The 52,169-nt window shown below is 39.2% G+C and overlaps 1 protein-coding gene across 2 annotated transcripts; it reads right to left on the bottom strand.

The window, feature by feature from the left end:
* Positions 1 to 2,096: 2,096 nt before the first annotated feature.
* On the bottom strand, positions 2,097 to 48,498 carry SPATA7 (spermatogenesis associated 7). 2 transcript variants are annotated; one of them, XM_063290195.1, is made up of 12 exons: positions 48,252 to 48,498; positions 39,473 to 39,547; positions 37,350 to 37,445; positions 29,414 to 29,461; positions 25,264 to 25,397; positions 16,215 to 16,690; positions 14,152 to 14,218; positions 11,114 to 11,187; positions 9,434 to 9,487; positions 7,664 to 7,741; positions 5,079 to 5,136; positions 2,097 to 2,881 (listed from the first exon to the last, which is right to left on the bottom strand). In XM_063290195.1, the coding sequence occupies exons 1-12, from the start codon at positions 48,304 to 48,306 to the stop codon at positions 2,420 to 2,422; spliced, it is 1,677 nt and encodes a 558-aa protein (XP_063146265.1). In that variant the 5' UTR covers positions 48,307 to 48,498; the 3' UTR covers positions 2,097 to 2,419. The 2 variants fall into 2 exon arrangements, with proteins under 2 accessions (XP_063146265.1, XP_063146266.1); XM_063290196.1 differs by lacking the exons at positions 14,152 to 14,218; positions 16,215 to 16,690.
* Positions 48,499 to 52,169: the final 3,671 nt, after the last annotated feature.

The raw sequence follows: 52,169 nt of genomic DNA, 5'->3' as shown, positions 1-52,169 counted from the left end.
ATAGTTTGGAGCACATTTGCTACTTTGAAACAGCACCTACTGCTGCAACATTGTCCCTGTTTTTAAGAAGCTATTATTCTAAAATTGTGGCTATCACCCTCCACCCCCAAAAATAAGATGGAGGAAGGGGTTTTCAAAATATCCTTGACTGGGCAGGATAATGATCCGCAGGCACATGTTTTGTTTATCCCCTTTTATTTTTCATTAAAGCTGTAGCCCGCCCTCCCTCCAAAGAGGCTCAGATGATGCCCCTCACCCAATTGAAGTATGAAAAATCATAAACATGTAAGCCTGTAGGATGGTGCTGAGGGGCATGGCCATAAAACATTTTTGTATTATGGGGGGGAAGGGGTTCCTCCTGAGCAAACCATTTTGGTAACTCAAGACACCCCAACACTTCCCTTTTTGAATAAGGTGCAGCTCCAAAATTACTTGTCCCTGTGAGCGGCAAACATCAAATTTAAACCAAACATCTGTCATCCTTGACATAGCAGCCTAGTAGTATTTACAGTGCTACATATGTTCAAGGTATCTGCATTTAACAAACAAAGCAAATGGGAAAGTTAACAGCTTGTTAATGGTAATTATTTTTGGATTCCTTCAGTTGAGATAATTAGTAGTAGCTCTAAAGTGGGCACCATGTTCCTTCAATAAATTTAGAACTTCAAAGTTCATTTGAGAACACAGCTTTCAGTCGAACAGAAAACAGATTTCTGAATATAAAACAAAGATTTCAAGAGTTAAAATTTTCAGCTCAGCACATTCATAAATCTTATCTGAGCCAGATACAAATACCAGTTGGATTCAGTGTGGTCACATTATTAGCTTACCCTTGATTAACTCAATCATGGTTTGTTTCTCCTGAATCTTTCACCAAAAGCTGGCTAGCTATGGCCATTCCATCCAGCTGCAGATTTAAGACACAGGCCATTTAAATTCCTTTGCTGTCAGTGTGTCTTTTTTCTAAAGTTTCCATTTAAGCTACTTTGGATAAGAAAACTATAAACTTTAGGAAATTGTATTACCATTTTCTCTTTCCTCCCATCATTTTCATTTGCTTTTGGATCATGTCCCTTAGCTTGTTAAGTCTGTGGACAACTACATTTAAAAATTGTTCTTTCATAGAGCTTTTGTCTGAAAAGCAGGTAAACATACCTATTTTCCAGTGTTATCAGTAGGTGGACACTATTTTCATAATTCATTCAGCAAAGACTATTGGAGCAATGCTGTGTTATTCCTGAATGCTTTCTGGGAAAAAAATAGTTGCTGTAACAGTTCTTTGCCCTAAGACCAAGAGAAGCAGCAAAGAAGCAGGAACAAAATGGAACTCTTCGTTTTCCACCTTCAAATAGACCCATTACCACCCATGATGTCATACAGCAGCATCCACAGGGAGGTAACAGATCCGTGAGTCTGTTGAAAGCATCAGACTATTGCGACACCAGCCCCATTCCTTTTGTGCATATATCATATGGTTGAATGCATGTGCATATGTATGCTTGTGTGGTTCTGCTTTTGTCTTTTGCACAACCTTTCTTCCTGATACCTAGAGTGAATGTAAATTAAAATCTAACAACTGGAGTCCCTCAAGGTCTTCACACCCTGTTTTATGTGGTGGGAACTTTATTATGGAGCCTATTTGGGGAGGGTCACCAATTTATGCAATAAAACACACTGCTTGCATTTGGACTGTTGTCTAAAGGCTTGACTGATCAGCGTATTAACCATCCCTGATAAAGAACTACTATCATCATGCAAACAGCAGTAGGTTAACCTTCTCCTTCCAGCTGCAAATAAAAGGAGACATCAGACAAATGGTTAACACTATGACTGTGTGATCATCCATCGTTTGTAAGACAGAGGCTGGAATCAGGCCCTCACATCAACTAACCCACGCTTTAAAAGCTGAAAGGATTAGTCCATCTGAATATTGCATTTGACAGGAGGGTTCTTTTCCATTAAAAATAGGCAAAACAAAACAGCATGTATCAATAGATATTTGTACAGATATAACAAATTATTGGATTAGGGTGTGTATTGCAAAGGAATTCAGAAGGGCAGGCATATTAATTTAGAGGCGGTTTTTACTACTGCAGATATTATATTCATTTATTATAAATGAATTTTGATAAATATACTGCCCTTTAAAATAAACATTATATCCCAAAACTATACGCCCAGGTTTTTCAGCAGTTAATAACTTTACATTATATTACATGTGACAAATTTGTCTGCTGTCTCTTACAATAGTTTAGTGCCCAGTTCAGAAGAGTCTGGCTTAATATTTCAAGCCCTTTTGCAATAGCACCCAAAGAGAAAATTTTGATTTGCTAGCATTTTATTTAATTTTCGAAGTTCAGATCTCTGCACTGCTGACTAGATGAACTGCCCTGCTTGGTGCTCTGCTGCTGGTTGTTTACTACGGGGCACTGTCCAAAGAGATGGGAAGGTGTTCCGCCATGCTTCCTTCCAGGTCATCAACTTCTGTCAAAGATTCACTTGTTTCAAAGTCAGCATCATATGTGGTTGAACTGCATGTTGGTGGCAATGGACATGTGGTATCTGGAGGTTCATCAGTCTTCAAGGAGGGGAGATTCAGCTCCATGTTCAGTAATTCTTTGGTATCTTGGGAAATTTCATCCTGGTCTTCCACTTTCTGGAATTTATTTTTCTGTACAGTGGGGTCACTTGTTATTAAATCCATTGCATTTAAAAGCTCCTCACTTTTTGACACTTTGCTCTGGGCTGTACTGGGAAGTTGAAGGTGCTCTGCTGGTTCATTCCGTGGAGGCACGTATGCGTCGGACACTCCTACAGACTTTTCCTCCTTGCTGCAGCCCAGGTCTACTTTTAGAATCTCCAGCAGGTGGCGCATTTTGCTCTAAGAGAGGAAGAGCAAAAAGGTTAGATAATGGTAATTAAAAAAATCATGCCCTGTAAGAAAGAATTTAAAAATTTTTTAAATCCATCCAGAAGTTAATCAAAGGGTTATTTTTGTGAATCAATGTCACGAGTACTGATGGCGAGCAGGAGGGGGCCTCTATCCAGGGGGAAAACGCATGTGTAGTACTGAGGAATTAAGCAGCCATTCAAAGAGACACAGATCAGACCCGCCTTGACTTTCGGGGTTTATCTGTCTTTTAGAAATAATGTGATTTTGGTTTAAAATAGAGTAAGGATTGAAAATTGCTGTATATCCTTGATGTTTAAAATTGGAAGTCACTTCTTTTTGTAATCTATTTTTTAAAAATTTCTCTTGTGTTTTCACTTTTTTAGTTCTTTTTTTGTAGTTTTTTGTTTTTCCCACGCTTCTTCAGTTTGTTAGGATTGATGTCCTAACAGTCAGAAATCATGCTGAGACAAGGAGTAGGTCTCTAGTGTTTATTACTGCTACATAAACAGAATCCTAACAAACTGAAGAAGCGTGGGAAAAACCCAGACAGATAAACCCCAAAAGTTAAGGTGGGTCTGATCTGTGTCTCTTTGAATGGCTGCTTAATTCCTCAGTACTACGCATGCGTTTTCCCCCCTGGATAGAGGCCCCCTCCTGCTCGCCATCAGTACTCGTGACAATCAACTTGGGTAGTCATGCAGTAGGAGCTGATATCAAAGAAATGCTTATTACCTTGCAGGGTATAGCTAAAAACAGTAAACTTCTTAAACATTCTTAAGAGGGATATGGTTTGTTTGTTTATATGAAATCAAATACAGAGAGATTGGGAGAGGTTGTATAAAAGACAAGCAATAATTTAATTTAATTAATTTAATTTGTATTTATTAATCAAAGTTATTAATCAAATTTATATGGCCACCCATCTCACGAGAGTGACTCTGGGTGGCGTATAACAACGCAATAGAACAATAAATATATATAGCTAAAATCATTATATAATAATAATTTAAAACATTAATTTATTAATCAAATTAATACATTATGCCATCCAACTCCCAACAACTCTGGGAGGCTCACAACTATGAATATTACAGTAAATCAAAGGAAGAAAGATAGAAAGGACAACAGACCAGATAGGAATGAAGCGAGGAGTCTCCCTCTCCCTTGCCAAAGGCCTGGGTGAAGAGCCAGGTCTTCATGGCTCTTCTAAACAACAGCAGAGTGGGGGCCATCCAGATCTTGGGGAGGACCTCATTCTAGAGGGCAGGTGCTGCTACAGAGAAGGGGCACTTCTGGGGTCCCGATAGGTGGCACCGTTTAATTGAAGGAACCTGGAGCTCATCAACCCTCTAAAATGGAATCAGCTGGGCAGATACTATGGGAGACAGGCAGTCCCTCAAGTAAGTAGGCACAGTGCCATGTAGGGCTTTAAAGGTAACGACCAGCAACTTGAATTGCATTCTTCAAGCAGCAGCTGCAAGTCAAGGAAGCTTCATACATACATGATATTAATCCAGTAAATTTCATTAGTAAATGAGCAACATGTTCATACATTTATCACTTTGTGTGAGTGATAAATGAAAGCAGAGTATACTTACTAAAATATATAATCCTGGAATGATGGCTTATTCCACCTAACCATTCAGGATTACAGTTATCAATGTGGCTTGTTTGGGCAAGATAAAGTCTCCTTTGAATGAAATTTGACTCTGGGTGACTAAATGGAGTTATCCATGTTGTTATCATAGCAACAACATGGACATATTTGTCTTCTCCTGGGATGTTTTTTTGACTTCCCAGTTTAGTCTACAGCCCTGAGGTGCTCTGGTGTTTGCCTATATAATTACTAACCCAATCTAATCCTGCTTCTATGTCAGATGTACCTGCTTGCATACTGTACATGGTTTGGATGCCACAAGAAACTATCCCTGTCTGCTTCATTTACTTCATTATGTGGAAGAAGGAGCAAAGCAGAAACTGACAGCAATGCATGCATTAGCAAGCTGCTTTTTCAGAGGGTACTTTCCTAAGTGAGGAATCCTGACTAATGGTTGTAAGTAATGAAGCGAAATAATTATTTAGAAAATCAGAAACAAATATTCTTCAGCAAACATTTTGAGATTTTTGGGAATTAATTTTCTTACTTTTAGCACTTTTAAAATGGTCTTTCATATATGCAGTATACCTTATCTAGATGGTTCTTGTTTTGTTCTATGTGACGTTCAAACAACCTTTCCAAAGCCCTTTAAAAAGCAAAAATATTTGAAAATTACTAAGTGTTTTTTTCAAAAGAAAACTATTAAAAATATCAACTCCAAAATATTAATATATTTTCAAAAATAGAAACAAAATAGTTCTCCCACTCAAGAGTTAAATTCTTTTATCCTTAGCCTTCTGATCTTTTTTTCCCATAGAAGTCTTATTTTCCAATCAAAGAGAATAGGTGCACTGAAGATGTTGCCTAGTCTGGCAGTGAAACGTCTGCCAGAAAACAACCAAGCTCAGAGAGCACCAAGGACTCCACAGTCATATTTTCTTTTCCTGCAGTGATCCTGCTTTCACTGTGAAGTTTCTTTCTCATCTTTCCTATTCTTTCATGTTCATTTTTCCCAAGCTCTACTCTTTTTTTAAAAAAGAACTTTATTAAATTTCAGAAAAAGATAAAAGCTACAGAAAAACAAAAAACTACAAAAAAAGAACTAAAAAAGTGAAAACACAAGAGAAATTTTTAAAAAATAGATTACAAAAAGAAGTGACTTCCAATTTTAAACATCAAGGATATACAGCAATTTTCAATCCTTACTCTATTTTAAACCAAAATCACATTATTTCTAAAAGTCAACCCCTTAGCACATTATAAAAATCGCTAAATACCATTGCTCCCTCCCCTTATATTAAAAGAAAAGAAAAGAAAAAGTATAAATCACCTAATCAACTTCCCCCATCAAAAATAACAGTTACTTCATTATTCCCTTCCTACTACTATTCCTGCCTACTGTAATAAAGATCAAAAATAAAAAAGCATGTAAATTGTCTGCCATTATAATTAATAATACAAGAAACATGAATTAATATTAATTTTTTTAAAAAACCTTAATCCCAATCATTAACGATAAGTAAAATCATCCAAAGCCAAAAGACCATCCAGACAAATATTTTTAGCCCTTTAACCCACTTAAAAATAGACCAAAGCATTTACATATCCCCATAACAGAGCTATTTTCTTAAAAGAAATCAAACAGCCCAACTGCTCCCCTCACAAACACTGACTTCTCTTCAAAAAACCCCCCATACATAATAACCCCTTCGTTTTCATAACATTCCATCAGAAAGTCAAATTCACTCATGTCTTGCAGCTCAATTTCTCCTCTAAACTTCTTCAATTCAGCACTGTCAATTTCATCGGGCATTTCAACAGGAGCCCCAATCTCACTCTTAAGAGGCATTTCCATCGCTGTTAGATTCTTCAGATTCATCCCCAACATCCCCAACCGGATGGCACATTTCAGACCACATATTGTCCACAATGCTCTGAATGTCTTGCATAATAACTTGGCAGGAATCAGAAAACATCTGCTTAATATCTCAATGGAAGTCAGAGAGAGCCTGGTTAAGAACATCCATGTCTCACGCAGTAAATTATGGCACCCCCCTGGATACTTAACTGACAAAAGTTAGAGGTAATGGAAAATTTCCGAACTGAGCTAAGATAAGATACCAGACAGTTCCTCAGAGAAACTAGCGGCAGGAAAGTAAAAGTTCAGAACGGCAGATTCAATGTGTAGGAAAAATGCTAAAATCTTCAAAATTAGCACAAAAATAATTAACAGGGAGACGATAATATACTCTCAACCTTCATAGTATTGGATGGAGAGCAAAATTCAAAGCTTAAAAAGATTTAAAAAAAAAATTAATCACAAAAATAATAAGCACAAATAGAGACTGTTTCTCCTTAATGTAGAAAGCCTCTCTTAGGGTACAAATACTTTTAAAAAATAATAAATTGGGTGCTTTAGAAATGGGGTGGCTGGATTTAATGTTCCTTGAAGGCAGCAGCACGGCTTGGAAATGGTGACGTCTCAGCATCCTGACAAACTCTTACCCATTGATCGTGAACGCTGTTTACGATCTTCTGGCTGCAATTCACCGTCCGGAGGACAAATGGGTCAATTCCAAGTGTTTTCCTTGATCCAGAAAAACGTCCCTGGGCTTCAGGAGAAACCAGCCTGAGCCCAAAAAAACTGCCATGATGCCAGTTCTGCCTGCAGAGCTTGCGGGCACAGCTGTTCAGTCTGCCATGTCCCCACCAGAAGTCCCAAGCTCTACTCTTGAAACTACCAAATAATGGCCTGTCCCACATTCAGAATGTCTTATCACCTTGTATCTTTCACTGATTCTCCCAGTTATTCTTCATAAACCATCAAATCAGCCATGCCTGTAGACTTACATTCATTCCTTTGCCAGGCATGTGCATGAATAGACTGGTGCTTAAACCACACATTCTAAACCAACAGACCTTTTTCAAGCAGTTACCCTTCTCATTCATTCGTGGGTCTCTGAATAGCCTAGTCACTTTTTGTTCTCTCTCTCATCTTATTCCCACCTACCCATTCATGTCACCTAGTAAAATAATTTTTCCTCTGGATTGCATTTATTCAGAATGTTGCACATTTCTTCCCCCAAACACATCTTTGGTTCTTCCATTATTTACCATTTACCAATGCATCACTGCAAAATATTTAAAACTAAGGAACTTTAAATATATCCAACCTGTTGGAAAATAATCCAAGTTTCAGAATTTCATCTGTTATGTCCTGAATGAAATTTAAATACAGCAGTTCTTCTTCTCTAAACAGAGAACATAAAAGCTAATTTTAGTCTTCAAATGAAAACACTGATCAAGCTTTTTAGATACTGTCAACCAATCCCCATTTATGATCTTGGATTATAAATACTAAATCGATAAATGAAGGCAGGTAGACTCTAATTTACCTCAAAGTTTTCTTAGGAGTAAATTTACTCTATTCCCTGCCATATTTTTCTCCTCTATAAATCAGCAGCAGCTGCTAGTACAAATTTGTACCTCTATATACAGGGGATCATCCCTGCAGCATCTGCAGCAGCCTCAGCTGAGTGTGGACACAAGCACACAGAAATGGCATCCATAGTATATTCTCATTGGCCTGAAGATAGTACATTCATAGCAGATGGCTAACGTGCAATTCACACTTGCAATTAACAGTTGCATGAACAATATCCACTTCTGCAGGATTCATAGGAATATGCAATTTCCTCCCAAATGTAAATGGACTACCTGTACCTGGACTGCAGGACTTAAGTCTTGAATTAGTTTTCTTATTACATTTTGTTGTCAAGCTAAGCAGCATTTATACATTTTTTTAAAAAAAGCATGTTAAATAACAGAAAACATTGCAAGGGAAATGATTTTAACTGCTCAGTTATCTAAACACAAGCAAGCAGATGCAAACTAATGCAATACCTACACAAACATTTAATAGAAATAAGCCATCAGCAAACCTGCTAACATGTTGCTAAATTCCCTCTTATATAAACAACAGTGTCTTTAAAGGAGTTGCTTGAGTGAAGAGTGTCAAGCAACAAACAGCTCTGGCATTTCTGGCTTTCCAGCTCTAACTATTGCATCAGCTAGAGCTGGAAAGCTTCCACTACTGGCATTCTGTTCAGTTACTGTATTGCTAAATTGTCTGGCTGTAGTGTTTTAAGAAAAGAATCCTACAATGCTTTCTCACTTTGAACTTCAGGTGAGGTAGAAACAGAACAGGTTTGGGAAAACAAACAATGACTTCCCATGAATCAGTGGGAAAACTGATCTTGTGGGGAAACTGATCTTTTAGCTGGAGTACAAAACATTTGGGAAAAAAGTGCATGAGACGATCTATCTCATGGGTCATAAATGATCCCACGGTGGCCTATGAGATGCAATGAAGTGGGTTATGTCGCATCCTTTTTGTCCCAGTGTAATACCGTTCTGCTTGTAGATTTTTCCTACTTATTTAGCTCATAAATAAGCAAACCTAATCCAACATATCTCTTTCTTTTCTCTTATAACATTTTCATATAAATAGGAAAGTGAACTGCCTCACATAGCATTTCATGGACTTTCTATAATGTAGCTTTGGGCCCAAAAGCAAGAAAGAAAATAAGAGAAATGCAGAAGAAATGGAAGTAAAATGACGCAATGGTGAATATAATTTAAATCAATCAACCAAGCAGGGTTGCAGTCTCTTGTGTCCTTAAACATGTGAATGCTGTGGTTATATTAGATAGTCTCATGTTGTTATGTGTGTCGAAAGGGCATCAAGGAGTGGGGTGGTGGGAGGGGGAAGGAAAGAAACAGCACTGGTGATAAGAGAGATAATCTGGCAGAGAAAAGCATGCATCATGCAAAAACTGATACAAATGGATCCACTGAGATTATAATTTGGTAGCACCCACTTAAAATTTCAGCTTCATTAATGCTTTGCATTTCTGTAACATAAAAATTAAAGAGTTACTTACTCCGCCTGGATTTTTCTCATGGTTGGGGACTGAATAGAACATGGAGAAATTGCTCTAAGCCACAAGGAGGAAGAAACAGTGCAAATCAGACCCAGAAGGCAGAATACTATGAAAATTTACATTGTTTCATATAAGGCTATGCTCAAACTGGCCTCCATGCCTAAAGGAGGAAAGTGCACAGTATGATCATTCTTTGATAATTACTGAATTTTACTCAACCTGCCCTCCACAATGAATGTATGGAGGAGAGGGAGTATAAGGAAGTATACAAAATAAGTAATCACTTTTAGAATTATTAAATGGCTATTACTCAGTAACTCTCTGTGTTGAAGGGGGAGAAAACATCCTAAGATGTTAAAATACAAAAGGGTTAATCAATCAAACTTAAACCTGTCAATCTACTTAGTGGGCAAAGACTAGTAAAACTCAGGAAACTCAAACCCTGAGCAACAATCAGGAGCAGGAAGGTGTTTTTCTCTCTCTGAGTTTTTAAAAAGGAGAGGGGAGCAGCTCCATTTTGCCCTTGCTATTTTGTCTTTATGTTCTATCCCAATAGGATAGATTCTGGGCAGTGAACAAGTAAACGACAATAAAACCACAGAACATAATAACCAAAATAGTCAACAATAAACAAGCCTGCAAATAATAGAACACTCCAGTATAGTTTTAACACATTCAAAGAGATGGGGGGCTCAATGTACCTCTGGGGGAAGTGTTCCAAACTGTGGGGGCTGTTAGTAAGGCCTGCTGTTTGGTCCATGCCCTCTGTACTTCTCAGCATTCCCCTCTAGACGTTTGTTGTATATGGGCCAATTTGATTCTGGCAAGTTGGTGCTTAATGAATCTCAGTGCTCTACTGTACCATATAGGGTTTTAGAGGTGATAACAAGCTCTTTGATTTGGGCCCAATGTCTTCCTAGCAACCAGTGCTGCAACCTGGTATGTTTGGCTCAGCCTGGAGTGGCACTATATAGTTGAGTGTCAGCATACTAGTGACAACTCACCCTGAACAGTAGAACAAAATGGGGGAAAGCACCGAGCCTGTGGGACCCCACACTGTCCCTCCCATGAACTCAAGCTCTTCCCCCCACGATTACCAACTGGAACTGCCCACTCAGGTTGGAACAGAACCACCATAAAACGGTTCTCTAACACCCAACTCAGGTAGGCTGTCTAGCAGAATACCATGGTTGAGTCTATGGAAAGCTGGTGACAACAAATCTGAAATTCATTTATTTCCATACTTTCTCAACAAAGGAAAGCCAGTATTACCCCTTTGTTAAAAATGGAGACTTTTAATAACTTTGGCCTTACACAAATTATTTCTACCCACCTTTCACCTCAAGTAAACATCTGCTCATTGATCATCCAGTTATTTTATCACATTCTCATTATTTACTAATTCATTATTTATTAATCAAAACAAATGTTGTGGTTCGAACAAAATTATTTCATACTTCACACGGGCTTTTTACTTGATTTGCTCTGCTACTGAAATTTTGTTTGAAGAAAAAGATGCATATTTGTACTTAGATAACAAGTTACAGCTCTAAACCTCATGAAATACATCCTTAACAGGCAATCATGGTGATGTGCTATCAGCAGTGAGGAGGGAGAATCAGAGAGTGTGTCAAAAAAGAAAGAAAAGGAACTAGATGTGTCCTTCTGAATATTGTTTACCTTGGAGAGGATAACTGAGAAATAGTTTTCATTTCATCAGACTTCTGTGCATTAGAAGACATGGTGTCTTCTACCTATACATAAAGAATACATCTCTGTTACTGGTGCATATACAAAGAGATGGGTCATTAAAGTGAAAGAAAAGGATGAAGTTGGGGGTGGTGGCTGATAAAAGCTTTTAAAAAAATATAGAACAGGGAACCAATGCCCAATTAATTTCTGGCTTCCTTGTACATGCTTTATATATTAATGTATTTTTTTCAAATATGTAATTGCCTCCCCCTACACCTTGTTTTAATTCCACATGCATTTTCTAAAAATGTTTTGTATGATTTATTTCCACACAGGCAAAATCTAAAATCTACTGAACAAAACAGAAACCTTGACTTAATGCAGAGGTCAGGACCCCATGGTGGTTCCCAAGCAACTTGGAGAGGTTCAAAACTTTTTTTTTTTAACCTGGTCTGCTGGGCAAGACTACATCCATCCATCTCCCGCCTGTAATATTTTTATAAATAACTCAAGATGGTGAACATACCTGACACTCCTTCCTCTTTCTCTTTTCCCCAGAACAACCACCCTGTGTGGTGAGTTGGGCTGAGAGAGAGGGACTGGCCCAAGGTCACACCACTAGACCAAACTGTAGGTGATTAGTACTGAGAATCCCATTGGGGGAGATGGGCAGTGATATAAATTTAATAAATAAATAAATAAATGAATCCCCCCCCCCGCCAGAAGACAGAGATTCAAGTTTAATTATTAAAAGTGGTATCTTTATTTTTTGCTCCACCTTGGCCCTAATGAACTCATTAGCTGTATTCATGGGGGAGTCACACAATTTCATTTATTGTCTTAGGGGGTCATAGTACCACACTGTTTTAGAAGCCCTGCCTTAATGCAAACCAAGTTGCAGAAATCCGGTAAGCAATTTTCATTGATCCTCCGCATTTACTTACACCCCCTAATTATTTTAAAAACTGGTTTGGAACAACATAGGCTACCCTTGAAAAGTATCCAGAAGCTACAGCTGGTCCAGAATGTAGCCGCACGGGTAATTTTAGGTGCTCCAAGTGCAGCACCTGTAACACCTTTACTGTGTGAGCTGCACTGGGTGCCAGTTTGCTTCCAGGTCAAATTGAAGGTGTTGGTTATGACCTTTAAAGCTCTACATGGCATGGGGCCAGGCTACCTGAGGGACCGTATTGTCCCCATTACATCGACCCGTCCCACCCAGGCATGCAGGGAGGGCATGCTACGGATCCCATCTGTTAAAGAGTTTCATCTGGCAGGATTGCGGAAGCATGCGTTCTCTGCAATAGCGCCTGCCCTTTGGAACATTTTTCCCCCCGGAGTTGAGGCAGGTCTCCTTGCTCCTGGACTTCTGAAAAAAATTAAAAACCTGGCTTTGTCAAGATGCCTGGGTTGGGAAAGAGAATAGTTCCTCTTGGGGATGGTTAGCTCCATAGAATTGCCCTGTTTTGCTTGCGGACAGAGAGACTATCTTAGCCATCTGAATTTTATTATATTTTAACATATTTATACTTTTATGTTACTGATATTATTGTATATTATTTATATTATAGTGTGTTTTTACTGTGAACTGCCCAGAGTCCCTCCTTGTGGGGGAGATGGACGGTGATAAATTTGATAGATAGATAGATAGATAGATAGATAGATAGATAGATAGATAGATAGATAGATAGATAGAGCTTCAGTTGGGAGGGAAGGATTGGAAAAAGTTTTATCTTCCAATTTCCTGAAGGGAAAGTCCTGTCTACTTTGCACACATGGACAATCCATAACTTGCTTGCAATCCAGAGTGGTCTGAAGTGAGGCTAACCAAGGTTTTCCATGCCACCATTAATTTTTGCCTTCAGGAGCTCCTCTTTGAGCAGTTCCACAGGTGGCAGAACTGGAGTATGTCCCAAATACAGGGATATGACTATTTCTGTCTGGTGGAAACTCACTCTCTCTCTCTCTCTTACACACAGAGAGAAAGCTTAGCAAGATGGAGGGGATGTGTTTGTAATGAAGGACCATGGATGGGAGGAGCTGACCCTACTCCCATCTTCCCCATAAGAATCACAGAATGTGAGAGAGAGTTTGAGTGTGTGTCATGTGAATGGAGAAGCCTCTGGGTTTGTGGGAGGGTGGAAGCTAGTCCTGGCTATTCCTTCTGCTGTTCCAGCCATCCAAACCATCTAACGATTCTGATTTACACCATGAAGCCTATTACTCTTTGTCCACTCCTTCACTAAGGTTAAGCCACTAATGAATGGAATTCAATATAACACATCTATTTGTTTTTAAATGCTTTTAAGATGTTACCAGCTTGTCATGTAAACCTCTTTTGGACAAAAATGCAGGAAATAAAAAAGCAAGAACATAAAAATAGTAATGTAAATATAAACTACACCGCTAAACTAAAAGTGCAGTAAAATGTTTTCGTTAAAATAAAATTGGATAAATGCAATCTTGCTGGAACACCACTGAGAAGACCTATTTATACAGTCAGCAAATTTTATAAATTCTAGCAGAAAGCCAGCAAGTAGCACCCCTAATGATAAACAACATATAGGCAGATTATTAAATTTTTAAAGGGTTAGGAACAACACTCTGAACTGGGCCTGGAACCCAAGGGCAACAAGTTAAACTACCATGGTATAATATTATTTATCCCTCTATCCCACAATAATGATTCAACTGGCCTCATTTTTCACCAAGGGAAGCGTCCTAGTTATGGTCAAATATAATTCCATTGTAATAATCCAGCAAATGAAACAGGCATGAGATTAATTTTCTTTAGTAAGGTTGGAACTAACATACCAAAACAAAGTGGAATAAAAGGCACTCCTGGTTACAGCCACCACTGTGTTTCTATAGAAAGCATCAAATCCAAAAAAAAAGAAAGAAAAAAGAAAAAAACCATCCAAGCCATAATTTCAATATGGAATATAACCAACTACCCAGAGCAACAGATTTCCCCTTATAAATGGCCTGGTGACTGGAACATAAAACAAATAGATCACTTGAATTACCTCCTTCGTGATCTTCTGAAAACCAGGCAAATTCTTTTTTTCAGCTCCTTCAGACTCTGCTTGAAAACTACAAAATATAATTATCTTATGCCACTTTTGCAGAAACAATAGTCCCATATACTATTTTGAGTATCTATGCATCAGAGTGCATTACCATCTGGGTTCAGAAAAAAATTATTGGAATTCTAATGCCTGTAAATGCTATATCCAGGTGTTTGTGAATGAAAAACAACTGGGCCATTGGAAGAAGAAATATACAAACAACTGATAATCCATCTGCTTGTATAAATCTTTTTTTAAAATAAAGTAAGGAACTGTAATATAGATATGAAAGGCAAGGAGTATTAACAGTTGCTATAGAACAACTATAGAACCTCTGGAGTTAAAGAGTATTCTTATAAGGCCTAAATCTTCTAATCATGCCACTATCATTTCCTTGCATGGCATTAAATACAATGGAGTTGCAGGGACTCTTAATTGGCTATAGAATTCCAGTCCTAGAGAAGACAGTGAACTGATAGCACTCAATAAACCTTTAGATTAGCATGAGGAAAGTCAGCAATATTATATGTGAAGGAGATGTAGTGAAGGCAGAAGTCATCTACTCTGTATTATTTATCTCTCTCAATAAGAGGCTTAATCCCTTGCAGTGGTGCTGCCTCTTAGTATCCTCTATTAATATAGATGGGGATAAATGAATTAAAATATATGGGAGATCTGGGTTTGGCAACTAAATCATGTGTATTTATTTATATAGTTCTGTTGATATATATGTCACTATACAGTGGAAGAAACTCAAACTGGTTATGGTCAAATATACTAACACAAACTAGAGATGCCCTCCTGCAAGAGGTTCTTGTATTCATAGTTATCAAATCCAGAACTTCATTGAACTGTGGCTGTACATATGTCTCTGTAAATCCAAACTGAAATATACTACTTGCAGTTAAATAATTGTAAATTTGTTTTTCAAGATAAGAATCAGGGTGGTCCTAACACAACAGTATTGGCCTTGAACCTTCAGGGACCTGGCTTCAAATTTCTTTTAAAGATAAATTCAGATGTGACTTTTATCAGGTCACATTGTCTGTGCCTCAGTTCACTATCCTATTTCTTTTATTATGAACATTCCAACCTTTCTTCCAGAGCAAAGTAATTTCTGCTTACTACTCTGGAACAGAGCTTACTATCTGTACTTCTGTGCCAGAAAAGAGATAAACCCAGTAGAACATTATTAACCAATATAAGAAAAGAATTATAATATGCTTGGATGCAGACTTGCTGGAGGGCATGGGACAAATGTTTTCTCCTAATTACTAATTCCTCCTTTCCTATGCCATTTCCCATGCTGTTCCAGAGTTTTGGGGAGTTCTTTGGAAAAGCACTGGGGGTGATGCCAGGAGGGAAAACATCATCCTCTTTCTTCAACAAAAAGATTTCCAGTGGATATCTTGATTCCACGTGCAAATGGAGGGAAGCTTTTCTATTTGTAGTTAGGCAATTCTGGATCTAGCCCAATCGCCCCCACCATATTCTATTAAGAATAAAGTTAAGCAGGTTTTAAAGTATTTATAGAAGTAAGAATCCATAGTATGACAATGGGATCTTACTGCATATGTAAGCACAGGCTTACAGGTATAGCAACTAAAATATACTGTATGAAACAGCAGGCAATCCGCTTTTCAGTGGGCATCCATTCCATGGATAATGCACTTACATCATTTGAAAGTGGCGTCTTTCAAAGAGAACAGTGAAATGAAGTGAATACCAGGTCTTTGTAATTGTCTGTTGCCTCACATTTTAAAGGGTCTTGTTTACACTGTGATAATAGCCACTGGATGAACTGTTATATTCATATACTATTATAGTATACTATTATTGGTCATTTTTCATCCATCTACTTCTAGCAAAGTTGTATCCTTTTAAACAGAGCATATTAGTTGCTACCCAGCCACCAAGCCCAGCTTTCCACTATTAAATCCGAACGTGAGGCAGCATTTCAATGCACCATAGAACAGGTTCATCCAATGTCTAAATATGACTTCCTTAAGAACATTCTTCACCTGCTTATGTCAGTTTGTGTTTCTGCTTCCATCTGTTGCTTCAAAATATCCTTCACTTTCCGTCTTGCTGGGGTATAGTATCTGTATTGTGAAAGAAAGGATTTAGCATCCGACTTCAAAGTCCGTGGAGTGAACGGTTGCTGGCCGTTGGTAAAATGCTGGGAATGCTTGTCGAGGAGATCCCCACTACATACTTTGGATTCAGGATTCTGAGCTTTTGGAGAATGTTTGCTTGTAGTAATGTCAGAAGAACTACAGGAAATTTTGGAGTGCAATTTTTGTAGGCTGGAAGTGCTGGAGCCTGAGCTTTCAATTGATATGTTGGAAATTTTTGGACCAGCCTTTTTGTTAGTTTTTTCTGTACTTTGAAGGATTGTGCTTTGACTCTCTGGAGTTGATAGGGAGCCCAACACACACTGCTGTTCACATGGTGTGCTTAAGGGTAGTCGATCATTGTCTTCTGGTTCCAATGAATTCTGGGGTGGGGTGGGAAAAGACATAAAAACCACAGGCTATTTGGTTGGATTGTTCTTTTCATGAAAAGCAAAGGAAGAATAAACACCAAATGAATATGATTATCAGCCGTTTGCCTCATAATGAAGTGCTTATAAAAGAAACACGCTCAAAATATAGAGATACTGATTGGACTCAGGCACTGTCTGTTGAGGCAGAGACATCCCCTCCGTCCCCACAAAGTGATAAAGACTTTTTGCCCCAAAGGCTTTGGACCTGCCAGATTGTTTTCTTGCTCTGGGATATGGCTCCAGTGGTAGCAGTTATTTTACTTCATTTTTGCTGAAATGGAACAGCAGTGAAAGAAAAAAAATCACCCAAGCATCCCACATATAGTAATATAAACCAATGGAAATATTACTATTAAACTGACAAGCTGATTTCTGTCCTACCCCCATAATTGTTTCAATTACTTAAATAACTACTTTTGCAAACAGTGTTTGAACAAGTATCAAAGAGATAGTTCTGTTTGTTTCATTTCATAGTTTCTATAAAGTATCTCATTGGTTATGCCCTTATTTGTATACCAGTTTGGGGTCTAAACCCCTCATGTCTCACAGACACATGCCTAAACAATCTGCAGTGCTTAACTGTTGTGGAATTTCCTTCCAGACCCACTAAAGGCACAGCCAGAGAGAATCTCACTGAAGTACTCTTTTACTTGGTAGCCAAGGGTCAATAACTTCTTCTAGACAAAAACTAGACAAAAAAGACAAAAACTCAGAAAATGGCTTCTCAATTGATATGATTTGGTGTAATTATCCTACTTATATCATTAGACATATGTGTGTGTGTGTGTGCGCGTGCGCATCTGCGCGCACGTTCAATCATGTATACACTTTAAACATGCATAGTTTGCTTAGCTACTTTCTCAAAACCAGTTCAAAACTCCTCTGTTCAATTCCAAGAAGGTGTATATCAAACCCACAGGCAGAACTTGGTTTTCAATTCTGGGTCCCAGATTAGATTTACATGAAAAGACTACCTGCTTCTTTGAATTCCACTTCATACCATTTTTGCTGCCTTTTCTCCATCATTGCTCCAATAAGCGTGGGGTGCTTGTAAATGCACGAATTCTCTCTCCTCTAAAACCTCTGACCATGGTGCTGATTATGATCATCTTCCTGCTTGCAGGACCACTGCCAACTACAATTGCCAAGGCTGTCTCAGAAGCTTCAGAGGAAAAAGGGCTAGCCCAAACACTAGCAGTATGCAATCATCAGAGCAAGCTGCAAGTAAACTATGGGCAGCACTAGTGTTTAGCAGCATGATCAAGAGGTTGCTCCACTGAGATCATGAAATTGCTGTACAGAATGTAGAAGACAGAAGTGACTACTTCTATCACCAGCAGAGTGAGTTGTGAAGCCTCATAGCTGGTCTGACCTAGTGCAATCCGCCACAACTGAGTGAGGAGCAGCAGCGAACACATTACATATATGACCTAACCCTTAAACATGTACTTTACATACATGAAAAAGTCTGCCATTTTGTTCATGTGCAAAATAACAAAAAACACGGCCAAAGCCACAGATGCATGAAAATCTTTATGTGTATACCAAAGTCTGGTCTCTATGTATCAACTGCAGATACAGAAAACTGTGGATAATGAGACACAGATGAGGGCCATCTGTAACAATTGGGAAAACAAGTAATGATACCCTTCCCAATCATATTCATTTATAAAAGCTTGATTTTTCTTTAGTACTGTAGTTTGATCTTTCCAGTTGTCTTAAAATAGTTCCATGGATGGCTAAAAAAAATGCAATATGCTTCATCATCTAGATTCCTAAACAAATAAAGCTTAGGCCTATGAATTCAAAATGTGTTTTGTTCCTAGTAATAGCCAATGTCTAAATATGTGATGAAGACCCTGAAAACGTAAGGCTTTTAAAAACCTTCTTACAAATTATTGACAATTAAATCAGAGGCAGGAATAAACATGTTCCTTTTTCCTTAAAATGCTAGTTTTCTGCAGGTGAAAATTTTATGGATTTCTACAATGCTCCATCTGTTCTGTCAATTAGTCCAATTCCATGAAAACCACACAATCTTCTTAAATGTGTGCTGAGATTATTTGCTCATCCCTTTTCTCTTGTGTGGCCACAAAGAAAAGATGGAAGTTTTTGTTTTCATTTTAGAGTTTAACATGTTATCTCAGCTCAAACAAATGGTAGTCTTAAACATGCTTGGTGGAAAAGCCAGTTTTGAACCACAGACAAATGTATTTCTCTGTGCATGATTAAGAAATGAAGTCATATTGCGATAAACTAAAAGCCCAGACATTTCTATCATTCACCACTGGATGTTCATAATACTCTTTAAAACATTCATACACTGTAGCAATTATTTCATACCTTTTCATTCTCTATAATACATTTTACATCCCCAGTACCCAAAATATCATTAACAGCCCTAAAAAGATGAATGCTACTTAGTATGTAATCTTGTTCTGTGTTACCTATTCAAACAGCTGCCTACTTAAAATAAAATGCTTTTATTTTTCAAATGTAATCCAATATAATGAACATTTTTGAAAAATAAACCTGCAGCCCACATTACATTTTCTTATAGGAAAAATGTATTATTTAACGCTGCAGCATTAATGTACATATTTTCTGTGCTTGTAGGCCAAATTATTAACAAGACAGTATCCTGGAAGGAAAAGAAATGAATTAAAATTCCGTCACAAATGATGATAAAAATGAAATATTCAATAAGAAAATCAAATAACAAAGAATAACTTAAAAATGAGTCAAAGTTTAAAACAAGGGAAAATACAAACAAGTACAGTATCTGTCTGGTATTGGCCATCCCAACTTCCAAGGGCATAGAACAAGGCTGCATATTGGCACCTCTCTTATTTAATGTTTATATAAATGATGTGGTTGATAGGCTGAAGAACCCAAACTTCCATCCACCCATATAGACATATATGAGAGACATATTACTATACTGCTGTATGTGGATGATGGAGTAATCCTCTCGAGAACACACAATGGACTCAAGAGAGCTTTGAACACCTCTGCACATCATTGTAAAGAGAACCAGCTGGAAATCAACTACTCTAAAACGCGTATAATGTCATTTGCAAATGGGCCCCAAAAGCACTCCTGGACTGTTAACAATCATGCCACTGAACAAGTGCAGTGTTTTCAATACCTGAGGGTAATTTTCCAGGCTAATGGAAATAAAAGGGTCCATGCTCCCTATGCTTCACAAAATGCACATAGGAGTGCAACAGCTATTTTAAGATTTCATCACTCCAGAGGAGATCAATATATAGTATACCGGCAGTCACTAAGCTCTTTGAGGCCAAGCCCATAGCTCAATTATTATATGGCACACAACTTGGACCACCCTCCAACCTTGCACCACTGGAACTTGTTCAATCTAAATTTTTAAGAGCTATTTTACAAGTTCCTCGCTGTGTCCCCAGTGCTTTACTATACATGGAGGCTGGAATGGTGAGAGTGGAGACTAGAATATGGCAAGCTGTGTTACACTACTGGCTGAAGCTGACACTTTTTCCTATAGGCTTAGTGCCACTGACATTAGATGACAGATTTCCAAGTGGGTAGAAACAAGCAGTTTACAACAAGCTCCCTTTCCTGGGACTTACTCCCTTTATTTACTATCTTTGGGCTATGAGCAAGCAAAAACCACACTTAGGCAAGTTTGTTGGACACAGACTGTCAAACGGATGCTGGTAATAACACTCAGCTTCCCCTTACACTCTAGCACCAGTTATGTATGTCACACAGCTTAACATCCCAAATCAGAGAAGGGCCTTCACCTTAGCCCGATGTAATGCTCTCCCTTCAGCACTTCTGGCTAGAGGGTATAAAAAGATACCATATCCATTACGAGTGTGTTCCTGTGACTCAGAACAGGTTGAAACTATCAAACATGCTCTTCTGTATTGCCAGTTTATACAGAACCTCAAAATGCTCTAATTACCCCATTTCTGACTAGCAAAACAGGATTCAACAATCAACAATATAAGCAATTTCTACTTTCCAATGAGAACCCTGAAATAAAACACAAGATTTCCAGGTTTTGTGTGGCGACGTGCAAAATCAGGCCAAGATAATTAAGAGTAACCGAACCTGCCTCGGTCTGGATAGCCAGAAATGGATCAGGTTCAGGAGGCTTCCAGTGGGGAATGGCGGACTGAACAGCTGTGCCTGCAAGTTCAGCCAGTGGAGCTGACAACATGGCAACTCTTTTCGGGCTCAGGCAGGTTCTCCTGAAGCCCAAAAATGTTCTCTGGATCAAGGAGAATACCTGGAATCATCCCATTTGTCCTCCGGATGGCTGCTTGCAGCCAGAAGATCGCAAACGGCGTTTGCGTTCGACTGGTAAGAGACAGCTGGGAGGCTGGGACTTCACCACTTTCCAAGCCGCGCTGTAGCCTTAAAGGGACACTAAGACCGGCCACCCCATTTCTAAATCACCAATTCGTATTTTTTTTTAAGGTATGTGTACCCCAAGAGAGGCTTTCTACAGCAAAGAGAAGCTGGTTCTCTTGGTGCTTATCGTTATTTTGGGGATTACTTAAAAAAAAAATTAAAGTTTTGGATTCCGTTTTCCTTCCAAATATAAGGAGGATTAAGAATAAACAATTGTCTTCCTGTTATTACTTTTGTATTAAATTTGAAGATATTAGCATTTTCCTACACATTGAATTGGCTGATTTGAACCTTCAGCTTTTTTTTCACTTTCCCTTGGGAGCTGTCTGCTTATGTCACTTTCACTTTGTGTAAACACACTCCAGAACCTTTTCATAGATTCGACTCTTGCTGGTTAAGCTCCTAGGGGGCGCCATAATCTACTGTGTGAGACATGGAAGATTTTGAACAGATTTTTTCTGACTTCCACCAAGATTTTAAACAGATTGCTTCTGACTCCTTCAGAAGCTTTATGAGAGATATTTATCAAGCTTTTATGCAAGATATTCAGGATATTGTGGAAAATATGAGATTTAAAATGTGCCATCAGGTTGGGGATGTGGTGGATAAAACTGAGGAATTTAACAGCAATAGAAATGTTTCCTTTAAGAGTGACATCGGGATTTTTACTGAGATGCTGGATGAAGACTGGATACTGGAACTGGAGAAATTTAAAGGGGGGAGAGATCTGCAAGCCATAAGTAAAATTGATCTCCTGGTGGAATGCCATGAAAAGAACCTGGAATTTTTGAGGGGAGCAGCTGGGCTGTTTGATTTTTTTGAAGAGAAAAACTCTGTGCACATTGTGGGGATATGTAACTGCTTTGGTTTATTTGGAAGTGGGATAAGGGTTGAAGAATGTTCATCTGGTTTGCTTTAAGTATTTGATTGATGCTATTTGCCTTTAAAGATTTGGATTTACTGTATTGAATTGGCTTTGTTTTTGGGGTTTATTAAGATTAAAATTATTAAAACTGTTGTATTAGGTAGAGAATGTTTATCTGGTTTGCTTTAAGGATTTGATTGATGTTATTACCTTTTAAAGATATGGAATTACTGTTTTGAATTGTCTATGTTTTTTGGGTTTATTAAGATTAAGATTGCTAAAACTGTTATATTATCAAGTACAACAGCAGACAACCTATGTGCTTTTTAATGTGATTCTTATTATAGTAGACAGAAATGTATAGAATAGTGGTAGGAAGGAAATAATTAAATATGTGTTATCTTTTGGAGGGGAGAAAGATGATTAGGAGGTTTATATGATTTTTTTTCTTTATTTTAATATAAGGGGGAGGAGTAACTGTATTGAGTGATTTTTACTATGTGCTAAAGTGGAATGATTTATAGAAATAATCTGGTGTTTTGGTTTAATATAGAGTAAGAGATTGATTATGGAAATCTTTGTATATCCTTGCTGTTAAAGTCGGAAGCCAATTTTTCTCTTGTGTTTTCGCACCTTTTTAGTTCTTTTTTCTTTCTTTGTAGTTTTTTGGGGGGTTTAGTAGTTTTTATTCTTCTTGTGAAACTTAATAAAATTTGTTAAAAAAAAAAAAAAAGAAATGGCTCAGGCTCAGCATTGACCACTGGCTTTTTAACTTTTTTTGCGCTTTGGTGTGCACACGCCATGTCAGCTATCGTACTATATTCTTCTCAGGTCTGACAGGGGTCTGTAAGAGAAGTTTATTATCCTCAAATGCTTTTTGGATAATTTTTTTGTTTTATCTACCAGTATTTTTTTGCGTTTGTATTTTATGTTGGTATTTTGAAGTTTATAGTACCCAGATTGCTAATTTTAATCTCTTTTCTCTTTTATTTTATTTATATTTCAAATTTTGTCACCGGCCATCTCACTTGAAGAGCGACTCTGGGTGGTTTACAGTGTTATTGTTGGTTTACAATGAAACTAAGATAAATGCAGGTTAAAGTACAATAAAAACAGTATTCTTAAATAAAAATATAAATATAAAATCCAAGATGGGGATGTTAAAAAGTTCTTAATTTAAAGTCATGTAATTCACATGGGCCTCTTCAGGGAACTAACCACCCCCAGGATTGATTAACCCCCCTCCCGCCCCAAGCAAGATGGCAGAGCAAAGTTTTCACCCCTTTCCAGAAGGCCAGGAGAGTGGGGGCCTGCCACACCTCCGGGAGAAGACTGTTCCACAGGGCAGGGGCTATGGCAGAGAAGCCTCTCTTCCTGGGCCCCGCCAATCAACAGTCTGTGATGAGCCCAGTTCTGTATTCCCTTAAATCTAACTTAACCACGAGTCATGAAAATATGAATATGGTTTAAGTTTATTCAAAGGGAATCAGCTTCTAGTTCAGAGACAGAGTCACAATTGGCTTTCCGCGCGCAATACAGCAGTTTAAAGCAATCCCACCCCCACAGCACTCAAGCAGCAAAGTCTGTAAAACCCTACTGGGCCTCCTCCAATTCCCCCCTCTGTCCTTTCCTTTCTCCTTCTCCATATGGCACAAACATTCCGTCTTTGAGCAATCCGTCTTCTCTTATCACACAATGGCTAGCTGAGGAATACCAGCTGTTTTGCACATACATTTTCCTTCAGCACCTTCCACCGCCCTCCCATCACTGCCGGTGAACTGCATGGCAGAGAAAAAGCTCCGAATTTGAATGCGGTGCAGGGCTTCCGACCTGATATTCCACCCCCCCAAAACATACAAAAGGAGACCCAAAGAACTCCCCAGGATTTTGCAAAAGCCCCAAGCCAGTAAAAGCGAGAGTTCAAACAGGAAGCAAAGTAACAGAATCTCATTTAGGCTTTGGGGGAAAGTTTTGATGGAAGTTTTTCACCAACTGGAGTGCACAAACATGATTGCTGTCAACCCATTCATTTTGGCCCTGTTGGAAATGTTTCCACCAAATTAGTGGAAACTAATGGGTGGGAGATAGGTGGGTGGGGGGAGTTGAAGAGGAGGCAGTCCCTTAACTTACCAAGGCTCAGGGATGGAAGAGATCAAGCCGGGAGTGGCTTGGATCAGGGTGGGTCCTAGGCTAATAACTAGTGGGATTCAGTTAATGACAACAGGGAGTGCCAGGATTGCTGTTGCTAAGCAATGCGGTCACATGATGTTGAGCTTTACGACTGCATTGCTTAGCAACAGAAATTCCGGTCCCAATTAGTCGTAACTCAAGGACTATGCGTATTTTTATCACACATATTTATATCAAGCATATCTCTAAATGCAGGTGAACTGAATACAGGCGTTGTAGGGTTATTTTGCAAGACAGAATCACATATGATTTAAAATCTGAGGGGGGGGAGGAGATCCTTATTGGTGCTAGACAAAAATGGAAGGACAGTGTCCTAACAGTCAGGAATCACGCTGAGATGAGGAATAGGTCTCTAGTGTTTATTACTGCTATATAAGACAGAAAATCCTAACAAACTGAAGAAGCGTGGGAAAACCCAGACAGATAAACCCCGAAAGTTAGGGCGGGTCTGATCTGTGTCTCTTTGAATGGCTGCTTAATTCCTCAGTACTACGCATGCATTTTTCCCCCTGGATAGAGGCCCCTCCTGCTCACCATCAGTACTCATGACAGACAGACTGAATTTCATCTTCCTCATTCTGAAGCAGGTAAATGGTGAGGACAAAATCACAGGAAACAAACTCCAGTTGCTATCTGTTAATCCTATGAATTATTACTCCTCCCTCCAGCAGATGAAAAAAAAGCAGATGTAGAATTAAATGAAGTTGGAATTAAGAAACTTCTTGTAAATAGGTATGAAACATGTATAAAAATATACAGAAAAAATTCACTTTTTTTTTTTCCCCAGTTCACGAGTTGATACTGGGGAAGTCCAGAACAAATTTAAAACTGAAAAATGAGATATTGATAGAAACAGCACTGGAGAACTTTGTCCATTCCTATTCGGCACACAATAAAATTATAGAAATTACACTACTGTGTATTATGTCCTTTTGCTTATCTCTAAAAGGAAATATTTTATTTAGGAAAACGTTTTTTTTGGTGACTGTAATTTATTTAGTACAATACTGCCATTCAACAACATACTAAAATCCGGAAGGAATCCTCCACTAATAGTAATGATGATACCTACTTTTCTATAGGTGGCAGACAGCAGTCTTCTACTCTCCCTGGAACTACATCGGGACACGTGTTTAGATGACGTCATCTCCTTCTCACATTTTTCTACCTCTTTCTTCAGCTTCTCTCTTCGTTGCTGATCTGAAACTTGAGAGGAAAATATTAGTCAGGATGAAAATACCAGGATTAACGTTTTTTTAAAAAACTTAAATTACAGGATTACTATGTTTGGGTAGACAAGAGTTAAAAATGGTTTCCAGCTAATGCCTTTTTTTGATAGTAATAAATATGAGATGATGAGAAACTTGGCAATGCCCTATAGACACTATATTATTAGCACTTCAGTAAATATATTCAATATTAAGTAATGAAACATACTCAATGCTTTATTTTGGAAAATGAACGCAATGTAATCATGGGGACCGGATTTAATATTTGCTCAAGGTTGAACTGTTATTTTATTAGATGAAAAAAATTAATGTCAGTTGTTTTTGGAAAATGGGCTGATTTCCTGTAAAATGAATTATTTTTTCTGTAAAATGCATAAAAACACCAAAATATTATATGGAGCTGAGTCCTTATTCTGTTCTAAGTCTATGAAGTTTACTTATGAGAAATGATCCACGAATCATTTTGAATGATACAACAATTATCTATTTATTAAATTATTAGTACCTCTTTGGCTTTATCACTTGATGTTCCATCTGTAATCTGATATACTATTATGAGGTTGAATGCATATATAAAAAAGGCAGTGAATGTCTACCTTACGATAAATCAACATATAATTTTATTCTACTTAATGACCCAAATCCGAAGTATTTACATTTGAATTCAAATTAATGGGTCAGGGATTAGTCACAATGGGAACATCCTACTGATTTTCTATAACAATAACCACAGCTAGCATGTCTGAGATGAGATGAGATGAGATGAGATGACTTTTTTTCTCTTTGGTTAGCCAACTTTGTATGACCTGACTTCAGCTTGTGGTACATATTTGGGAGAAAGCAGAATTTTCTGTTTCTGTTAATTTTCATTCAGTTATTTGCAGAACATTTCTTCATATTGTTTTGAATTTTCTTTCTGTTTCCTAGGATATTAGATATCTCACTCAATGCTGTAACAATTTTCTCAGGTAGCAATGCCAGATCGATCAGTCTGTCATTTCCTGGATCTTCCAGTCCCACATTGTAAAATAATTTTTATTGCCCTTTATAAACCAAGAGGAAAAAAACACAAACTAAAATAAACTAGAAAAATACTTATTAGAATAGATTAAATATAACAAAAAGCTATGTTCTTAAGACAACAAATTAAATTGACCAGACAAAATAATATTGATTGATCTTTCCATAACATCAAGCCTCATTCTTGTTTTCTTCTTTTCTGTAGAAAGGGACATGTTCTCCAGTCATCTAGCATTTTCCCAGTTCTTTAGGATCTCAAAAATAATACAGAAAGGGTCAGCCAGACTAACAATGAATTCCTTCAGTGCACTAGGGTACAATTTATCTGCTTGTAAGGATTTAAATGAATTCAAAGAGGGATTTCCTTTTTTTATAATAATTTTATTGAACATTACAATTAAAAAGATAAGAACTAATATAAACTAAAAAAGAAAAGAATAAAAAGAAAAAAAAGTGCAGGAAAGAAAGAGAGAGAGAGAGAGAGAGAGATGACTTCCCCCTTATAACAACAAGTATAAACAATTTTAATAACTTACCACCTTGTCTTAAAATACAACAAATGATCTATTCTTCCCATATCTCATCTCTTTATCTATAAACAAATCCTTAAAGTCTCATCATTCAGTCCTGGTCAGCAAAAGTCCATCAAGAGATAACAACATATCTATTTTAACCTTGATCAAATAAACCAACTTTATATTTCTTCCCTTTACTTTTAACAGTCTTGATCTTTTTATATTCTTTTCCTTTACTTCTAGCGATCTTGATCCTTAATCCCCTCAAATAATGTCCTAGAACTTGATTTCTTCTCATTTTTTCTTTGTCCTTTCTCACAAAATTCTTCAAAACTTTAACAAGTCTCTTTTGTAAATCCAATATAAGAAAGTTATCCAGGTCACTCTTTTTGATTTTGTAAGACATCAACTGGCCTCATTTGTATATTCAGTGTAGCACTGCCTTCCACTTTGTTCCCGTAGCCCGTTGTTTTTAAATCCACTTTCAAATCAGTCTCTATCCTATCCAGTAAAGCTTGCTCTTCTTCCATATCACCTTCTAAACACAGTCTATCTATAATGGCAGACATTTTTAAAATTAACCTCTGGGTCCACTGTTCACAAATATCCTTCAATACATCCAATGTTAGAGTATTTTGCTCCATTCTGTTTTAGTAAGTCAAATTTAAGTGCTCTCCCCTTTAATTGTAATCTTTAGTTCCTTCTGGTTCCTTCTAGCGTCCATCCTTCAAAATCCCATATTATATATATATATATATATATATATATATATATATATATATATATATATATATAGTATGTGTGTATATACATACATACATACATGGGTATATATATAGTGTGTGTGTGTGTGTGTGTATATTATTCAAAACAACAGCATTTTCCCATGGGAAGGTTTTTTATAATTAGTTTCAAAATCTTATTTCAAATCCATCTGGACCCTTAGTCCATTTCTAACTTTCCAAAATCAATGTTCCAATCACCTTTTTCCTGTTTACTAAAAAAAAAAAAATCCTTAAACTTTTATAAAACTAAGGATTGAAGCTAAGGATTGAAAGAAACTCATCCGATGTAATAAAACTTGCCCTTATGAAGTTTCCTAATATCTGAAAAGCAGTTAATAAGCAATTTCCAAAAGTGATTAGAAAGGGAAGCAGGCAAACCCAGTGTCCTATTTGAAAGCACCGAACTGTGGTTTGGGCTACGATGGCATTCCCTCATCTCCCAGAGCTCTAAACCCACTGGAGACGGCTGTTTTTCAGTCTCCTTGTGAGAAGCAACTGTCTAGAGCACTTGTGGATGATCCTAGTCTTCTCCTTGTCTGGAGAGGAATCGCAAAGAGTCAGTCTATTCACTAGCTCTTCATTCCACTGCGGTTGTCAGCTCCGCTCTCAGCGGAACCATCTTTAGTTTGCCATTTCTTCCCTGGAAGTCCTCAAAGAGGTATTTGCTGACCATGTTTCCTCTATCTCAACCTTCAATTTTGCCTCTTCATCCTGTCCTTCATATCTTCACAATATGCTGGTGGAACACCCAATTTTTTTTATTGAATAAGACTGAATGAAAATAATAGCTCAGTTGCTCTGCCTTTTGTTTGTTAACTCAGAGCACCTTGGCATCTTCATTAAGCACTTAGTATAATTCTTTTTCCTTTATTTTGAACATATCTAAAGAAGCCCTTGTTGTTATTCTTAGTCCCCATTGCTAACTTTAGCTCATGCTGAACTTTGGTTTACTTGATACCAGCTATATATTCCAGAATACCTGTCTGTGCTCTAATCTGTGACTTGACCCTCTTTCCTGTATATGCTTCAATTCTTCATTAAGACATTGGAGGTACCAGGAAAAAAAAAAACATTTTAAATAGCTAAAGAAGGATTAAAATGCATTCCTATGTGGGTAAACTATGTCCCACACTGCTAGATTTCCAAGAGAAATAATGGTACATTTCAATTAACTATCCAATCCTATCTTCTGATTAAGTCTTATTATAATTTGTGTCACTGATTCATAACCAAACAAATTCTTACTTAATGTACAGATGTTTCTGGTTTTACCTATAATACTTTTTGTGGACTGCACTTTGGAGAGAATTCATTCTCTAAATCTTCTGAAGAGTCAGAAACAAACAACCAAACTGACCGTCTGTGTGCCTTCCCCTGTACTCCAGAGTATGGTGCACTGTACTATACTACTGGCTCTGAGCTAAAGCAAAAAATAGACTGTTGATTGATCTCCACTGAAATCCTGGATCAGATACTGCATGAAGAAGAATTAAGCAAACAGAAGTATTGCAAAAATAGAGAAAAAATACACGGTTGTGGGGTTTGTTATATGCTCTGCCAAGCAGAAATGCAATTCGATGCTACATTTTCAGGTGTAGGAATATAAAATACAATATTCATGGGATGCTTTAGGAACGTTTTTAAATTATTAACAAATCAAAGAAAATACTTACATTTTATGCTGTTTAATCTGCTTTTTGGTAATGAACAGTCTACAGCAGCTGAAATCAAACAACATAATTAAAGTGAATAAAAAAGCCTTGTAATAGCTTTTGCTTGACATTGGCTATCAATATGAATCTACAAAATGAAACTTGTCCATGCTTTTAAATATGTTGTTCTTTTTTTAACTACCTACCTACCTACTAATTTACTTGTATGCCACCCATTCTTGAGGCTCCAGACAGCTAATAATAAATTGCTTTTTTAAAAAACCCAAAACTCATACAGTATAAATAAGCCATGCATGACATACTTCCCACTTGCATATTATAAAGCTCCTCTTCCTGTACCAAATGGAAGACAAAAGTTTTTACAAGTGGCAGTGGAAAAAACCCACTTCCAAAGCCCTGTCAGATGTCAGTCCCACAACAAGAGGACCTGAAAATAGTTTACCATATGAAATTTAATCGGACAGGTACATGAATTCTAGAGGAGGCAGTCCAGTCTCTCAAATAACCAGGATTGGAGTCATGTAGGACCTTAAAGGTGAAAAACAGTACCTTGAATTTTACCCAGAAGCCCACTGGCAACCAATGGAGCTCCTAAAGCAGGGTGCACCCATCACTGCCTGAACCTCCACATTCTGTACAGCTGTACCTTCCAGATGTTCTTCGGGGCAACCCCATATAGAATGTATTATAGTAATATAGCCAGAAGGTGACTAGGCATGAGTGCCATGAGCAGGGCCTCCTGATCCAAAAATGGTTGCAATTGGCACACCAGATATAACTGTGTAAAAGCCCTTGTAGTTACAGCTGCCACCTGCCCTTTGAGCAGGAGCTGTGAGTCTAGGAGAACTTCCAAATTGTGGCCCATCTTTGAGCAGAGGAGTATAACCCATTTAGAGACAAAGATAGCATTCATTCATTCATTCATTCATTCGTTTGCTTGCTTGCTTTATACATCTACCCATCACAAATACATGATTCTGGGTGGCTAACAATAAATAAAACAAGAGAAAAACATTACAACAAAATAATAAATAACATATAGAGCAGCAAGACAAAAACCAACTCATGATTTCCATGGAATTGGAAACCAGAGCCACTCCATCTCGGAGGGATTCAGTGTGACTGTTCCTCCCCATCCAGACCCTGACAGCCTCCAGGCACTAAGTTAGCACTTCCATTGCATTGCTTATTTAGCCCAGGACTGAGATGTATAGTTGAGTATCATCAATATATAGGGAACAAATACTTTAATAAATATTTCCTATAAACTTATGCTGTGGTACACTTCCAAATATATGAAAAATATGCCTCCATTATACACTGCATGCACAATGATTAGGCAAGTTGTAGTTTTGAGGATGAATTTCATTATTGAACAACTACAGTGCTCTGGGTCAATCCAAAATGTTAATAAACCTCAAACCTGAATATTTAAGAAAGTAAAAGTGAGGTTTTGGTTTTCTTAGGAGCATATCTATGTGTGCACAATTCTTGGGCAACTATTAGTGTGCAGAATTATTATGCAACTAAATGAAAAATGAAAATTCCCCCATCTTACTCGTTTATTTTCATCTGTTAAAGTGAGAATAAACAAACAACTCAAAATTTACAAATAAACATTTCTGACATTTCAAACAAAAAATCAGTGACGAATACAGCCGCCCTTCTTTGCAATAAGAGTCATAAGCCTTCCATTCATGGAGTCTGTCAGTTTCTTGATCTGTTGACAATCAACTATTTGTGCAGCGGCAACCACAGCCTCCCAGACACTGTTCAGGGAGGTGTACTGTTTTCCTTCACTGTAAATCTCCTGTTTGAGAAGGGCCCACAAGTTCTCAATAGGGTTTAGGTCAGGTGAGGAAGGGGGCCATGCCATTATTCTTTCATCTTTGAGGCCTTTACTGGCTAGCCATGCAGTGGAGTACTTTGATGCATGCGATGGAGCATTGTCCTGCAGAAACATCATGGTCTTCTTGAAAAATGCAGACTTTTTCCTGCACCACTGCTTCAAGAAAGTGTCTTCTAAAAACTGGCAGTAGGTTTGGGAGTTGATTTTGAGTCCATCTTCAACCCGAAAAGGTCCAACTAGCTCATCTTTAATAATACCAGCCCATACCAGTACCCCACCTCCACCTTGCTGGTGTCTGAGTTGAAGTAGAGCTCTGTGCCCGTTACTGATCCAGCCACGGGCCCATCCATCTGGTCCATCAAGAGTCACTTTCATCTCATCAGTCCATAAAACCTTTGAAAAATCTGTCTTCAGATATTTCTTGGCCCAGTCTTGCCGTTTCAACTTACGTGTCTTGTATAGTGGTGGTCGAGTTTCAGCCTTCCTTACCTTGGCCACGTCTCTGAGCACTGAACACCTTGTACTTCTGGACACTCCAGGTAGGTTGCAGTTCTGGAATATGACAGCACTGGAGGATAATTGGTTCCTGGTGCTTCACATTTGATTCTTCTCAAATCTTTGGCAGTTAATTTGTGTCTTTTTTTCTCAACACATTTCTTGCAACCCTGTTGACTATTTGCAACAAAACGCTTGATGGTTCTGTGGTCATACCCCAATATCTTAGCAATTTCAAGAGTGCTGCATCCCTCTGAAAGACTTTGTACAATTTTTGACTTTTCAAGAGTCAGTTAAATCTTATTTTTTGGCCCATTTTGCCTGAGGAAAAGAAGCTGCCTAATAATTATGCACACCTTGATATAGGGTATTGATCTCCTTAGGCCACACCCTCCCTCATTACACAAATACACATCACCTGATATGCTTATATCCAATAAGCATTCAGGTTTATATAGCTTGGAGGTGGAAAATATGCATAAAAATGATGATATGGTCAAAATACTCACTTGCCTAATAATTGTGCACACAGTGTAGAACAAAGCATTATGTAAGTGTAACTGTGGATTTATACTCTCCTTCCTAACAACATAATACTTCATTTTTTAAAAAAATTGTTGACTTGTGAAATTTTCTTGAGAACTGAATTTATATTTTCCCCTCCATAAGGCAGTTGCTGGGAATGGAGGTAACGATGCATGAAAAGTAACAAGAACATTTTACATTATCATATTTTAATGGCATATTCATTCAAGTCAATACAGTACTCAGAGACATACCTCTGTGCAGTTAATCCCATGAATCTGCCCCCTCTGAAAATATGAAAGGCGTTTTTTTGGGGGGGCAGTCTACTGATTACTCATGATGTTCAGGAACACAGCAGGCACTTCTGTCATCCAATTAATGCATGCATATTGTAAGTATATTGGAAACAAATGATCATTTAATCCTAGGTTAGACAGCAGCTGATCATTATAAAGTTAATTCTGCTCCTTACCATTTGCTATGTGGGGCAAAATAATAATTTTTTAGATAGCCGGGATAAGGGAAAGAAGAAAAGGAATACATAAAGTGCTTTGGTGACACAAATCTGTGGGACACATCCTTATGGTTAGAAAACTGGAAGCAAGCTCTAAGCAATGAACACACCTTTGCTGAGTTACTGGAAAGCTTCCAACTAGAATTGGCAAGCAGAATAAGAACAGGTTAGCAAACTTTGACTCAACTCATAATTAATGGGGTAACTTTATGCAGACATACTACTGCACTATGGTCAGCCATGAAAACAGGAAGATGGACAGCAGGAGAACATCCAGAAATAGTAACTTGCTGAAACCTGAAAATTAATATCCCCTTTTTTAAAATATAGGACAAAACCTATTTTTATTCTGTATCTCCAGCAGTTTTTGTGGAGAGTAACAATGAATGCAAGACTGACATGGTATCTTGAATATGGGCTATTATCTGCCTTCAGATAAAACTTCTGGTCTTTGTCCAATACTTTGTATGTTTCAAAATAAAACCTTCTCATTTATATCTAGCAGTGATTTTTCTCACCTTACGAGAACTTAAAGAGGGGGAGAAAGTATGTATACTGAAGGAAGTAACAATAGCATACTGAGTGGTCAGATTGATCAGCAACATGTTAGTTAGAATTATCAATTAAACTCCTCTGGGGTTCATCTGAATTAGTCTTAGAAACTCAGTCTTGGAAACTATTTAATATTTTTTATAATTATGACCAAAGACCATATCTGAGCATATAGAAAAGGCCAGCCTTCCATTACTTACTGTAAGACCCCCTAGCCTTCGGTACTGGAAACAAGGCTTCCTGATCACCTGGCCTAATTTTAAATTAAAACAGCCAGGCCTCCAATGTTAATACAGATGGGACCAACTGCCATTTGGCTATGTTCTTGCCAAAACTGTCCCCATCAGCAGCCAAAGGGAGAGAGAGAGTATACAAGTCCCATTTTGTTTGCTTAGCACATTCCCTTCCTTAACTGCCTCAAGCAGCAGCCATCAGAGGAAGAGATGAGGTGGAGGCCTTCTCCACAGGTCTAGTTTGGCCTAACTCCTATCTGCCTCTTCCCAGAACCATCACTTGCAGTTCCATTATATCATCATTAGGTATCAGGCATGGGAAATGGCCTGATATCATGCAGACTTCAGCATAATTTAGCTCTCTAAATGCTTTAGTTCTTCTGAACCATAAGGATGTGCAAGAGGAAATAATAAACAGAAGTGGCAGCTTAGAGAAAAACAGCTATACCACTGTGGTCTCTAATTCTGCCCTTTATTATCTGTAGCCCTCAGCTGACTTTCTATGGGTCAACAGTGCCTTGAATTTATTTTCCTCTTAACTCCACTCATCTATTTCTTTTGCTTACTAATATCTTCAACTAAAGAAACTTGGATGCTGACAGAAATGGCTTATTTAAATGTAGTAAGTAAATGCTATAGCTTCCAGGCAAATCTCAGTTTGTAACTGTGAAGTATCAATGGAATTAAATGAGTGAATGCATAGGCAGAGTACTAGGTTTATAATGATACTGCATGTCTCTGTAGAACAAGAGAGAAAAGATCAGGCTACATATTTTCCTTTTCTTCCTCAATATAGCACACTTTTTTTTTCATCCCATATATTTGATTCAGTTTGGAGTATTACCCTGTAAAGATAAATTACCTCAAAGTATCTCAGATACTCCATCCCATTAGAAAAATAAATGTCCTGCTGCACAGGAAACAAATGGGATTTGCTAATTTAGTACATTCCATTTACATATTTGTGATTTAAACTGCTTTTCCAGCCAGTAAAAAACCTCATTAGCAACTAACTGCCTTAAAAAGCTACTTTAAGAAGAATAGCGGGCCATAGGGGTGTTCATAAAATAGAAAATATTTTGTTTTGAACCCAAAAGAAACCTTTGCATTGCAAAAACTCTGCCAGATCATTTGGGCCAGTCATGGTTCAGTAAAAACAAAACCCAGAATGTTTGGGGTGTTCCAGTTTAGATAAAACAAAATGCAGATGGGATGATGATGGTGATTTTATTTATTCTATTTATTTTACCCCGCCTTTATTATTTTAATAAATAACTCAAGGCAGCAAACATACCTAATACTCCTTCCTCCTCCTCTTTTCCCCACAACAACAACCCTGTGAGGTGAGTTGGGCAGAGAAAGAGTGACTGGCCCAACGTCACCCAGCTGGCTTTCATGCTTAGGGTGGGACTAGAACTCTCAGTCTCGTTTCTAGCCCAGCACCTTAACCACTAGACCAAACTGGCTCTCGATGATGATGATGATGATGATGATGATGATGATGATGATGATATTTTAATACAGCAGTCCACTCTGGAAGACTCTGGGTGGCTTACAAAATATAATACTAGATTAAAACAAGTAGAGCAAGGCTGGTCCATGCAACCCCTCTCTCTCCTCAGCAGCTGCCAGCATGGCATAACCCCCTGGCCCAGCCCCCCTCCATCTTCCCAGTGTCCCCCCTCCCTCAGTAAGCCATCACTGATGTCACAGAAGGGCATAACCCACCAACCCCACCAATATTCCCAGTGTGAAAGGTAGTTCTCATTCAGACAAAAGTAAAAAATCTGACACCATACGTGGGTGCTACTCAGACAAAGACAAGATGGAAACTCTATGTCCTGCCTAAAAGAGAAATGCTTCTAGTCTTTTACATAGAATAGGTAGGAGAAACACATGCAAGACATTTGAACACTGATCGTTATAAAAAGAGCTTGAAGCTGATACACAGCTTAAGTTTTCTACAAGAAAATCTACTTGTCAGAGGTTCTTTGACTCTTGTATGCCTGTTTCAATTGTTTCCAGTCCTGCCTGTGAGGAGAACCTGACATTCAGTCCTTTCCTTTCCCTCTTCCTTCAGCCATCATCAATGTTGCAGTGTCACATCCCACTTGCCCACCTGCCCTTGATCTTCCCAGTAACTTCTCCCTGTGCCTTCCTCCTTTCAACTCTTGTGGCTGCTGTTGTTCTGGCTTCCCCCAAATCTTCCCCCTTCCCAAACCACTTCTGCCCAGAACAGAGTCATTTTGACCCATGCAGGGACCCAAACACTCCCGTTTTGTTCTTAGCACAGCCCGAAACACCTGAAATATACACATTTCAGTATGGCCATGGGCCATGCAAAAATAATTCTATGTATGGAACATTTTATATATCCTTAGTGATCCAGTACCTCAATGCACCCGTCTTGTGACAGCCACCAATTTATGCAGTTTAAACTGTTAGAAGGTTAGAACACATGCCTACTGACCAAGGAATAAGCCTCAATGTACTCAATGGAATTTACTTCTAAATAGACCTCTACAGGAGTATTATTACTTTCATTCTGTTCTGTAATATCTTTATAGGAGATGAAGATCACCTCTCTGCTAAATATTAATTAGGATACATCACCACTTTGGAGAATAAGTATCTGTTCAATGATCCAGGAAGTGGCATATTATGAAATAATTATTTTATGTACTGTAATTATCATCTGAAACCTTCAAACTTTCATTAGTATTGGCTATAGATGTCCTGTCTATAGCTTTTACATCTGTTGCATTTTAGTGAGAAAATAGTATGTTCTCAAGATTCATAAATACTTCTGTTAAATCAGAAGTAACGTTATTAGAGTGCCGATAAGTGAAGATATTGGCATTTTTCCAACTTCTAAATGATACCTATTAATGCCAATGCTTAATAGGCATCATTTAGAAGTTGGAAAAATGCCAATGCTGAGAGCCAGTTTGTTCTAGTGGTTAAGGCTCCAGGTAGGAAACCAGGAGTCTGTGAGTTCTAGTCCTGCCTTAGGCATGAAAGCCAGCTGGGTGACCTTGGGCCAGTCACTCTCTCTCAGCCCAACTGTAGACTAGCCTCCTTGTGGTGCACCCCGGGAAACGTGACTTGTCACAGCTAAATAGTCTACAGATCTGGCTGCTGGACCTCACAAGGATTTCCCAGCAAGAAAAAAAGCAGCAAGAACACCAAACTGCTATGCCATATGATTTTAAAAAAAATGCCAATGCTTCTTTTTTAAAAAATAGAGATGAAAGCAAAACTGCATTCTGAAACACTCTGCAAAGAGAAGTGAAAATATAATAATAATAATAATAATAATAATAAAAATAAAAAATTAAATTTGTATGCCACCCAACTCTCAATGACTCAGGAGAAAACAGATAAGGCTATATAGTTTTGGACAATAAAATGACCTATCTCACTTTAGTCAAAAAAATATTGCAAGGACACACTTGATCTGCATCTCTAACCAAATTTTCATGAAGGTACGTCTGCCTCAAAAATCTTATTTTTGGATCGCAGAACATTTGTAATACTTTATCCTTTTTTTCCCCCCTTCCAGGAGTTTGAGGCGGTACACACAGTTTTCCCCTCCCCACTCAGTTTATCTTAACAATAGTCTCGTTTGGCTCAAGTCCACCTGCAGCCTTTAAGACCAAGTGGACATTTGAATCTGATCTCCTGGGTCCTAGTCAGACATTCTTACTACCATGCCACATGAGTATTGTAATAAATGTTTGAACAGGATTCAAGTATGGGTGTCTTTACCTTTGGCTGAAAGTATTTTATTGTAGTGAACAGCCATGTGATCCCTGATGAGGTACTGATTACTGAGCCTGCGGGAGGAGGAGTCAATGCAGAAAGCTATAAAAGTGAAACACATTTCAGCATTAGGATAAAATGCCAATAATCTTGAATTACAGTTGCAGATATAAAGCAAAACTGAAAACGTAGCTGAAGGGGGCATTAAAATGAAACAAAGAGCAAAGTACATTCAGACATTGTTGAACACTGCTTTTCTCAGAATCAATAAACTGTATGAAAGAGAGAGAATGATGGTGATCTTGTCCAATGCCCATTCATGAGAAAGCAGAGTGATGACCTAGCCACACAACCTTATTATTTCAAAAGTATTTATAGTCAAGCTTTTCTGCCACAAACTAGAGTTGTCCAAGGCAACTTAAGTTAAAACATTTAAAGTAAACATTAAAAGTGGCAATTTATATATCAGATCTTCCTTCCTTTCTCATCTAAGGAAACAGGCAGATTCATGCAATCCTTGGCAGAGAATCCTTCCCAAGGTTTATATAGCATTCTCTGAGGTGTTTGTTCTATATGTGAAAAGGTGAAAAGTGAAAGGTCCCCTGTGCAAGCACCGAGTCATGTCTGACCCTTGGGGGGGACGCCGCTTTCATGACATTTTCTTGGCAGACTATAGCGGGGTGGTTTGCCATTGCCTTCCCCAATCATCACCTCCCCCAGCAAACTGGGTACTCATTTTACCAACCTCAGGAAGATGGAAGGCTGAGTCAACCTGAGCTGGCTACCTGAGAATCCAGCTTCCTCTGGGATTGAACTTGGGTCATGGGGAGAGTTTCAGTTGCAATGCTGCCACCTACCACTCTGCACCACACAAGGCTGTTTGTCCTATATAAGAGGTGCTTATTTTATAACAGGAATATTTATTTTATAAGTCTTATTTAAAATGGGCTGAGAAATGGGTCTGGGAATACCTGATGCCATAGTGTTGCTTGCAGGTGCAGGTTTTCAAGCTGAGAGATCACAGAAAACCCTATGTTAAAGCACTACATTTTAAAAAGTCTAAGTTACTATTCCTGCTGTTTTAACTGACAGTGTGTATAAATAAATTAAAATGCTTTAGGGCTCTAAACATAATGATCTTTCATTAGCCAGATCTATTTCTTACTATGAACCAATTTAGCTTAAGCAGTATGACATTTCTTCCAGAACTCTTAAGGCTTTTGATACGAGTGAGCTTCAGCTGTAATTGCTGGGATCACAGATTCCAAGAGGTCAGTGGACATCTGTCACCAGGCTTATTCAAGAGGCTTATTTCTTGATCCTTTGGAGTTTCTTGGTTTGTTAATACCATCAGGGTTCATAGCTTGTGCTAGGACAGCACTTCCAACAACTAAATCATCATATATTAAATAGATAAGCAGACTAAAATAAACTCACACAAGACTGAGATTCTTCTGTTACTGAGCCATGAACAAGAAGTGCGCTAATCACAGAGCCATTTCACCAGTGCTTCTGAGAGGAAAAATGTGTCTTAACAGCCAGTGGAGCAGCACATATCCTTGCATGTGAAACTAGGATGAGATCCTCAAAACAGCTACTCCAAGAATAGACCCATTATGAAGTCAGTGTGATCACTCTGAGGTAAAGAGGCTTAAGGACTGCAGCTTGAAGGTTCTGACAACAGATCTCATGCCAATGAAGACAGAAAGCACTGATGGGCCAAATGGTGAGAGAATTTACTTAAATATACACAGAATAAATATGGTAATTTTAATTCACAATGTCTTGAAAAAAGAAGCTAACTGAAGCACTATGATACACACTTTTATGTACTTCTTTTGAATTATTTAAGTTACATGGTTTTCAAAACTATTTAGCCATGCTTCTTTAACAGTTTTCTCTAGAATGAAGGTTGTATTTATTGTTAAAAACAGAAGATCAAGATGGCTAAATATCTTTGCCTTAAACAACACTATTAAGTTTGGGTTTAATTTTTTTTATTAAAGCCTAACTGATTATGTGATTAAGCTCTCTGTCAAACTAATGCTTAAATAAAAGATCTGTAACAGTCTATACATAGCACAGTTTCCAAATAAATGATTATTTACCACATCACATAAATTACTTACCATTACTTTTTGTACTTAAATGTCCTTTGAATGGGCTTGCTAGTCCATACCTAGGAATGGTCAGATATTCAATTACTGAAATAAAAAAGAAGAAAACCATTCTAGATTATTGTAATTACCTATTGTTAAAAATATGAGGCTGTAGGAATTTTTTAAAAAAAAAATTACTTTAATATTTTGCTATCAAGAGAGTAGAATTTCATTAATGGAAAATGCTGTGCTTTCATAGGCTTAGGTTTTTGTGCAGATGCTACTTAAGTTTAGACTGTGATGAAAGCAAATGGCATGATGTTTCCTTTTTGTTAATAACCAAATATGTACTGCCTATTCTATTTACTGTAATTTTAGCAACTTTATTATGGTGGAAAACAACATAGAAGCAATTGATGCACTCTTTGCAAAAGTGTTTTCAGCAAGAAATCATTAAAGTTTAACATTGATATTCAGAGAAAATGTAATAGCTCAGCAATCAGAGAAATATTACTTTGAGAGGTATTCTGGCCTAAGACCAGAATAAAGTTTTTTAGTTTGGTAGCATTATAGCTAAACCAATCCTATGTGGCTGCTACAATATACTGAAATCAGAAGAGCAAAACAAGAGCTATGTAAAAATGAATCTTTTTGACCCTCAAAAGTTCTACTAGCAAGAAAGACAAATGGGGTTTGCAATAAAGGAATAGCATTATATTGTCTCTCTCCTTACTTCTCTTCTATTTCCATGAATGAGGGCACTCAGTCCTGGCAGGATTCCTTGGGAAGGTGTCTCTTTGTTTGAATGTTATAAAACAAGTTCTTGAGATGTTTGCACAACTGGGGTTCCTATGTTTCTCAGTAATTCCATTTGAGTTCTACTTTAGGTGTCACTCATCAGCTGACTTTGGTAGTAGAAAGTGATGTAAAAAGCTACACAGACTACAGGTAGTCCTTGCTTACCGACTGCCTTGTTTAACAACCATTCAAAGTTATGACAGTGGTTAAAAAAAAAACAGCTTTGCAGACAATCTTTGCACTTATGATCATCACAACATCCCACAGTCACGTGATCACCATATGGGTGCTTTGCAACTGGTGCACATTTATGACTGTCGCAGCACCCCTTGGTGATATGATCACCATTTGCATGCTTCACAACCGACTTTCAACAAGCAGAATTAATAAAGAAGGTGGAAGTAAAATCACAAGTCAGTCACATGATGACTCACTTAATGACCAAAGAGGAATTGATGTTGTAAGTCCATCACAGTCACATGATTTTATGCTCAGCAACTGCGGTGCTTAGCGACAGAGTTGCCATCCCAATTGTGATTGCTAAGCAAGAACTACCTGTAATTTTCTCTGGGCAGAAAGAGCCACTGCTACAAATTTTCATCTAGATAACATCACTGTTAAAAACTTTTGTCAGATGGAACGGCTTTCTCATTAATAAGTTTAAAGTAATATTTCCTCTTAATCTGTGTTATACATACTTAAAAGGAAAGACAGACCATTATGTGAGATCTTCCATGTCCTTTTACTTTTCTCAGAATGCATGCAGATCCTATTTTGCATTGAGAAAGTAAAGATGGTATAGAAAGATTCCTTCCATTCCACAAAGACTTTTAATATGTCTTTAGGAAATTACAACATCCATTAGTCAGTAGTCATTTATCTTTCAGGATACATATTACAAATATCCTGGTATTAAGAAATTATTTCTACCTAGACGTGAACAAGTCTGTACAGATGCATGTACAATAAGTTCTTGGTTCAACAGACTTCAGTTACAATGGACATTTTTTTCATATGAATCTCATCAATGAACTTCACCCATTTCATGGACTAATGTCAGGGTCTGACCATTAAGGTTTGTCTAATGAACTGAAGTTTTACTACAAATGATGCCATTTACTTCAATTGCATAATTAGGCAAATGACATAAACTGATGCACATGACATACATTTGGATTTAACATACACATAGATTTAATGGACATCCCTTTTGAATGATCCTTAAATCAAGGTTTCACTGTACTAGTGTAGAAATCAGGGATACAAAAATTATGATCTACTATCATCCTTTTGTTGTCCCAAGAGCACCCTCTCCCAGAATGGGTGAGGCCAAAATTTTCAGCCCCCCTTTGCATTTTTGGAATTATGGAAGAGAAAGGCCAAATACACTAATTTAATTCCTTCACTCCTTCCCCAACCTCCTCCAACAGGTGTGGCCTGGGCCCATTCTCTTTTGGAGCACAGCCCTTTACATTCAAAATGCTGATGTAGCCCTTAAAACTGATGAAATTGCATATCCTGGTGTAAATTAATTATAAGAGAACATAATTTAACTACTTGCAGTTCAATATAATGTGATGATGACAACAAATCTGAAAACAAAAAAATGAATAAAAATACTCTAAAATATTTCACTGTCATACATTGCATGCCATAAAAATACTTAGTCCAAATATCCATATCTATAATTAATTTTGGTTCACCAAAATTATATACCCTGTATCCAAGGGAGTGTCCTTGGTGTTATTATGTAGAACTACATCCCGCCCAAAGTTTTCAGTACAAGCATCAAGCATGTGGTTAGCCTCAAGCAGGTATTCTTCTCACATTGGTAAAACCACAGAGAAACAATCAGAATGCTGGCTCGGAATTCCTTCCTTCCTTCCTTCCTTCCTTCCTTCCTTCCTTCCTTCCTTCCTGCCAGCCAGCCAGCCAGCCAGCCAGCCAGCCAGCCAGCCAGCCAGCCAGCCAGCCAGCCAGCCAGCCAGCCAATTTATATAGCCGCTCATCTCACTTTTACGTGACTCTAGGTGGCTTACAATAAAAGCAGTATCCTTAACAGCTCAAGGCAAAAGACTTGAGGAGGGTGTCGCAAGAGGTGTGGTGCAGGTCAGATGGGCGAGGGTCGGGGAGGGTGCGCATGGTGAGAGGCATGGCATGGTTCAGGTGTGCCAGAGGCTTGGGGAGGGTGTGGGGGGGGCAGAAGGGTGGCATGGGGAGAGTGTGTGGAGGGCACAAATTGCCAGTGTCATGTGAGCGCACAGGGGCTGGGGGGGGGTGTGGGTAGGGGAGACTTACCTTAGCTACTAGAAACCTTCCCTGCCAGCTTCCCCATTGACTTTCTGGGGAAGCCAACAGGGGAGGTTGCAAATGGTGACCAGGTGATTGCAGGATGCTGCAACTGGTTGGAAGTGTGAATGGACTGCAAAGCACCCAGATCGCAATCACGTGACCTGGGACAGTCGGAACTACAAGGGCCGGTCATAGCCACCATTCATTCAACATTGTTGCAACTTCAAACAGTCACTGAACGAATGGTCGTAGGTCAAGGACTATCTGTAATTTATTATTTAATAGCTGTCAAAACCATGCAAAAAATTTGCATTTTTTTTTCCACAAAAAGACATTTACAGCTTGTGGAAAACATACCTTCCTCCAAAATATTAACATCCACACAGGTTACATGTATTGCATCAAAAATAGATAATACATTAATATGATCTATTAACCTGGTTCTGATTCATAATAATACATGTGTGTTACATTAGTTATAAAATTACATGAGTTAAGAAGTCTAAAGGTATCTCTTTAATCAATCTATTCCTGGTTTGACAAACTGAAGATGAAATTTTTCTCTCATTTTTTGAGGGGAGGCACCTTGAGTACTTATGTATGTCTAAGGCTGCTATTCTAGAAGATTTTAAAGTACAGAAAACAGAAATAGCTCAATATAATAAACTGGAATAATATCTGCTTCTGCATAAATTAAACATTTCTTTCTGAGAATGTTTCCAGGTAATAAGATATATGGAACACTGGCAAGACTGTTCTGATCCTGGCAAAAGGAATATTTGGCAGAGGAAAAGGTTCGGCCAACGTGAATAATAAGTTTAAATCTTACGCAACACTGAGCTTGTGGAGTGCTGCTTTGACCACATCTGATTTCATGGTAGGCTATACAAATAGTGCTACTTGGATGCTTCCTGTGATTTAAGTCACTTAACATTAAAAAAATAAGCAACGTTAACAGCTGACGTCTTTGTATTTCTTGCATTTTATGAATCCCTCTATACTGAATGTATTATAGACCTGGCAACAATAATAAAGTTGTAGTATTTGTAGTTTACCCATGTATAATTAATTTTGATTTCGAAAAGGTGGAATTAAAAGTGCTTTTAATTATGCTAGGTGTCAGCTTATGCCAATGTTCTTTATTTAATTGTTCCATTAAAGACTGTTAATAACTTCATCATGGCTGATTACAAGTTTTTAAATTCCTCTAAAGTAGATGCCCTCAAAAGTAGATGTTGCAGTCTTGTATGTCATCTTCAGCCACGCTGGCTCAAATGAAAGGGATTGTAATTCAAGGTTTGGGAAGAATTATTTATTAATTAAGTTTGTGCACCGCCCAACTCCCAAAGACTCTGAGTGATCACAAGTAAAAACTTTTAAAAAATACTAGAAAACAAAAATAAAGAATAAAAGATGACAAAAATCAGACAAAAACCAGATGACAGAAACCAGACAGAAATGAAAACAAAAAACAAAAAACAAATCCATACGTTTCAAGGGAACTTCATTCACCCTTACCAAAGGCCTGGGAGAAGAGTTAGAACTAGATCTGCTTTCAGAGTGACAGACTGACATGTAGTAGAAAATATAATCTAAGCCATCTGCAGTAAAACTCTAAGAACGAATTCTATTTTATTGTTCTATTATTTATTTTGAATTAACATTTTAATATTCTGTTTTTAAAGCATGTGCACTTCCAAAATTTTCATGATTTTGTTTCTTGCTGCCCTGGGAAACAATTCTTTGGATCCAGAATATGAGCTGTGATTACCTGTGGACGCTTCTAAAAGAAATACAACTTTCTCCTTGCATGTATTCAACTATCCTTGCTGTAGAGGTTCTTTTCCAGTGTCTGGAGGCTGTGAGGGTCTGGATGCAGAAGAACAGGTTGGGCTCAACCCTGCCAAGACTGAGTGGCTATGGGTTTGGGGTCGTCTGGATCCAGAAGTTGCAGAGTACCTATCTTTGGTTCTGGATGGAGTGGCACTACTACATTCAGACTTGGTGTGCAATCTGCGGGTTCTCCTAGACTCACAGTTCCTGGTGGCAGCTGTGGCCAGGGGGGCTTTGTGCCTTGTCTACCAGTTGAGCCCATTCCTGGACCGGGAGGCCTTGCTCATGGTCACTCATGCCTTACTTCCCTCCTGATTGGACTAATGTAATGCGCTCTACATGGGGCTGCCCTCAAAAACCATCTGGAAGCTTCAGTTGGTCCAGAATGCAGCAGCACAGGTAGTTATGGGTGCATCTTGTTAAGCTCATGTACACCATTATCCACAAGTTGCACTAGCTTTCAATAGGCTTCTGGGTGTAATTCAAGGCACTGTTTATCACATTTAAAGCCCTATATGGCATAAGACCAGGTTACTTGAGGGGCTGCCTTCTCCCAAGAACATCTGCCCACCCCACATGCTCCACGTTTCTTCTTTTAAAGCTTGTCATCTTATGAGACCTAGTAAGTGTGCCTTTTCTGTGGTTGCCTCTTTTTCTCTGGAACAATCTCTCTCCCCACCCCCCCGCCCCCATGCTCAATATATGACAGGCCCCAACTCTTCTTGCCTTTAGGGAAGCATTAAGACCTCGCTCGTACCTGGGGAATTAGGGGCCAATTGAGTGAAAGTCTCCTTTTGGTAGTTCTGTTATATGCCGTTGCCATATCAGATATTTTGTATTTATATTTTGTAATTGTTTATGGTCTATTTCTTTCATACCTATGCTAATTTCATATTTATTAGTAGCATTAAGACAACAGATCAGTCCTCTATTTTTCATAGGTTATTTTTAAAAATATATAAAATGGAATACACACACAGAACAAAATTAAGAGAACTGTAATCAAAACCAGAAGGGACGCGGTGGCGCTGTGGGTTAAACTGCTGAGCTGCTGAGCTTGCCGATTGGAAGGTCGGCGGTTCGAATCTGCATGACGGGGTGAGCTCCCGTTGCTAGTCCCAGCTCCTGCCAACCTAGCAGTTCGAAAACATGCAAATGTGAGTAGATTAATAGGTACTGCTTCGGCGGGCAGGTAACAGCATTCCGTGTAGTCATGCCGGCCACATGACCACGGAAGTGTCTACGGACAAACGCCGGCTCTTCGGCTTTGAAACAGAGATGAGCACCACCCTCTAGAGTCGGACACGACTGGACTTAATGTCAAGGGAAGCCCTTACCTTTACCCTAATTAAAACCAACATTAAAATAAGCCATTAAAATTAATAATTAAAAGTTTGGAGGAAGGTTTTTAAAATCATCTTGGAGGAGCTAGATACATCTCTACAGTGAGTGTTTCACAGCCTGGGAGTAGAAGCCCTTTCCTGCATACCTAATAGTTGATCTTTTGGCAGTGGGGCATCTTCAGAACAGCATCTCCTGCTGAACTGAGCAACTGGGCAGGCTCAAAGCAGGAAAGACAGATAATCAGATCCTAAGCTCTTCAGGACTTCAAAGCTCACCACCAACCTTTTAAATTGTGCCTTGTAGACAACTGCTAGTAATGCATCATATGAGCCTTCTATCTTGCACATGTTAGCATGAATTTCAATTTCAAGACCCTTTTCAAGGGCAGCCCAACATAAAGTACATTGCAGTAGTCAAGCCAGGGTACAACCAAGGAATGTATAACTGTTGCTAAGTCTAACTAGCCCACAAATAGTTACAGTTGGTGCACTAACTGTTAGTGTGCAAATAAACACTTGGCCACAGACACCATCTGCAAATCTAATGACATCTGGGGGTTAAGGAATACTCTCAAACTGTGAATCTGCTCTTTCTGGATGTTTCAACTTCATCCAAAACTTCACCCTAGAGACTTCATCAACAGTACTTAGAACTTGTCTGGATTTATTCTCAGCTTGTGCTTCTTTATCCAGAGCAGTATTTCTCAACCTTAGCCATTTTAAGATGTGTGGACTTCAACATTTTAAATTTATTTATTAAATTTCTTCCTGCCCATCTCCTCCCATCAGGGGACTCCGGGTGGTTTACAATAAAATATTGTCATTGCTGGCTGGGGTATTCTAGGAGTTGAAGTCCACACATCCTAAAACAGCTAAGGTTGAGAAACACTGATCCAGTGCATTTTCAAGATTAGGCAATGCTCAAGGTACTTACTGCTTCATTGGAGTTAGAAGGAAGACAGCAGTAGAACTGAGTAACATTAGCACAGTGATAGCACCCCACTCCAGAGCTCCAAGTGATCTCCTCCAGTGGTGTCATACAGATGTTAAACAGCAGATAAAGGCAAGATGGAGCACTGCAGATCAATGACCTACAGTAGATGTTGAATTCTTGCAACACCACCTTTTGAGTCCATCCAAATAGGAAATATCAGAATTGCTACAAGTGTCCCCAGGGTGCAACCCTACCAGGAAGCCCAGAAGAATAACGTATTATGGAAAACCACCAAGAAGACAAGGTAAAATCCACCCTAGTTTTTGGCCCAGACCATTTGCCAAAAAGACCAAAGTGGGGTCAGTAAAATCTCCCAGATGAAACTACAACTAAAATGGGTCCAGAAAATCAGGTTCATCCAGATGCATCTGGAGCCATACCACCACCAATTTTTGATTACCTTACCTCAAAATTCACATTTGTTTTATTTGAACAAGCAAGATACCAGGACACAATCATCAAGCTAGTGCAAAATAGTAACATCACGGACAAGATATTATAAATCAGGGATCCCCAACCCCTGGGCCGTGGACCAGTACCGGTCCGTGGCCTGCTAGGAACCAGGCCGCACAGCAGGAGGTGAGCAGTGGGCAAGGAGCAAATTTACAGCCTGAGTATTTACAGCTGCTCCCCATCACTCGCATTACCGCCTGAGCTCCACCTCCTGTCAGAGAAAGCAAGCCCATTGGTTGCTAGCTCCAAAGGTGCGAAGTAAACGGTGGGGGGGGGGGAGAAGAAGTGCTTGAATCATCCCCAAACCATCCCCCCAACCCCGGAAAAATTGTCTTCCAGGAAACCAGTCCCTGGTGCCAAAAAGGTTGGGAACAGCTGCTATAAATTATTTATTTCCTCCAACAGTGTAACCGAGCTTACACGAGGATCTGTAGCAAGCAATGCAAAACAGGGAGGGGACGCTGTCCGCTGATAACAGCGCAGCGGTTGCGTGCAGTCTTCGAAACTCCCGTGTCAAGCTCCTGCCGTTAGTAGTGGATTAGCTAGATAGAAAAAGTGTCTGATTTACGATAAGGATTTTTTCTACGTTCTAGCAATTACTGCTGCTGTGGAGATCATCATGTTGGGAAATCCTCACGCTCGTCCCTTCCCTGCGTTATCTGGAGCGGCCCAGCACGTTCGGGAAGCTTTTCCACCATCGCGTCTTCCCCCACGAGCCTGGAACGGCGCATTCTGGAACGTCCGCGGAGCCGGAGAAGCAATGCATGCTGGGTCACAGAACCCCGGCCGGCACAAGAAGGAGAAGGCGCGCAACCTCCTGCCACTCGAGGGGAGCCGCGGAGCTCCTCGCTTGCATCTGGGGAGGCTCCCAGAGAAGAGTTTGCTCCCACGGGATCTGGATCTTAGCCGCCACCCACCACAGAACAAGCGCTTCGGATTAACGAAGCAGCTCTCCTTCCGGCCGCAGCGAGCGGGGAGCTCTAGAAAAGAAGGCGCGGCCAGCGGTGCCGGTTGGGCCCCTCGAGAGACTCTTCTGGCCCCTCGTCCCTGGCGCTGCGGAAGCAGCTCCCAACCCCGCTTGGCCCCTCCGCGCTACCTGGGCTGCTGAGCCTCCTCCTCCGGTCGCCGCTTTCCTCCATCCTGACTCCCATGTTCCTGGCCTGGAAGCTGGCTCCTCGCCCGCACGGCCGGCCCCGGGGGACCCGGCGCCTCTCGGCTGTTTCCTTTCTCTCTCCTCCCTCTCTGCGCAGGCAAAGCAAAGCAAGAGGCGGGCCTGCCCGACGGCAGGGTTGCTATGGTCACCGTCGCTCGCTTAGCCGCCGGGAGTGTTACGTCCTAGGACCAGGAAGGGCGGAGAAGGGGCGGGGAAGATGAGCGGAAAGGGCTTGTTTCACGCCGGGCACATGGTCTCTGGGAGAAGCCCCGAGTTTTTCTCGCTCGGCGTGGCGGCCTTGCTCAATTCGGGGGCCGAATTTCCCGTCCTGTAATTGTCAGCAGCATGGAGAATATAGGCCTTGCAGTTTCTGTAGGGCACCAGGTTGGAAGAAGCTGCCGAAAGGGAAGAGAGTTAAAGGTGGTGAGAAAGAGGATAAACAACAACTACCTCGACTTTGCGCCATCCTATACCTACCAACTCGGAAATAAGCCTTATGGCCTCCAGTGGGACATTTCTAAAATGGTTGTCTAAGCTTTGCTTTGGGCATCCTGTGTACAACTCCACTGAGTACAGGAAAGCGTGTTGTTTATTCATTTAGTTGCTTCTGACTCTTCGTGACTTCATGGACCAGCCCACGCCAGAGCTTCCTGTCGGTCGTCAACACCCCCAGCTCCCCCAGCGACAAGTCCGTCACCTCTAGAATAACATCCATCCATCTTGCCCTTGGTTGGCCCCTCTTCCTTCTGCCCTCCACTCTCCCTAGCATCAGCATCTTCTCCAGGGTGTCCTGTCTTCTCATTATGTGGCCAAAGTATTTCAGTTTGGCCTTTAATATCATTCCCTCAATTGAGCAGTCTGGCTTTATTTCCTGGAGGTGGACTGGTTTGATCTTCTTGCAGTCCAAGGCACTCTCAGAATTCTCCTCCAACACCACAGTTCAAAAGCATCTATCTTCCTTCTCTCAGCCTTCCTTATGGTCCAGCTCTCGCAGCCATATGTTACTATGAGGAACACCATTGCTTTAACTATGCGGACCTTTGTTGTCAGTGTGATGTCTCTGCTCTTAACTATTTTATCGCGATTTGTCATTGCTCTTCTCCCAAGGATTAAGTGTCTTCGGATTTCCTGACTGCAGTCAGCATCTGCAGTAATCTTCGCACCTAGAAATACAAAGCCTTTCACTGCTTCTACATTTTCTCCCTCTATTTGCCAGTGATCAATCAAGCTGGTTGCCATAATTTGGTTTTTTTGAGGTTTAGCTGCAAGCCAGCTTTTGCACTTTCTTCTTTCATCTTCATCATAAGGCTCCTCAGTTCCTCTTCGCTTTCAGCCATCAAAGTGGTATCATCTGCATATCTGAGATTGTTAATGTTTCCTCCAGCAATTTTAACTCCAGCCTTGGATTCTTCAAGCCCAGCATGTTGGGTGATGTGTTCTGCATACAAGTTGAATAGGTAGGGTGAGAGTATGCAGCCCTGCCGTACTCCTTTCTCAATCTTAAACCAGTCCGTTGTTCCGTGGTCTGTTCTTACTGTTGCTACTTGCTTGTTATACAGATTCTTCAGGAGGCATACAAGATGACTTGGTATCCCCATACCACTAAGAACTTGCCACAATTTGTTATGGTCCACAGAGTCAAAGGCTTTAGAATAGTCAATAAAACAGAGATGTTTTTCTGAAACTCCCTGCCTTGTTCCATTATCCAGCAGATATTGGCAATTTGGCCCCTAGTTCCTCTGCCTTTTCTAAACCCAGCTTGTGCATCTGGCAATTCTCGCTCCATGAATTGCTGAAGTCTACCTTGCAGGATCTTGAGCATTACCTTACTGGCATGTGAAATGAGTGCCACTGTTCGATAGTTTGAACATTCTTTAGTGTTTCCCTTTTTTGGTATGGGGATATAAGTTGATTTTTTCCAATCTGATGGCCATTCTTGTTTTCCAAATTTGCTGGCATATAGCATGCATTACCTTGACAGCATCATCTTGCAAGATTTTGAACAGTTCAGCTGGGATGCCGTTGTCTCCTGCTGCCTTGTTATTAGCAATGCTTCTTAACGCCCATTCAACCTCACTCTTCAGGATGTCTGGCTCTAGCTCACTGACCACACCATCAAAGCTATCCCCGATATTGTTATCCTTCCTATACAGGTCTTCTGTATATTCTTGCCACCTTTTCTTGATCTCTTCTTCTTCTGTTAGGTCCTTGCCATCTTTGTTTTTGATTATGCCCATTTTTGCCTGGAATTTACCTCCAATGTTTCTAATTTTCTGGAGGAGGTCTCTTGTCCTTCCTATTCTATTGTCTTCCTCCACTTCCGCGCATTGCTTGTTTAAAAATAATTCCTTATCTCCTCTGGCTAACCTCTGGAATTTTGCATTTAATTGGGCATATCTCCCCTTATCACTGTTGCCTTTTGCTTTCCTTCTTTCTTGGGCTACTTCTAGTGTCTCAGCAGACAGCCATTTTGCCTTCTTGGTTTTCTCTGTCTTTGGGATGTATTTTGTTGCCGCCTCCTGAACAATATTGCCAACTTCTGTCCATAGTTCTTCCGGGACCCTATCTACTAAGTCCATTCCCTTAAATCGATTCTTCACCTCCACTGCATATTCCTTAGGAATATTAGTGAGCTGATATCTAGCTGATCTGTGGGTCTTCCCTAATTTCTTTACTCTGATCCTAAATTGTGCAATAGGAAGTTCGTGATCTGAACTACAGTCAGCTCCAGGTCTTGTTTTTACCGACTGTATAGATGTCCGCCATCTTTGGCTGCAAAGGATGTAGTCAATCTGATTTCGGTGTTGTCCATCTGGTGAAGTCCATGTATAAAGCTGTCTCTTAGGTTGTTGGAAGAGAGTGTTTGTTATGCAGAGTGAGTTGTCTTGGCAAAATTCTATCAGCCTATTTCCTGCTTTTTTTGTTCTCCCAGGCCATGCTTACCTGTAATTCCAGGTGTCATCTGACTGCCCACCTTAGCATTCCAGTCTCCCGTGTTGAAAATAACATCTCTTTTAGGTGTCTTGTCCAGTAGGTGCTGCAGATCCTCATAGAACCGCTCTACTTCAGCTTCTTCAGCATCTGTGGTTGGGGCGTATATTTGGATCACTGTGATGTTAGATGGCTTGCCCTGAATTCAAATTGAGATCATTCTGTCGTTTTTTGGGTTGTATCCAAGCACTGCTTTAGCCACTTTACTATTAATTATGAAGGCTACTCCATTTCTTCTGTGGTCCTCTTGTCCACAGTAGTAGATCTGGTGGTCATTTGATGTGAAGTGGCCCATTCCAGTCCATTGGGATGGAAGGGGGATGACATACTCAAGCTCCAGCACCACGACAAGGTAACGATCCTTTGCTGAAGACAAGAAAGCTTAATCCCACATGAATAGTATTTAGGAAGTCTGCAGAAGGATTTCAAGGCATAATTACCCACCCACGTGAGCTTAGCGTTACTAGATATGTGAACAGGCAAAGGAGGACATGGACAATTGGAAAGGAGGACAAATGGGAAAGGAGGACCCACTGTTTAACTTCCTTGGCATTGGCAACAAAAATGACAGAGAGAAACTGCAAAAAAAAAAAAAGTACTTAGGCCCACATGTATGTGGAATTACTTTCTCCAGCATCAGAAAGACTGGTTTTCAATGGCAGGAATGGGGGCAGTTTTGCCAGTTAGGGGGCAAAAGCCTTCAGTGCGTAACTGATTAAGGTCTTGTCAATTTCAAGCAGCAGTGCCAGGGCAAGCCAGCCAATGGTGCTAATTCACTAAGGTCACAGATCTGAGCTTGTTAACTTATGGTTAGTACTTGCTCAGGAAGAGACAGCTTGTAGATAATAAAAAAGCTGGACAATATTTGAT

The sequence above is a fragment of the Candoia aspera genome, chromosome 1 (assembly GCF_035149785.1).
Source record: "Candoia aspera isolate rCanAsp1 chromosome 1, rCanAsp1.hap2, whole genome shotgun sequence".
In the NCBI taxonomy this organism is placed as follows: Eukaryota; Metazoa; Chordata; class Lepidosauria; order Squamata; family Boidae; genus Candoia; species Candoia aspera.
This window is presented reverse-complemented; position numbering and strand designations above follow the sequence as displayed.

Excerpts from the sequence above, each read along its gene's own strand:
- SPATA7 (XM_063290195.1), bottom strand. The coding sequence starts at position 48,306 with ATGGGAGTCAGGATGGAGGAAAGCGGCGACCGGAGGAGGAGGCTCAGC. Across the intron at positions 7,742-9,433 it reads ATGAGAAAAATCCAGGCGGA|AGAAGAAGAACTGCTGTATT; the intron begins GTAAGTAACTCT and ends TTCTCTGTTTAG. Across the intron at positions 5,137-7,663 it reads CTTGGATTATTTTCCAACAG|GGCTTTGGAAAGGTTGTTTG; the intron begins GTTGGATATATT and ends TGCTTTTTAAAG.